This window comes from Scardinius erythrophthalmus, assembly GCF_964197995.2.
Source record: "Scardinius erythrophthalmus genome assembly, chromosome: 1".
NCBI lineage: Eukaryota > Metazoa > Chordata > Actinopteri > Cypriniformes > Leuciscidae > Scardinius > Scardinius erythrophthalmus.
In genome coordinates this window covers 9,675,905-9,747,993 of record NC_138221.1, presented here as the reverse complement: position 1 = coordinate 9,747,993, position 72,089 = coordinate 9,675,905, and the positions used below count along the sequence as shown (strand labels likewise).

Below are 72,089 nucleotides of genomic sequence, written 5' to 3'. Positions count from 1 at the left end.
AGGGATAGATAAATAAATGTTATACTTGTTACCAAATCTTTATTTTTGATAAACCAGACAACTTCTCCAGTCACATCATGAATAAAATTAAGACAACAACTTACAACATACTTTCCATTTCTTTTTCCAGATGCTAAAAACATGATGCAAACTGTTGAGACGAAGGTATAATACTCAGATTTTCATTCCATTCCAAACTCCATACTTTTTTTAGTATTATTATTATTCAATTTACAGTTGAGATAGTTAACTAAATGTAAAAAATGAATAGACGCAAGACACCTGTTTCCAGTTCAGCGTTGAGGAGAAGAGCCAGGGTGGACCTTAATAGAAGGTTAATTGATATCGGCCAGGAAACACCTGCAGCCACACTTCCTCCCAGAGATATTGGGTCTCCAACAGATGATGTTGCAGAACCTGAAAATGAAATCATGGAAGAAAATCTTGGATTAGATCCAATGGCAGCTGTTGTGTCTGACCCAGAGGATAGATCTTATTATCAAGATGATAGTGATGTAGAAGAAATATCTGACTGGGAGGAACCAGAAAAAACTCAGAAATCGCCTTTCCAACTGGGCATTAACATAAGGTATTTCCCATATTGCACTTTCGGCTCTCTTGGCAATATTAACGGTCCACCACTGACTTGCCAAAAGATGCACGAACTCTTCTTAACACAAGAAGAGATTATTCTGTTAGGGAGCTCTGCGGTGGCCTATACCACTACATTGGCATTATTGAGGCGTTAAAACATACCCTTTCCCAGTGGAAAGACAAGCTTGTCGATGGATGTTGTTTACATCTTCAAATGTCAGTGGATGGCCTGCCACTTTTTAAAAGTTCAGGTCTTCAGTTGTGGCCCATTTTAGGTAGATTGGTTGGAGTACCCATGAAAGAACCTGTAGTCATCGGGATGTACTCAGGTATAAAGAAACCTGAGTCATCAAAAATGTATCTCACAGATTTGGCAAATGAACTCTCACAATTACATGAGGGGTTTACATTTGAGGGGAAAAGGCTCACTTTAAAAGTTCATTCGATGATCTGTGACGCACCGGCAAAATCCCTTGTGAAAGTAACAAAGGCTTTTAACGGTTACTATGGCTGTGACACACCCCCTCATGAATAGCCAAACACGGTCTGATGAGGCATTTGCCAGGCAGGAGGATGAGGAACACCACCATGGTCCTCATGCCTTCACAAATGTACATTTTGGTTTGGTGTCCCAAGTCCCACTGGACTACATGCACCTGGTGTGCTTGGGGGTGGTAAGGCGCCTTATCTTTCTGTGGATGAAAGGTCCTCTGACTGTCCGTGTACCAGGGAGAGATGTGGACAGAATATCCAGAAATCTTCTAAGCTTAAGACCCCACATTCCTTCGGAATTTGCTAGAAGGCCAAGAGCACTGAACGAAGTGGATAGGTGGAAGGCGACGGAGTTCCATCAGTTTCTCTTATACACAGGGCCGGTGGTGTTGCGTGAGGTGATAAGACCTGATCTATATGCAAACTTCCTGCTGCTGTCGACAGCCATGGCAATGCTGGTCTCCCCTTTCTTTGCCAGATAGTACAACGAATATGCCAACAGCCTCCTTCATGCTTTTGTGGAACATTTTGCCCACCTGTATGGAAATGATCAGCTAGTGTACAATGTGCATGGGTTGACCCATCCTGCACAGGATGCAAAACATTTTGGCAATCTGGATGTTGTATCATCCTTTCCATACGAAAATTATTTGCAAAAACTCAAGGGTTTTGTACGCAAACCCTCAAATCCCCTGGCCCAAATAATCAGACGCCTGTCCGAGGGATTAAATGGTGGTGTTACAAGTGACCAGCCCATCAAATTGTGCAAAGAACATGCCCGAGGCCCTATACCAGTACCAAACTTGATCTCTTTGGCGTCTTCCTTCTGAAATAAACATTTAGTGCAGCAGCAGCGAGGATGAGGAGAATATGTTGAGTTCATTCAGACCTGAGCGATTTTGTGTTCTTTTGTGTGATTGTCTCGATGTTTGGAGTGAGAACTGTTACTGAATGTCGAGTCAAAGTTTGAGATCTGTGAGGGGAATTGATCTTGTTGCTACAGTCACTTTATTTCTTTATTTCTAAATGTGTTAGTTATTTTACATTATTAAAATAAACTGCAACAGATACTGCTAAATCCTTTACATTGAGCCTATAATGAGTCACATGAGACATTTTAAAACTATAAATATTAGCCTATATATATCTATTGCACTTGGAATAATATCACTTGTGCTCTTTATTTTTTAAAAAGCTTCATGGTCTGTTTTAGTTTCTGCACATTTTAATGATCTAATTACTTTATTGTAATGAATGTAGCTATCATAAAATCAAACTTTATCAATTCTTTCAATAGAGCAGTTTCACAGGCTTTTATATCCTTTATCATTTACTCAATCTGTTTCTAACGGTTAAACACTCAGAATAAAGTGAGATGATCTGCTGATGATCCTGAATGGCTTGTTGAATGAGTGTAGATAGTCTGAGGCTCATCAATATTAACAGATCTGCTGAAAACACTCTTTATTTCATGACAATAGTTCCTGTTTTCACCTCATTTATTATGCTGATGTCTTCAGTTCTCTTACGAGAGGTCTCTCGTATTGCGTAAGGTTAGCTTACGCATCGGGAAAGTCTTCTTTCTTCGAGATCTGAAGCCAAAAAATTATCCTTAATTTTGTATACATTGTCAACGCAGTGCAGCAGCCGACAGACCTAGGCAGGCTGTATAAGCGTGCTCATTGGCTGCTCGGCGGCAACTGCTTAAGCCTATCGGTGAGCGCTCCGAACGCGGCAACCAATGAGAACCGTCAGAATGGGTGTGGCCAGCGTGTATATATTCAGCGCTCATAGGCTAAAATTCTGATTTTCTTGTCTTCAGCGACGCTCTTCGCATCGCTGGATCTTGAGAGCCGCCGCCGTTGAAACCAGCGACCAGCAAGCTTAGGACAGCGCCTGAGGAAGCCGGCCGTCTTCGCCGCCTTCAGCCATCCGTGCCTGCTACGCTATCCGGCGACATATCCTTTACATTATTACTGTTTCTGTGTGTACTCTAAAAGAGCACGAGGCATTTTTGTAAAAACGCCTCGTTTTTGCGGCTCGTGCCGCGCCCCGCTCAGCAACGTAGACCGCCACCTCTCTGTGCTCTCCACCTGGGCCGCGGGCACGCCGCCACCGCACTCTCCGAGTGCGAAGAGCTTTCAATGTCGACCCTGCGGGCTCGACTTGAAGCTTTCGACCAAGCTGTCGCTCCGCCTGTCCCTGCCGGGCCGCGCAATAACAAGCGCCGCTCGCAGCGACCACCGGAGACTGTTGTGACTGAGGAGCTCGCCGGAACCTCTCCCTCTCTCTCTCTCCCTCCCGGCCGCTCAACCGCCGGCTCTGCCCGCGCCGCCGCCGCATCAGGAGATGAGGCGAATGTGATAGATACCCGTACTCTCCCTCTGTTCGAGCCGTGCAACTACGCCGCTCACAAGGGATGGCAGAAGCGGACGGTCTCGGAGCGAGTTTCCTCTCCCTCTGTTCGAGCCGCGCAAACTGAGCCGCTCACGAGGGATGGCAGGAGCGGACGGTCTCGGAGCGAGTTTCCTCTCCCTCTGTTCAAGCCGCGCAAACTGCGCCGCTCACAAGGGATGGCAGGAGCGGACGGTCTTGGAGCTCTCTTTACGTTACAAGAAAGCTACTCCGTCCTCGCGCGTCACTCACCGGTGAAAGGGGAACAGAGTGTTTTCGTCCCGCCGTGGCCTGGACTATAACCTCCATTCTCACACATTTCTCAGTCCCCTCTTAAGTTCAGGCGACTGGAATTGTTACTATTGCAGTATACGAGCCTGTTATAAATACACGCTCGCCTGCAAGCAAACGCCGTCACAAGACATGATACTATGTATTCTCCCCTGTGGCTCAGTGGCGGAATTCTAGACTGTCAAGCTAGAGACCGGGGTTCGATCCCCGCTCTCGCGGCAGTTAAAGTTTATGCTGTTCGCTTCTCCGAGCTCGCGGCCAGTTTTTCTTACATACAGAAAACAAGCCCGCTCTCTCCCTCGTTGGGCCGCGCAGATTACGCCGTTCAAGGGATGACAAAGCGGACGGTCACGAGCAGCGTTCAGCGTGCGCGCCTCACTCACCGGCGAAAAGAGAAGAGAGTGTGTTAGTCTCGCTACGGCTGGACAACCGCCAATCCGCACACATTTCTCAGTCCCCTCTTAAGTTCAGGCGACTGGAAATATTACTATTGCAGTAAACGAGCCTGTTTTAAACACACGCACGCCTGCAAACAAACGCCGACGCGACACATGAGGTCGCTTTTTATATGCTCGCGCTAACTGAAAGCTTATGTGTTTTCCCCTGTGGCTCAGTGGCAGAATCATACGCTTTCATGCGAGAGATCCGCGTTCGATCCCAGCTCTCGGGGAAGATAAAAATGTATGCTGCTTGCTTCTCCGAGCTCGCGGCCAGTCTTTCTTACTTACAGAAAGCGAACCCGCCTCTCGCACCACACCTTCTCAGGGTGCTCGAGTATTTTTGAGCGTCTAAACACGAGAGAAGAAAAGACGGTTAAATCCCGCAGCCCTGCGGCTGGACCACCGTCGAAGCTTAACGCTCTGTCAGTCCCCGTTGCCACGGCTACTGCAGCTGTTTACCCCGCAGTCAACGAGCCGGTATCTACCCGCTCGCCTGCGCGCATCCGCCGTTCTCACGGCAACCCAGAAAAATTTCAAAAGAGCATAATGTCTGGTTGCATGGCTGACGCCGTATGTGTTTCTAGTACAGTGAATGTGCCCACGTTCTGTGCTCACCCCTGTACACAAGCACTATACATTCCGTGTCTCTCACAGAGCCCACTCTCAAGCAGGCAAAAGCCGCTTTAGTGTTAAAAGTAGGTCACGTGTCCACTTCTCCGTGCCCACACCTACTCACTGCCCGCTCTGTCACACGGCCTCGCACGACCGGTCATGTTTTAAATGTAAGTCCTGTGCCCGCCCTTGAGCGCTCACACATACTAACTAACATTTTCGCCCCGACGCCGACATCGCGCGTCGCGCCTCACACTATATGTTCCCCGTCCAAAGCCACCGGGACACTGTGTGTAAAACGGCCAGCTATCGCTACGTGCGATCCGCCGTATCTAACCACCAAGAGCGCGCGCGCCGCGCCCGCCCCTGAATGTAAGTCCTGTGCCCGCCCTCGAGCGCTCACACATACTAACGAACATTTTCGCCCCCGACGCCGCCATCGCGCGTCGCGCCTCACACTTTATGTTCCCCGTCTAAAGCCACCGGGACACTGTGTGTAAAACGGCCAGCTATCGCTGCGTGCGATCCGCCGTATCTAAGCACCAAGAGCGCGCGCGCCGCGCCCGCCCCTCCGTTTCAAGCTCTCGAGCCCGTGATGCGCGGCGATCGGAGCCCGGAGGCCATTCTGCCCCTGGCTGCACACGCAAAAGCGTGGGAAACTATTCCAGGCGCATCAGAACGGGTGCTAAGCACAGTAAAACAGGGCTATACTCTGCAGTTCGCTCGCCGCCCTTCGCGCTTTCAAGCGCGTATCGAGACCAGAGTGAATGGGGAAGTAGCACATCTACTTCAAGCAGAAATAGCTACACTTCTGTGCAAAAGGGCTATAGAACCGGTTTCCCCTTCCATGAGCGAGTCGGGCTTTTACAGCCGTTATTTCCTCGTTCCCAAGAAGGACGGAGCTCTCAGACCAATTTTGGATCTGAGACGTTTGAACAAGGCTCTTATGAGAAGACCGTTCAAAATGCTCACAACCAGACAAATTCTCGTGCAAATTCGCCCGAGGGACTGGTTTATATCTCTCGATCTAAAAGACGCGTGCTTTTCAGATCCTGATAATACCCCGTCACAGGCCATTCTTGAGATTCGCCTTCGACGGTCAGGTATATCAGTACACGGCCCGCCTGTCGACACAGCGCGCGCGCTGCATTCGACGCCTGGCCGCGTCCCTCCGGCCGGGCAGCACCGTACCTCTCAAAACATTTCAGAGGTTGCTAGGTTGTATGGCCTCAGCCGCAGCAGTGCTTCGGCTGGGTCTTTTACGAATGCGCCCGCTACAACGCTGGCTGAATGCCCGAGTGCCTCACAGAGTCACACCGCAAAGTTATCTCGACGGACGCTTCCACCTCAGGCTGGGGCGCTCTGTTCGAGGGCAAGACGGCTTTTGGCCAGTGGTCAGACCGGGAAAAATGCCTCCACATAAACTGTTTGGAGATGATAGCGGTCGAGAACGCGCTCAGGCGCTTCCTGCCATTCATACGGGATCACCATGTGCTAGTCCGCTCGGACAACACGTCCGTGGTATCCTATGTGAACCGACAGGGCGGTGTCAGATCCAGGAATCTGTGCAGGCTGACAGAACGCCTTCTCGTGTGGGCTTACCGCTCGCTGCGCTCGCTGAGAGCCGCGCACGTGCCGGGCCACCTGAATGTCGGTCCAGACAGACTGTCCAGGGACAACATTCCCCCGGGAGAATGGTCTCTGCACCCCCAGACAGTCCAGTTTCTCTGGCGCCTATTCGGCAGAGCGGAAATCGACCTCTTTGCATCGAAAGACAATGCTCAATGCACGAAGTTTTATTCGAAGAGCGAGGACGCGCTGTCCCAGACATGGCCCAGCCTCCCGCTGTATGCTTTTCCTCCGATCTCCCTGTTGCCACAGGTCATTTCGAGGATCAGAGAAACGCACCACTCAGTGCTGCTTATAGCCCCGCGATGGGAAAACCAAACTTGGTACCCAGAGCTAGTGAGGCTGTCGCACTCACCCCCATGGCCGGTCCCGGTGAGAAAGGATCTCCTCTCCCAAGCCGGTGGATCGATCTGGCATCCCCATCCAGAGCGCTGGTCGCTGCAAGCATGGGTGATCAACGGATACCCGTTGACCTGTCAGAAGGGGTCGTGAACACGATCACACAGTCGAGAGCCCCCTCCACGAGACGGCTCTACGCGTCTAAATGGTCGGTGTTTTCTAAATGGTGCACTGTAAAAACTAAAGGAGCCTCAAGTATCCTGTTGGATACTCAAGGAACTTCAAAATGTAATTTTGGTGCCTCAAAGCTCTTTTTCCTATAGAAGGGTAACTGGAAGAGCATTGACAATCTTTGAGGTTCTTGCTGGAACTTATGGGATCCTTTAAGCACTTTGTATTTACTTCAGAGGTTCTGGAGTCACCTTTTCATTACTATGAGACCTCGGAGTGCTTTGGGGGAAAATAGAGGAACTTGAATGCGATAGAAGGGTTATTGGAAGATCTTTTAACATTTAAGTGGTTCCTGGAAGATCTCTTAAGTTAAAGCCAGCATCTGGAGGAACCCAATGGTTCAGTGAGGCCTGAATTAGATTATTATTCTATTATTATTATTATCCTATTATTATTATTATTATAGGCTACTTAAGTTTGATTCAGTATACATACCCAGGTGAAAAAGACGTACTATTAAATGTATTAAAAATGTACTTGAGTGTGTTTTTAGTTAACCTACAATACAAATATACTTTAATCCATTTTTTTAATTATTATTATTATAGGCAAGTTTGATTCAGGATACATACCCAGGTGAAAAAGATGTACTATTAAATGTATTAAAAATGTACTTGAGTGTGTTTTTAGTAGACCTACAATACAAATATACTTTAATGCATTTTTAATACATTTAACAGTAACCTAGTCTTTTTCACTTGGGTAGCTTACATATATTTAGTATAGGCCTATTTTATTAAGTCATTTAAACCTTAAACAACAACACTAAATAATAATAATATTATATGAAGAAGAAGAAGCAGGAGGAGAGAAGTTTTATTCAGTCACGAAACTGCTGCTATTCCTCTGCTGTCGTCGCTTCAGTGATGCTCGCGCTGCTCGCGCGCAACAAAGCTCAGCTGATCGACGTCATCGGGTTTGAAGTAACGGCTCCTCTCATCAAAGCTTCCGCCGTTTGTTCGGCTCTCCATTACAAGGTTTGTAAACTCGCCAAATAAATATAAATACAGAGTCTACTCACTATATATTTAAACACACATATATATAAACTAAATTTATTATACATTACTACGTTTTTACAGTGTTTACCACTCGTTTATTGCACAGTATCTGGTATGAAGGTTTTAGCCGCGATGCTAACTACGTTGATCTAATGAACAAATGGAAATGATTGACTTATTGTCTTAGATTGATTTAGTCATTCAATTCAACATATTTTGTACAACTGTGTCTTCAAATTGCTGATATAGCCTAACTAATTTAGAAAATTCTCTGATTCTTGGCGTTTGTTATGAATAACAAAAACAGGTTATAGTTTGCTCTGTTTTTGTTTAGCCTAACGTTAACTTTACTTAACTTACTACAGGTGCCCTCATTCTCTCAAATACCATTTTAAAGCCATTTACTGGTCAATAAATATTATGTTGTGAATAATCAGCTTTGTTCTTTTGTTTCCCCAGAAGAAGCAGTACATTTCTAAAATAATCTGAACATTTCAGTGGCAACATTGAATTACAGTAAGTACCTGCACCACATGCTGTACTTTATTACTATGAACTTTCTCTGTGTGCAATTGTATTGTTTGACTGTGTACTTGTGTTTTTTAATCAGTTACTCTCTTTAAAAATCTTTACTCTAAAAATCTTTTCTCATGATCTCAAATCTCATTCATGTTACTCAGAAAAATAATATCACAGGTTTGATTCACAAAAAATGCTATAGACATTTTAACTCTGAATTATAACTTCAAGTTTAGTCTTTTTCGACAAAAAAAATAAATAAATAAATAAAAAAAAGGAAAAAGCTATTAGGCTTCAGAAGACTTGCAACACAACCCATAACACATGAGTTGTGAACTCATTGATTATTTTTAGGATCTTTTCTGGGACATTTTTGGAGCTTAACCATTTTTACATAAATTGTTGCATTGAATTGAACTAGACAAGTGTACATAAGAATGGTTTCATGAATGATTTACACATTTGTTTTCTTCTTGTGTTTCATGCAGTGAAACTGAATGGTGACTGGGGTTGCATTATGCCTGAGATCTGCTTTTGGGTTCCACAGACAGAAAGTCAAACAGGTTTGGAACGTCACAAGGCTGAGGAAATTATTTAAATTTCACAACTATCACTTTAATAACATTACTAACAGTAAATTTTGTACTTTGCAGGGATCTCAGTAAGCTGAAATACAAGTTTGATCAAGAATAAAAATCCTCCTGTAGACCTGAAAATCATTGAAGTGTCTGGACCATCCACCAGAAAAGAAGAAAAACAAACGGAAAACGGTGCTGTACCTTTTCACTTTTCTAACTCGTTAAGTACCTCACACCAACTTGGTCCTATAGTGACATTTTTGACCACAAACGAAATTGCTGATCGTGTGGATTCTTAGTGAAATGACTGGAATTCACCAGTGAACATTCACAGAACAACAGATAATTTTACTGCACCTTAACTCTGTTTCCGGGTCGAAGCCTCTACTTCTACTTCCTCTATATTGTTTCATGAGAATACTCAACAACCATTTATGAACACTGTTGATTCAAGTCACACATTTAAAATTTTCAAAAGCCATAGTGTGCATTACAGTCTCCAGTCTAACGGCATCCCAGACTTAAACATTTTATGATTCAAAATAGCTGAATAACTAACAATATGAGATTTCAGTATAGAGATAAAGGTTACAGCACAATGAGTGTATATTAGCACTGTTGTTTGTTTTTGGCATCTGATAGAGCTTTTGGACTTGGAAACAGTGATGTCAGACTTACCATCGGACTGAAACACAAATGTTTTAAAGTTAAGTATGATGGACATTTTTAATTAGTTCAAATGTAATTTTATTTACATTGATTTATTTCGTGGAACATATGTGTTTCCATGCATTTTGTTGAGATGTCTTTTCTTGTTTATCTATTGTATATACATGGTTGATTATTCATGTTGCTTATGTATTATACTATTTTTTTGTGTATTCATTGATATTAATCTGTAGTTAGCTTTTTTCCCCATGTGCATGGAAGTGTATGTATAAAAATGAATATCAAATATGTAATAAACAATTCTTATTTTGTATTTGGTTTAATTTGTTTATTATAATAGATGTCAAAGGTAACCATAGTAACAACATGAAATTAAATATTTAAAAAAAAATGAAATTTGGTTCCTGGAGGCACCCAAAGTGGTTCCACACAGTGCTTCATATAAGAGTTCCTCAGGAAACCTGTGTGGTTCCTCAGAGAACCGGCCCTTTTTAAAGGGTGCCTAGAGGATCTACAGACGGTTCCGCCGGTGTGGCGAAGTGAAGAACCCCAAAAGGTTCCTCCAGGCACCTTTTATTTTTACAGTGTGCGCTACTAAAAACTTGGATCCGCGTGCATGCGGGGTCCCGCGGGTGCTCTCCTTCTTACAAGAGCTGTTGGAAAAGGGCAGATCCCCTTCCACGCTCAAAGTATATGTGGCCGCTATTGCAGCGTTCGCTGAGACGACGCGCGGCCGGGCAATGGGAAGGAATGAGCTCATTATCCGCTTCCTCAGAGGAGCTAGACGGATGAATCCCCCGCGGCCCCCCTCGGTTCCCTCGTGGGATCTGTCCTTGGTCCTAGCGGCCCTAGAGGCTCTTCCCTTTGAACCGCTTGAATCCGCGGATCTAAAGTATCTGTCGCTTAAAACCGTTTTTCTGATAGCTCTGTCTTCAGTCAAACGAGTGGGTGATTTGCACGCGCTATCTGTTAGCCCTGCATGTCTTGAGTTCGGGCCGAATGACTCGAAAGTCATTCTCAGACCGAGACACGGTTACATCCCCAAAGCGATTGGAACCCCGTTTAGGGCACAAGTTATGTCCCTCTCGGCTCAGCCAGCATCCGACAGTGGGGACAGTGATAACCTCCTATGCCCTGTCCGGGCGCTGAGAGTTTACATCACGCGCTCCGCCGCTTTCAGGCGTTCAGAGCAGCTCTTTGTTTCCTTCGGCGGACGCACCAAGGGTCTTGCCGCCTGGAAGCAGAGCTTGTCCAGGTGGATAGTGGACGTGATAGCAGCAGCTTATGCCTCCAGACACCTGCAGTGCCCTCTGGGCATCAGAGCCCACTCCACTAGAGGCATGGCCTCGTCGTGGGCCTGGTCCAGCGGAATTTCTAATCACGGTATTTGTATGGCGGCGGGCTGGGCCTCCCCATCAACATTCGTGAGGTTTTATAACCTGGAAGTTCCTGCCCTACAGGCAAAAATACTGTCAGCATAAGTGACATGTATGCTCTGCCCATTTCTCGTGTGCAGACTACGTTCATATGCTGGCGCTATTCTGGTACTATACTCAGGGTGAAGTGTTTGACTCAGACCGGCTGATCTGCTCTGTTTCCAATTTCCCGTTACGCGCTGTTGTCGGTGCTGGCCCGCGCTGCTGGCCGCCCGTATTATTCTCTGTCGCGCGGGAATTTTTCCCTTCATGTGAGACCGACTATGTCGTTTTTCTCCTACCCTTATGAGTGCTTATGTACTGTATGGGCTCGCTCTGCCGGCCCTACTGTTTGTACTGTTATATGTTTATAGACCGGCCGCGCCGCTCTATTTCATATGCTGAATGAAGTGCCTGTACTGTGCTGGCCCGTCTCTCCGACCGGCCACATTTCCCAGCAGAGTGTTTTCCCCGGTTTCCCTGGGATTCATGGGCTGGACGCACTCGGCGCACACGGCGTTGACAAAGGGTTCCCGATGCGTAAGCTAACCTTACGCAATACGAGAGACCTCTCGTAAGAGAACGTACTCGGTTACTAATGTGACCTCGGTTCTCTCTAGAAGAGGGAACGAGTATTGCGTAACCTGCCGTGTCGCGCCACGAGCTTTTGCACTTCAGACTGCGAAAACCAGAATTTTAGCCTATGAGCGCTGAATATATACACGCTGGCCACACCCATTCTGACGGTTAGAAGGGTGTGGAGAGCGCGAAGCGCCCTCATTGGTTGCCGCGTTCAGAGCGCTCACCGATAGGCTTAAGCAGTTGCCGCCGAGCAGCCAATGAGCACGCTTATACAGCCTGCCTAGGTCTGTCGGCTGCTGCACTGCGTTGACAATGTATACAAAATTAAGGATAATTTTTTGGCTTCAGATCTCGAAGAAAGAAGACTTTCCCGATGCGTAAGCTAACCTTACGCAATACTCGTTCCCTCTTCTAGAGAGAACCGAGGTTACATTAGTAACCGAGTACGATCTCCTGTAAATGTACACTTAAAGCTCATTTCATCTGTGTCAGCAGACTGATGGGGATTTGTTGGTTACAAATATTACTTTTACGTTTCTTACAGTTCTTTCCTACTTTCTAAATATTTGCCCTCCTTTTAATAAATAAAAACAATAATGTTAGAATTACAAATAAAAATGTGGGAATTAGCATACATTGTTTTACGATAGACGGATAAATTATGAAATGTGAGAATTGGCATATGGATAAAAAGACAAAAATGTATACAGCAAAAAATAAATAAAAAATCAGGCATGTTTAGAACAAAAATCATTTGATGACATACTAAAACACTGTATTTAAGGATCATAGTGCAGCCTAAAAATATTCATTAATTGTGATTTTAAATCTTTATACATTGCCACTGTCCTTCAAACCACTAAGTTTTACCCATTTGTCAATACGTTTTTAATAATTTAAATGAACTTAGTATGATCACTTAATCTTTTATAAATACGTCATATACAGGTATATATTTAATACAGGTCAGAATAACTAGGTTGCTTAATTTGTACACAAATATATCTGTTACGCTAACATTATTAACCTATGTTTTGACATTTTATCACAAAAAATATATTTCCAACATTAAAGCTCCAATATGTAAAAAAAAAAAAAAAAAAATCACCACAAGAGGGCGCAGGACATTGCGTCACTGAGAGGCGACATTTCTTTTCCGGGACGGACAATTATTTAAAATCGGAATTTCTCTGAAATAAAAAATCTTTGGAGACTTTTGAGATATTGTAAGTACACAAATGGAGGAAATATATCACTCTGTGCAAGTTATTTTTAAAAATTTTTTTGCAAAATTGCTACATATTGGAGCTTTAAAATGTACAGTTTACTTGCATTTAATGTTTTTCAATTTTAATAATTTTCCATTGTCCACATGCTAAAACAGAGTATTGGAATCCTGGAAAAATATACCAGGCAGGTTCAACAAACAAGTTATACGAATAGTAAAACCTTCAAGACCATTCTACTAACACAAACTGAGGTAGGAACCAGGCTGAGGTAGGAAATTAAGGTTGAACTTGAAAGTGCAATATTCAAAGTGCAAAACATTTAAACATTATTAAGTCACTATTCAATTTTTTGGCTTGTTTGCCTAATGAATAAGTAAAAAAAAAAAAATAATAATAATAATAATAATAATAATAATAATAACTTAAAGGACTCAGTCAGAGCTCAAGGCCATGGACAGTGCTTCTACTTTCTGTCCAGTGAGTGAAAATACCTTAACTGAATGAATATCTGTCACTGGTTACAGTCCAAATAAATAACTAAAATAAAAATAATAAAACAATAATAATAATTAATGAAAAGTGTGCAGGGCCAAGGACAGTGTTATTTTCTGTCCAGCCTGAAAATCCCTTGTCTGAATGAAGATCCTGTCATTGGTCACAGTGGTCTCTCCCTGGTGGATCAGCTGTTTTTTGCTTCCTGTAAAAACAAGAGATGCTCTGTTATTTTTATGCAGCTCACCTCTGCACATCACTATAGTCATCCCCATTGGCAATACATTGTACTTCTATAGCCCAATAAACAGATCAAAACAATATTTAATATACCTTCAAATCTTTTTGTTGGCATTCAAGATCAGCTGCTTCTCAAAGTTGGCATCCCCCAGCCGGTTTCTCCTGGGCCTGAATGAGATAACAAGAAATTTTAACATCATGATTATTATGGCAAAAATGGGAACAGTAATCTGTATTAAAGCAATTGTGAACTGGGGTAATCACTGAAATAATTTAACCAAATATTTATATTGAAAACCAGAACTAGAATAATATCACCAAGAACTATGATTGAGGCTGGGTATGTACTGTACTTACTACCAAAGAATAATAATTATGTAATATAATCACAGTTTATTCCTACCTGAATATTAGACCACCGATGCTGAAGAGCCTCTCTACTGAAGCGCTTGAGGGCAGGGCAGTGTTGTGTTTTATGAACAGCCTTCTGAGCTTTGAAAACTGCATGTATTAATCAAACCCATCTGTGGTTGGGGCATCCAAATAGGTGTCCACTTCAGATTTTTGAAAAACCTGAGGTTTTTTGTTAAATCTGAAGAATGACGCTGCTGGATCTTTCTTGGTACTTTCACCACTGGACTGGGCTAGACCTGAGTCTCTTGCAGCTGAGTCATCAGAGTTGAGGTTTTGAAATTCTCTTTTCAGCATCAATCTGTACTGCATATGTTTCTCCTCATCTTGGACCCAGTCTAGCTTGAATCTTGGCACCAGCATAGCGGAGAGTATGTTGTCCCTCTTCTCCAGAAGACCTGCAAGCCTAGTGCTCAGTGACTCCAAGATACTCTTTATGAGGGGTCGGCATGTAATGAGACCCTCTGCTGCAGTGGGCTTCATGCTCTCATCCAACAGGTCATTCATATGGCATTGCAGTTGCACAAGGGTTGGAGCCAGGTAGCCAAGAAAGATGTTCTTCTCTGCTTGGAGGATGTTTAGTGCAAGTGTTAAAGGCCTCATCACATCCACAAACTTGTGTATGAAGTTGACTTCCTCTGGAGAGAATCGGCGAAAGCCAAACTCATCACTCACAGTGTGCAAAATCAGCTCGTCATGTAGGGGAGTGGCATCATTTTCAGGGGTGACCTCAGCCACGTTAATTTCTGCCTTGGTAGTTAGTGTTGCTATGCAAGACAGTCGCTCCATGGCAAGAAATACTGAATTCCATCTTGTGTCATTTGGCACAACAAAGCCAATCCCAAGCTTTTCCTCCACAGCATCAGAAGCCTTTGTACTTCGCTTAACCAGGTTCCACAGAGCAGATGCTTTTGCAAAAACAGCCTTCGACATTGTTTTTTAACGTTTTTCAGTTACCTTTTCCGTATCTTTGGCCACTAGATTCAAGGTGTGAGCCATGCACCTTATATGAGGGGGGAGAGACGGATGATCCAGACCTGAGAGAGGCTCAGGCTCCATCTGGTCATCTTCATCTGAGCTCTCACTGGCGGCAGCAAAGGCGGACTCTGGTTCATTGTCATCTTCACTGTCAGTTTCATCAAAGTGGACCACTGTCTCTGGCATTTCAGTATCAATAGAAACAACATCCATCCCAAAACAGTTGAACTCCTTGACAAAATTTGAAGCATTATCTGTTACTGTACACGCAACCTTATTGTGGATTTTGAATTCTTTGTTTACATCTGACAATAATTTTGCCAACACATCATGTGTATGTGCTCCTTTAATCCGTCGGCATGCCAGTACAGCAGAGTATCTCTTAGAAACATCAGTTTTGTTTAGCCAGTGGACAGTGATGCCCATAAATGCCTTGTTCACAGCTGACCAGCAATCTGCTGTTGTGCACACAGTATCGATCTCAGACAGTTCAGTCTTAAGTTCACATATGTTTTCTTTAAATTTCTTGTTTAACAGTGTCTGTACTTTTAAGCGCAATTTTCCACCGGACAAAATTGCGATTGTTAACTCATGATTTCTGTTCTGTCTGTGCGCACCAATCTTGTACTTCTATCTACTCCTCAACCAGACCACCTAGAGACTTCGGGTTTTCGGCATTATGTTAAGGAAGGTTAACACTCACTGAGTTTGTATTACTTGTTTTCTTGATGCCACCTTTTTGGATGGCTGCAACCCCTTAATTAAGTTTATGAAAGCTGGGCTTTCCACTTTACTCAAAGGCTGCAGGTCTCCGACAATATACTGCACCACCAGGTTGTCCAGCTGCGGCTGGGAGATGACAACGGAGCCGCAACAGTACGCAGTTAATGGGGTTTGGGTCGAGGATCTTTTGATTTTTTATTTGCTTTCACATACCTTGAAAGGCTAGCCAGGTGCTTCAGTTCAATGTGCCATTTCAGGTTTGCTGTGGATGTAACTAAAGTGCGGATTTTATTTTTGAAAGCCGGCGGGCAAAGTTTGCACAGAAAAGTGAGATTTCTCCCATCCTCACCGACCTTGTCATAAACATCATAAAATTATTTTAAAGGGGTCATATAATGCCATTTTTGTACAAGCTAATATGATTCTTTAGGGTCTAAATTAAAAGTTTGTAATATACTTTAATTAAAAATTCTCATTAGTATTGTAAGAAAACACTAATTTTACCTGGTCAAAAACAGCTCTGTTTTCAGCACGCCGTTTCAGTGCATGTGTCTTTAAATGATAATGAGCTTTGCTCACCCCGCCCCTCTGTTCTGTGCGTACACCGTTTGTAACACAATAACCACGCGTTGTTCATTATAAACGTGGGATTATGAATTATATTGAGAACGTCGTACATAGAAAACATGCTGTAATGTACCCTGAGTGTAAACCTTAGATGCATTCATCGTGAAGCCTGCAGCAAGGTTTGCAAATTTCGCAAAGATTAATATAAATACTAATATAAAGGTTAATAAAACATTACACTCACATCTTCTGGAGGTTCAGCAGTAACACGTTGGTACCGATCCGTTTTTTCTCGTTTGTAAAGCTGTCTGGTGTGAAATGATTCGTGTAAACATGAAAGCATGGACGATCGTGGGGAATCCCCGTGAGGGAATCCCCGCGTCAATCCTTTGGGCATATCCCTTCAAAAACAAAACTCAGCCACTGCATCTTCAACGGCTCAGATTTAGGAACATCCAAATGACTGCTGTGTTCCTTATTACATCTAAGAACTGAACACCACAATCGCGTAGACGCCATTCTACTCCAGCATATCAACAATGGCGGACTACTATGACGACGGCTGTCACAGCTTGCTCAGGGCGGGTCTTGTGTTGAAGCACGGCTGTCAATCACAATCGCGGGAGGGGCGTACGATCTTATGATGTCACAATATCGAACGGCTTGATTTCATAGATGGTCATGTCACGGGTTGACTCAGTATTTTGTTTGTTTTTGATCAGAGACATTTGGGCCTTATTTTTGTGCAGTGTGATGGTGTTTACTGTGTGCATTAATATATTGGCACTCTGAATTGTAGTGGTTATTTACTGTGCATTTGCATCAAATTTGTAGTGGGTTTCTATTTCTTAATCTGCCCTGCTTGACTCTTTATAGACACCTATTCATGGACAAACCTGGCAACCCGCTTCCTGTTTTATTATTCTGCCCATATTTGGACTGTGCTTCCTCCCTGCTAATATGACTTAATTAATTCATTAGAACTTGTCACCATGCTCCACCTTTTTGCCCATATTTGGACGACACTTCCTGTGATTTGAGTAACTTTATTATTGCCTCTGCATTGCTGCTGATAATGGCAATTAGTGACTAATTCTCTAACAGCTGGCCATGCCTAGTTTGAAGGAGATAAAAACTGGCTCTTTGGAACAGAGAGGGGCCTTGCCTGGTGGCTGCTGATCTGCTGCCATTTTGTGTTCTATGCACTTCCCTGCTCTGCACACGAAGCCCAAGTTCCCAGGCATCTCTGTTTGACCACCGGTATACTGCAGCTGGATTTTCTCAACGCTCTCTAATGTTGCCTAAAGGGCCGTAAATATATTTTATTACCACACATTGTGAATGTGTGTCCATTTTCTGTGGTGTTGATGTTCATTGTGGTCGTTTGCTCTTAGCTTCAGCAATACCTGTCTTATGGTTCCAGTGGCTGGCATTGTCCTGAAGACTGTGGCTATCTTCGAACCTCCCTCAACGCTCTCTAATGCTGCCTGAAGGGCCGTAATTATATTTTATCTTACTACAGTGTAAGTGTGACCTGCTATCTGTGATGTTGGTGGTCATTCGTGGTGCTCTCTTCTAGCCTCTGGATTATCCATCTTGGATCCCTGGGCCCAGTGTTGCTGTGAAGACTGCCTTGGTTACACCGGAATCTCCCTCAGCGTTTGCTGTGTGCCGCCGAGAGTACCGTAACGTTTTCCTGTGGGTCGGACGACTGCCGTGACCTTCTGGACGTGTCCGCTTGACTTTTTGGAGTGAGGACCGCTGGAGCGAACTGTCGTGAAGCCACCGAACCTTAGCCTCTTTCCAAACGGCCTCAGAGACAAAATTTTAGTGAACTCTTCCCCTACGTAACACTATTTCTAGTTAGTGCTTGTTGTCCCAATAAAGACTATTTGTTGTATCCGCACATTGACTGTCTGTTTTGTTTCTGTGGCTGGGACCTGATCTATTTTATGTAACGTTGGTCACTAGGTGACAGTCTTTTCTGGCGTAGTCGGCAGGGTCCCAGCAGCGGAACACAACAGACATGTCTGATCCTCCTGGTAGTGCAGCTAACCAAGAGGCAGAAGGAAATGTGGCTAGTGGAGGTAGTCATGCAGCAGCCCAATTATTAGTTCCATGGTTTATGGGAGGGCCATGGATACCCCGTTATAGTGGGGAAAGGGGAAAATTTAGCTCATGGAGGTCTCAGATAGAAGCTATGCTAAGGGCCCAAGGGTTAACCACACAACAAGGGGTGGATTTTCTGTTGGCCGCTCTGGATGGGGAGGCAAGGCGCCAGGCACGGTTATTCAAGGCGGAGGAAACTGCTGACACTAAGGCACTGCTGGATGCCCTACAAAAGAAGTATGGTGATGGAGGAAGTCGAGCCCAGCGACGGTCAAGGTTCTTCAGCTGCAGGCAAGGTCAGGAGGAGGGAGTGGAATCCTTTATCTTAAAATTGCGGGAACTCTACTTTGACTGGCAGGGACGTGAGCCAACCCAAGAAGAAGAGGGCGAGTACCTGTTAGATCAGTTCACTTTGAACTTAAGACCAGGCCCAATTCAGCAAGAGATCCATCGCCAAGTGCGTCGCAATCCACAGTTGACGTTTGCCGCTGTCTGTACTGAGGCTGTGGCTCTCCAGCAAGAGCAGCAACATGGAGAAGACCATGCCTGGGTCAGATGGGCCGCCACACCTACAGCAGTGGCCTCACCAGTTCACACCCCAAAATGCGACACACCTGATCTGAGCCAAATGAAAAGCGAACTCCAGGCAGAATGTCGCAAGGAAGTGGCAGAGCAACTGAAGGGTTTGAGTGCCTCCATTGTTGAAGAACTCCGCAAACAGATATCACCTACCCCCCTAATGGCCAGTCAGCCCACTGTTCCATCTTTGCTTGCCATCTCACCCCAACTGCCCATCAGTTCAACTGTGCGTCCAAGACCTCAACAGATGCCACCAGGCAGGGGGTCCTTCCAATGGGATGCTGAGGGGAGGCCTATATGCAGGGACTGTGGAGGAGTGGGGCACATCCAGAGGTATTGTCCAACTCGTCGCAGGCCAACTTCGGGTTTTTAGCGCCCCCTGCCACCAAGGGGCGTGTGGCAGGGACGGTCGCTCACTCTGCTGGAGTGACCACCAAGTCCCAGCTTGTTGGAGAATGTCCACGTGTTGAGGTGGAGGCTAATGGAAAAATTATCTCTTGTGTCCTTGATACCGGCTCCCAAGTCACTCTGGTGAGTAAAGCCTTCTATAAAAGACATTTTGGGGATATTAACATGAATTGTGCCCATGACTCTCCCTGGTTAACCTTACGAGCGGTTAATGGATTACAGATACCGTATGTTGGCTATGCAGTTGTTGATTTTGCTGTTGGGGGTGTCCAGGTTCCACAGAAGGGAATGGTGGTGGTTGAAGATGGATGCATGGGAGCAGACCATGCCATTCTGGGAATGAATGTAATTGCACACTGTTGGGATGAATTGGCCAAGGGCAAACACCCTGGGTTGTCAGCTTTCAAGTCTCTTGTGTCGCCTGTAGCAGGTCAAGTTTGGGAACAAGCCTTCTCTGTCTGCCAGAGGGTGACGGCTGAAGGGCCGGCCATTCCCTTTCAAGGGGTTGCTCGACTGCCTCGGCAGCCACCAGTGGTTATCCCCCCTGAGTCTGAGATGGTGGTATGGGCTCAACTTCAGGAAGGAGCCCCCAAGGCAGTCCACAATGCATTAGTAGAACCCCTCGAGGACCAAGATGGGGAGTGGTATGTAGCACGGTCGCTAGTGGTGGTAAGCGGAGGTAAGCTGCCAATGAGGATGTGCAACCCAAATCCTTATCCCGTAGAGGTCCCACTGCGCCGACCATTGGCTAAGGTGACGCAGACTGACGAGTGTGATGTCCAAGTGGGACGGGAGTTAGTGGTCCAGCCTGACTCCTCTGGAGCGGTGGAAGTGGCAATTCGAGCTGTGACTAACCTTTCTGAACTCTCTACTCCTACAGATCCTATCTTTGCTATCGAGGGAGATGGCCTGAACTCAGATCAACACCAACGCATTCTGCAGCTCTTAAAGAAGTGGAACAGCGTGTTCGCCTTGCATGATGATGACTTTGGCAGAACCAATGCAGTGCAGCATCAGATACCCACGGGTGCTGCTCCGCCCTGTCGAGAGCGCTACCGTCCTGTCCCCTCGACTCTTTATCCGGAACTGAGGACCCTTCTACAAGGCATGCTAGACAGTGGGGTGGTCCGTGAAAGCTCCAGTCCATGGGCAGCACCGGTAGTCCTGGTTAAAAAGAAAGACGACAGTTGGAGGTTCTGTGTGGACTATCGTAAGCTTAATGCAGTTACTCACAAGGATGCATATCCACTACCTCGCATCGAAGAGTCCCTCGCAGGGCTGAAGAGGGCCCAATGGTATTCCACACTTGACCTTGCTAGTGGATACTGGCAAGTTGAAATGGACCCCCAAGACCGCCAGAAGACCGCATTCACTACCCCAATGGGTCTCTATGAGTTTGACCGTATGCCTTTTGGCCTGTGCAACGCACCAGCAACCTTCCAGAGGCTTATGCAGCGGTGCTTGGGGTCCATGGTGCATGACTTTTTGTTAATTTATTTGGATGATGTGGTCGTGTTCTCACCTGACTTTGACAGCCATCTTCACCACTTGGAACAGGTGTTTCGGAAGCTGTATGATCATGGCCTGAAGTTACAACCAAAGAAGTGCAAGTTGTTTCAGCAACAGGTAACCTACCTGGGCCATGTCATCAGTAACCAAGGAGTAGCGACTGATCCTCAGAAGACCGCTGTGGTGGAGGAATGGCCTGTCCCACAAACTATCAAACAGGTGCGTTCCTTTCTGGGCTTTGCCGGGTATTATAGAAGATTTATTCATGGCTTTTCCCAACTTGCTGCCCCTCTTCATGCCTTGCTGAAGGGAACGGCCACTGCTCACCAAGGAAAAATTCAGGTGAATTGGACTCAAACTTGCCAGGACTCCTTTGACAGGCTAAAAAAAGCCTTGGTATGTGCCCCAGTCCTTGCATACGCTGATTTCTCCCTACCCTTTAGACTGTTTACTGATGCCAGCCTGGAGGGCTTGGGAGCAGTACTGGCCCAAGAACAGGATGGACAAGAAAGAGTCATCGCTTTTGCCAGTCGGAGTTTGCACCTCTCAGAAAGAAACGACCAAAATTACAGCTCATTCAAACTCGAACTTTTGGCTCTGAAATGGGCCATAACAGAGAAGTTTAAGGATTATCTGTGGGGGGCCACCATTGACGTTTTTACAGACAACAGTCCGCTTGTACACTTAGCCACTGCCAACCTGGGAGCTGTGGAGCAACGTTGGGTGAACCAGCTGGCCAACTATCGGTATACCATCAAGTTTCGCCCTGGTAGAACTAATAAAAACGCTGATGCCCTTTCCAGGTTGCCAGGCGAGTGTGTTGAAGCTGTGGTAAGGGTGGTGGCTGAACCAGCTGATTCGGTCCATCCTGTGGAGGACATTCCCCAGACTCCGGACCGGTGGTACAATTGCCAGTTTCAGGACCCAGGGCTGCAGCTCCTGTGGACCTGGAAATCTGTAAACAAACTTCCACCACCTCATGAACAAAAAGGGGCTCCTCAATATGTAAAGCGACTCCTGCGTGAGTGGGAACGTATTGTAATTCATGACAACCAAATGCAACGCCGATGCACCGACCCAAGGACTGGTGAGATATACTGGCAAGTGTTGATCCCGGAGCAGGAAGCACGAGAGCTATGGCAACAATATCATGAAAGCTTGGGCCATCAAGGAGCAGAGAAGGTCTGGTCAGTTCTGAGGAGACGGTTCTATTGGCCCAGCATGCTGAAGAGCGTGGAGACTTGGACGGCAACCTGTCCTCGTTGTCTCCGGCAGAAGCCTGGACCTGAGGTAAGAGCTCCCCTGGCACCCATTTCCACATCCTACCCTTTTGAGGTATTGGGAATAGACTATCTCTCTCTGGGAAGACCCGGGGACCCTTTCCCTTATATTCTAGTCATGACTGACCTCTTCTCTAAGTATGCCTTTGCAGTACCCACAAAGGACCAGTCAGCAACCACTACAGCCAAAGCCCTGTACAGTGCCGTGATCCAGGTTGTGGGGTGCCCAGAAAGGATCCTCTCTGACCGTGGGGGGGCCTTTCAGTCAGCAGTAATGGAACAACTGTGCCAGTTGTATGGATGCAAACAGTCCCGAACAACCCCTTACCATCCTCAAGGTAACGGTGCGTGCGAGAGGTTTAATCAAACTTTGCTGTCTCTCCTTAGTTCTCTTTCAGAAGCTGATCAGAACCACTGGCCACAGAGTCTCCCTGCATTACTACAGGCTTATAATAACACCACCCATGGTTCCACTGGTATGACCCCTCATTTCATCGTCTTCGGTCGACATGCACGCCTCCCAGTGGACTGGGTCGTAACCTCATCCCCTCCCATACCAAGATATTCTTTGTCGGATTGGGTGAAGCAACACTACAGAACTCTGACACAAGCCTACAACGTGGTGAAGGCAAATGCCGAGAGGCAACAACAAAAGGACCAGCAAAGGTATGACCGACGGGCCAAAGTGGATACGCTTCTGCCAGGGGAACGAGTCCTCCCAAGGAATTTCCGCAGGCGTGCAAAGGGCAAGTTGGCACCGCGTTGGGGTCCGGATGTTTGGGTGGTGGTAGCCCGACCTCGAGCTGATCGACCGGTCTATGTAATTCATCCAGAAGGTCATGAAGGCCCCTCTAGGACCATTCACCGCAATAACCTGCGCTGTTGCCCCATTAACATGCCAAGAGAGGAGCCCTCAGAAGAGGAACCGTCTACAAGCCGACCACAGGCCATGTCCTGGTATCCGACCATGGTCACTCCACTCACCCATCAGCAACAGCTGACTGGCTATATGCCCACCACCACTTCAGTCATACCGAACCCAGAGAGAGATCTGCTGACTGCAGCTAGTGGAGTAGACCCAACGGCACAGACCCCAAGCCTGTTGACCGAAGAACCGATGGGTGAATCGGAACATATAATACAGCCTGAAACCGTACCCTGTCTGCCAAGCCTCCCTGTGAGTCCAACAAGTGGGGCAGTAAGGCGGTCACAAAGATCCACCAGGGGTCAGCCCCCAACCAGGTACGGGGATATATAGATAGTGTCGGGACGACCACTAGAAAAGTGGGGGGGAAATGTCACGGGTTGACTCAGTATTTTGTTTGTTTTTGATCAGAGACATTTGGGCCTTATTTTTGTGCAGTGTGATGGTGTTTACTGTGTGCATTAATATATTGGCACTCTGAATTGTAGTGGTTATTTACTGTGCATTTGCATCAAATTTGTAGTGGGTTTCTATTTCTTAATCTGCCCTGCTTGACTCTTTATAGACACCTATTCATGGACAAACCTGGCAACCCGCTTCCTGTTTTATTATTCTGCCCATATTTGGACTGTGCTTCCTCCCTGCTAATATGACTTAATTAATTCATTAGAACTTGTCACCATGCTCCACCTTTTTGCCCATATTTGGACGACACTTCCTGTGATTTGAGTAACTTTATTATTGCCTCTGCATTGCTGCTGATAATGGCAATTAGTGACTAATTCTCTAACAGCTGGCCATGCCTAGTTTGAAGGAGATAAAAACTGGCTCTTTGGAACAGAGAGGGGCCTTGCCTGGTGGCTGCTGATCTGCTGCCATTTTGTGTTCTATGCACTTCCCTGCTCTGCACACGAAGCCCAAGTTCCCAGGCATCTCTGTTTGACCACCGGTATACTGCAGCTGGATTTTCTCAACGCTCTCTAATGTTGCCTAAAGGGCCGTAAATATATTTTATTACCACACATTGTGAATGTGTGTCCATTTTCTGTGGTGTTGATGTTCATTGTGGTCGTTTGCTCTTAGCTTCAGCAATACCTGTCTTATGGTTCCAGTGGCTGGCATTGTCCTGAAGACTGTGGCTATCTTCGAACCTCCCTCAACGCTCTCTAATGCTGCCTGAAGGGCCGTAATTATATTTTATCGTACTACAGTGTAAGTGTGACCTGCTATCTGTGATGTTGGTGGTCATTCGTGGTGCTCTCTTCTAGCCTCTGGATTATCCATCTTGGATCCCTGGGCCCAGTGTTGCTGTGAAGACTGCCTTGGTTACACCGGAATCTCCCTCAGCGTTTGCTGTGTGCCGCCGAGAGTACCGTAACGTTTTCCTGTGGGTCGGACGACTGCCGTGACCTTCTGGACGTGTCCGCTTGACTTTTTGGAGTGAGGACCGCTGGAGCGAACTGTCGTGAAGCCACCGAACCTTAGCCTCTTTCCAAACGGCCTCAGAGACAAAATTTTAGTGAACTCTTCCCCTACGTAACACTATTTCTAGTTAGTGCTTGTTGTCCCAATAAAGACTATTTGTTGTATCCGCACATTGACTGTCTGTTTTGTTTCTGTGGCTGGGACCTGATCTATTTTATGTAACGTTGGTCACTAGGTGACAGTCAAACATATAAGGAGATTAAAACAAAACCACTGGATGGATTTTAATCATGATAGGATGGTTGTGTACAGGCACTGCCAACAGACATTTCAGTGCAATCAACTTGTAAAAGTGTATGTACCATTATATGACCCCTTTAAAAGAGTGCCTGATCCTCACTGTTTTCCTCTGGGATTGGGTCAGGAATTAACTGAATAATCTCATCAACCCTCTGCTGGTAGATTCTGGAACAACACCATCATGGCAGTAACATCATTTATTCATCGACAGCAAATGTGATAAAGCCAACGCTTCATGTAAAATGTTAGTGTTTATGTGTGTTTAAAATCTGCAAAATAAAGAGAAATAGGACTATCACATATGCAAAACCTCAGATGATCTCTTATAGATCATTTAACTGAGAGAGTTACTCAGGAGAATAGAGAAAGCTCAGATATGCAAGACTCTGAAATGGACTTCAAGTGCAGCATTCAGTGTGATTTCCAGATGATGGTGATTTTGCAGGATGATTTGAACACGTTCAGAGAATAGCTCTGTTCTCAGAACAGGTTAAAGCACTGATAAAGCTGTGAAGCAGATTTGAGGAAGTGAAACATGGTGTCCAAATGTTCAGCGTTTCCTTGTAGCCCAGAGTGTGGTAATGGACTCTCTTGTCTAGTGTTTAGTGCTGTTATTATCCTAGGTCCCCCCTATTTTTTATTTTTCTTTATTTTTAAAAAAATGTAATGATGCAGAGGATGAGCACGAGGAGGAGGATGCAGAGGATGAGGGGGAGCATGTTTTGGAGACAGTCAGTGGTGCTCTGTGGCGAGACCAGCTGTCTGCAGAAGAGGCCCTGGAGGAGGTTCCCATTGACCACGACTATTTGTAACAGGCAAGTAAGAGAATTGTAAGGTTTGATTTGAGGATGTGAGTATTTCTTTTACGCTTCCCACTTTCTGAAAATATCTCAGGTACATGGCAGCTGTTGATTGAGTCAGCCCTGCAAACCTGTTGGTAGACAACACTCTGGAGAGCGTCCCAGATGATGTCCCACCAGCAGGAGGCCTTACCAGGGTCTCTATTGTGGAGCCCATCCCGGTCCAGCGGCTCCACCAGGGTCTCCCTGCTCAGCTGAAAGCGTACATACATTTGTTTTTCTTCGTTTTTCCAATCTGTTTTATGTACCGTTGATTTGAATTGTTTTCCTGTTGTTGTGAATATTTGTAAAAAGTACTTGAAATCATTTTCATTTTACATGGTAAAAAAAAAAAAAACATGTATAGAAGAATGTACAGTTTACAAATGACTTCCATTTAAAAAGTCAACAATGTCCAGACCAATTACTTGTGTTTTATTTCCAAATGTAAACTCGTATTACAAAAATAATGTACAAAAATGGCCTTGCTTCATTTACAAATAACTTAAATTCCATATATCAGTTTTAACTTACATGACACAAACAGTGTACAGAAATTACTTTGTTTCATTTACTAATAAGTGACAAAAAACATACATACAAAAATTGCTTTAATAACCAAATGTAAATTATATTATTGTTTCTCGATCATTCTCTCAAGGAGAGAAAACAGTCTGTCCATTCTCTCCCTGCTCTCTTGTGCTCACCTCTCTTCTGTTTCCCTTTGAAACCTCATGTCCTCCTTCATTAGCTCAATGAGCTCGTCACGGCCTCTTTTTCTGTTGGCTGGGGCTGGTGGGGCTGGTGGGGCTGGCTCCTCATCTCGGTCAGCCACTGCTGAACTTGGCCCTGATTTGTCCTTAGGGATGGAGGCAATTAGGACAGGGGGGTTGTTGGAAGGCCTCTGTCCCAAAACCTCATCCATGAGGACAAACCACGGCCAAGTTCAGCAGTAGATTTCCCGCTCACCCTCTCACCTGTCCCAGGACACTTGCAATCCTAAGGCAGAGCAAATACACCATACCTGTTGTTAACAACAAGAACACCACAATACATTTCAGCAAAGATGTGTCAATTAACTTGCTTTCTTTGTATTTTTTTGTTTTAAGTTGTCCCATTTTCTTTTGGCCTGCAAGGGAGTGACCTTCCCCAGCAGGTCCATTTTCTCCAGAATTCTCCTAAAAAAAGGAGAAAAAGGAAAGACTTAAGAAAAATATTAACACAGGGGTGCAATCTTAACATTAGAAAATCACACAGCAGTACATGCATACAAAATACTCCAGAAATGATATCCCTGGATGCTTAAAACGTTTGTAGACAAAAAAAAAAAAAACCTACAAAAAACTACTAAGTGAAAGACTTTTGCCTTATCTAGTTGTTGTCTCATTGCTGTGAGCTTTGTATAGGGTGAGGGCTAATTTTTGTATACAAGAGGCAGCTAGTGGAAATATTACAAATGGTCAATGACTTTAATGACTTTATGACTTTTCCCTCCAAGCCACAGTGGCCGAGTTTTTGGCCCCTGTAAATAAATGATCATTTTCGGCCCGCAATTTAATAAATTCAGTCGTCTGCTCCTCGGTCCCTGAAACAAAACACAGAATTACAACAGGTTTTGCCTCAGACCACCTGATAAATGAAGCTGCAGTTTTTTCGTTTAAGTTCAGGTTTTTAAGAAACACCCCTGGGCTGTAACACTTGTTTTGCTAGCTATTTTGGGTAAATTAAACGATGTATTGCAGACACTGCAATGTTTTTCAGGTATTTTTATCTAACACATTTCAGCTGGATTTGTGCTGCTGTTTTATTTACTTGAATATACCCTCCTACTTGAAATTCACAGCAAAAATGCTTTTCTTACTTAATATTCTGTCTTGGTTCTAGTTCAAACATCTAAAAATTCTTAAATCAAGAAGCATTTAGCCTACTTGACAAGTAAAACACTTCTTGTTTTGGGGGAAAATAAATTAAAAATTAGGTGAGTTTTTGCTTAAAACAAAATAATCTGCTAATGGGTTAAGCAAAATAATCTTAAATCAAACAGAAAACAAGATTATTTTACTTGCCCCATTTGGCAGATTATTTTGCTTATTAAAATAATTATTTTGCTTTTTGCTATTATACAAAACAATCTCTGTTACCATAAATTATATGTCTATCTCTGTAAAGCTGCTTTGAAACAATCTACATTGTTAAAAGCGCTATATAAATGAGGATGACTTGACTTGACTTCTTTAAAGCAAAAACTCACTTAATTGAGTTATTTTATTCCCAAAACAATACAATAACTTTTGCTTGTCTAGTAAATGCTTCTTAATGTAATAATTTTTTGAAATATTGGTCCGAGAAACGAAGTGCGCATTTGGCGTCGCATTTGAATGACATTCGAAACTGGGGCAGCCTTCGTCGGGCAGCGGTGACGCAATCGGCCTTCCAAGCGTGCAGTGTTTGAATTGGGACAGCCTTCATCGCGCTGCTGTGATGCAATCGGCCTTTAAACGCGGCCAATCGGCCTTCAAATACGGCCTTCGGAGGATGCAGACTTCACCAAGTACACCTGGGGCATGTTCAAGTTCAAAACGGTGCGCAACGTTTTGCTACGGTTTCCGGGTTGAACGTCATGTTTCCTGGAAACGACGTGCACCGGTGTGCAACGGGGTTTGAGATACGTTTTCTCTTGTTTGGTGGGTGTGTCAGAACTGCAGTCCAATCAGCAGCAACATGTATATAAAGCACGCGGTATAGAGCTGGTAAGTCCCGCCCCTTCCGCTAATCCCCCTGGACCTCTAGGTTGAAAAATCGTCAATGCAAGTGAATGGGAGAAAATAATTATTTTCTAGTCCCATTTGAATTTTGCCATGAATGTGAACATATGTTGTCTGTGAATTTTTTATATAACATTTTGTGTAAAGAATGCTACAATTTTGTAGCATTCTTTGCTACAAAGAATGCTACAAACTTCTACAAGCGGGTAGAAGTTTGATACGGTTAGACTTTGTGTGAAAGCACTTTGTGGACTACAACTCTTCGCTGCTTTCGACGCGTTTGAAACGTCAACACCACTAGCACACGGACACTAGCTCACGGATCTCGCTAAACATGTCTGTGTCTTTGGTGCACTTCACCGCCTTCTTTCAGGGAGAGGACAAAATCGTTGAGGTTGGCGAAAACCACGGGTAAGTCAACTTTATGGGGTGACGTCACATAGGCGACATGTAGTCTTTCTCGTTATGTCTTTTCCACAACTGCTAGCCGAAGAATCATACAATATACTGTCAAACTCGTAACATGAAAAGTTATATAAAAAATTCACAGACAACATATGTTCACATTCATGGCACAATTCAAACGGGACCAGAAAATATTTATTTTCTCCCATTCACTTGCATTGACGATTTTTCAACCTAGAGGTCCACTTGGGGTTTTACGGATGGGCGGGACTTACCAGCTCTATTAAAGTGAACTCGCACAATGGGTTCAAGGAAAGTAATTTACAAATGTGTTCGATGCAGCTCGGTGTACGCAACAACTGAAGATATTAGAAGACATGTTTGTCGTAAGTTTTATTGTAAAAATATAGGATATCAATATAATGATGTAGTTGTTTATATTTTTAGCTTCATTTCAAGTGTATGACATTTGGTATAGAAATAAACAATGGTAATTAAGTGCTTTTCCTAAAAATGATAAACAAAATAAAGGGTATTAAAACAGTATGAACTACAAATAAAGTCAGTATGTGAGGCTAAATAGATGTGTTTTAGTCTGAATTAGGTTAGATGTGTGCTTCCATTTCAGTTTCCACAAATCTCTTCACTTGATTGGGATGTTCTCTTTTGTTCTGGGCGGCAAGTGCAGTAACTGTAACACCGGGCATATTTTGTAGTATTAAACACATATTTATACCGACTTCATCAGGCTCCGAAAATTCTTCCCAAAGAATGGCCTTCTCAGCTGCCATAGTTGCAACTCTTGCGTTATCAGAACAGTGAGTTCAACGCATCACCGTTTCTGTTTAAAAAACGTTGTGCAACGTTTTGTCGGGGCTGAACGCAGCCCTGGCTGCAGCCTGCAGATTGGGGTGGGGCTGCCCATAACACTTCTCATTGGTTAGGGGCAAAGTGATGACGTCGATCGAGGCGGGGCCACACCTAGCTTCTCATTGGTTAGTGGCACAGTAATGACGTCGACGCCACGGTAAACCGGAAATGCGGTTGAAAACAATGCGGTCTTTAAAACGCATGCGCCATATCGCGCTGACAGTGCATGCGTCGTATTTGCTTTAAGTGGTGACGTCACGCGTCTTAAAAACGCATGCGCAAATTTGAAATAATACTTTAATAAAATTATAGAGTATTAAAACAACTCAAAGTAAAATGTCAAAGTAATAATGAAAGCAGCAAAAAGTAGTAGAGCGCATATCCATAGTTTTAACTGTGCCTCATCTAAGGTAAACTTATAAGGAGTTACAGAGTAGGCTATATTTTGTGTAATATATCTGTGTAGTATTTTAAAAGTTTTCCACATTCTGTTGCACTTCACTGTGTAAATTACAAAATTACTGTAAACATTAATGGCACCTTATATATTTATTATTTTAATCATGCCTCTGTAATAGTTCTTGTTTATTTTTGTGCATTAGGTTATTATAAAACATTTGCCAATAAAGTAGTTTGAAGTTAAACTAACTACATACATTGTAGTTAGCTACTGTATGTACTGTAGCTACTACACTGTCAATCTCTGTATCCTATATTATGCATGCCAACTCAAAAAACCAAACTCAAACCAGTGAAAACTTATTTCAAAACAAAAATAATTGTGTAAAAGAGATATGCACACATACAGATAATCACGTACATCAACCATACACACACGTGCGCACACACACACACACACACACACACACACACAAGATACACACACACACACACACGCGCTGCAACTGAAGAAAACACATGCAAATAGAAAAACACCTGCAAATTAAGAAAACATCTTCATCAGTTTCACAACACATGTGTGCTCCAAATACTCACAACACAACCAAATACAGAAACGCGCTGCAAAAGTTCACAACACAAACAAATACAGAAACGCGCTGCAAATAGAACACTAAAATTGATAAAACCCATTCACTTATTATAAGCCACAGAATATTAGATATTCCCCCGGGTATATTTTAGGTGTTTGGCCCACTTTTCCTCTCTAAGCCACACCCTCTTCCTAGGTTTCCTACCCCAATAGCCCCACGCGCTGTTGACCCTATCAGAAACTCTTACGAGAGGTAGCAGGTTTAGGCCTCCTTATTCTCCCTAACACGTACTGTGTTACTATTCTGTGTTATTTAATTTCAGACCTGGTCATCACTAGTGTTTTGTTTTACCTTGACGTTTTCTATCCTTTTGTTCTGTTGTGATTTGTTTCTTTTATTTCAGTTAGAGACAGTAACCTGTTAAAGCCACCAAGGAAGCTAAACCATAGAGTGACAACAAAGCAGCCGGTGTCAGCAGCCGTGACCCGCTAGGCTACTGCCTGTCAGAATCTCTATTTCAGGTCCTTCGTTGACCCAAGTTAATTGGCACCGCCTAACTGTCTAACTGTTTGCATTAGTTAGCCCAAATTCTCATAGACGGCATAGCCCGTATAAACATAGCTCGTTAGCCTTAGAACGAACTTGCATTGGTCTCTGTGTGAGTGTGCTGCATTTCTCTCGCCTACAGTGAGCCAGTATGTCCCGTTCATCCAGTCCCGCAATCCCCTGGGATCACCTAGCGACATGGCTGGAAGCGATGACGAACACCGTTCTAAGCAAGGACGCCAGTGACCTGCAGCACCTGACCAAGAGCAGCTGGATGCCAACCTGGACAAGCTGATGACACACGACCCGATCCAGAGCTACACCCACAAAGAATTCGCCAGGATCATCGGGAGCCTAGCTCACAATCTCGTCGCCCAGGCACAGCTCAGTGAAAGGAGCAACCTCGACCTGGAGCAGGAAGCCGCAGCTCTAAAGCTTCAAGCGGAGGAGGTCTGGAGGAACCAGGCCCACGCCCAGAGAGTTACATAAAAGCTTTTTATTTGTTTTCTTCCTAATTGTCCTTGAAATAGTGGTCAAGACTTTATTCATGCAAGTCATTTGTCACAGTGAATCAATGTAGAATTAATGGGTGCCAATGCTGTATTGATAGATTTGGAGAATTGCTGAGAAGATAGTCTTTCCTTGGAGCATATTTTGAAAGCTGCCACTTATCATAGAACGCTCTGTCTCCAGAAAAGCCAGATTCACTGCCCTGCCTCTTAGATGGAGGCTGGCCCTGCAGTGAGACAGGAAACGCCTCCAAAAACTGTCAGAAAGACCGCCGGGTGCTGGTTTCAGCAACTGCTGCTGTCCCCTTGTCCGAACAAGTCCTGTATAAGTGAGGAATACAACATTTATAGTAATATAATGTACAAATAGTTTGTGTTATGTCCTTGATAAATGAAGAGACATACCCAGCCATAGAGGATAAGAGCTCGGCTGCCTCCATCAAGTCCTCATCAAGGACCGCACCAGCGATACGGGCCAAGTATACATTTGATTAAGTCCAGTTGGTGTGCTGATAAAAGTTTGGCGTCCACCCCAACCGCCCTACGCACACTCTGGCTGGTTGACATGCCCAGTCTATACCTGTTGGAAATGTTAATCGTGAAATGACTGTGATTGACAAGATGTAACTGAGTGTATACACTCAGATATGTGCACATGTATCTGTGTAGGTATGCGCATCGAATGGAGATGGTTCATGTCCTGGGAGACACTGTGGACCGCATCACCAGAACAAGAAAGAAAACACGGTTGCAGCCTTTCTCTTCCTGAACACTGTGGGGCCTGATTGTCTGGTAGTACTGGTGCAATATCTATGAAAAAAAAAGTCCAACAAGTTATTACATTTAAAACATTGGTGGTAAGCAAACTACTCTTTGTGTCACAATGAAACTTACAGCTTCCTCAGCCTGGCTCAAGGCAACCCTCATACCAACCGAGGTTTGTCTCTGTGTTCGCAGTATCACCCTACTGACGTGGATGACACGGCCCACCCACTCCGCATCCTTGAAAACACTGAAAAGGTGTGTGAGTGAGTGATCCGGCCCACATCTGGTAGCACTAGGTTGTTGTCTGGGTCTGAATCTCAGGTGAAAATTGTCTTTTAGACCCACCTCTTCAACATTTTCATCTCCTTACCGTAGCCTGATTCACAGCGGTAAGCTTTTAATGGGTTCTAATGTGAGTGGTACTGGTAGGTTTCCACGAGAAATACAAGTTTGCCGCGTATCGTCTCTGCTCTGTTTTATTACATTTAAAACATTGGTGGTAAGCAAACTACTCTTTGTGTCACAATGAAACTTACAGCTTCCTCAGCCTGGCTCAAGGCAACCCTCATACCAACCGAGGTTTGTCTCTGTGTTCGCAGTATCACCCTACTGACGTGGATGACACGGCCCACCCACTCCGCATCCTTGAAAACACTGAAAAGGTGTGTGAGTGAGTGATCCGGCCCACATCTGGTAGCACTAGGTTGTTGTCTGGGTCTGAATCTCAGGTGAAAATTGTCTTTTAGACCCACCTCTTCAACATTTTCATCTCCTTACCGTAGCCTGATTCACAGCGGTAAGCTTTTAATGGGTTCTAATGTGAGTGGTACTGGTAGGTTTCCACGAGAAATACAAGTTTGCCGCGTATCGTCTCTGCGTCATTACGTCAAGTCTGTATACATAAAGAAGGAGTCCCGGCTAGTAGGCTATTCTGCGTGTGAGGATGCTGCAGGTGGCCGATCATTTATAGCCTTAAATACATATAGTCATAGCCTGGTTAAAAAACCAGACCCTTCTCAGTTGAAACTGAGTGAAGGGTCTGGGGAAGCTATGTAGACGAATCATTTCCAAAGGGGCGTCACCAACCGACGTAGCTCAGCTTGATTGACAGGTGATCTGACCAATCATACTTCGCCATCCGCCATTTTGTCCGACAAAGCAGTCAGGAGAGTAGATTAACATAGGAGGATTTGAACTTGAAAAACGGAGTGTACTGACGCCTTTCCGTGGTTAAAACAACATTCCTTCTTATGTTTGTTCATGTTTATTTGAGGCTATAAATTAACTAGAAGGAAGAGATGATCGGTTCACAAGAACAGCTTTAACTGATGCTCTACAGCGATCTGTCACGGCACATTAAAGAGCAACAAAACGGTATTTATTGTTTAAATTTCTTTTAAAAAATTACCAAATTTGAAAGCTGAGACTTTGTTTAATATGTTTAATATCAAACGTAACCGAAAAGTAGCCTGCTCTGTCCTGTCTGCCAGCGTGTTGTCAGTCACCTCTCTGCTCCGCAATGTATTTTTCACTGCATGAGAACTCCTTCTGCGTCGCTGCGCTGTCGTCATCATGTAAATCCCTCCCCCAACGTTTCTGATTGGTGCCGCGATTTCAGCGGCACAGTAATGAGTTTGAATGGGCTCTTCTCCAGACTATCCTGAAGAGAGAATTGAAATTCGCCGGAAGTAGTCTGGGTTTTCCCAGGCTAATATAGTCACGTAGTGTTGATAACATTAACAATTTGAGAACAAAGTATAACAATAATTTACACGGTTTGACGTGATCTGAGCTAACTTTGTGATCATAAGATTTAATCACCCGTTGATCAGAACAAAAGTGGCAACATGTTACTTGTTCAGATGACATTTTCCTTCTTGTTTTGGAAATAATTCCTGAAGGTCGTATCTGTATTTCTGAAGTACAGTGAATATCCACACTGGTGCATTGACTGACAGCCCACACATACACCTCAAGACATTATTCATCTGTGCTGAGAAGCCGTGCTGATGCACAACGCATGTAAAGATAATTCCACATATAACTGCAATAGCAGATTTCAAACTGAGATGGTGACAAAGAGGCGAAACTTACAGACTGCGGTTTATGAAGCGACTATAATATTTTTTAGTGTGATCGTGTGATCCTGACACAGAACTGGCCAATAACGAGGCAGCGTTCTGACGTAGATCCTGGAAACACTGCACTGTGTACAACAACACGTGTTGGAGAAGTGTGTGCAAAGCAGCGGCGCAGTAAATGAAGATATAAACAAACCCAAGAATTTATGATTTCTGTGCTTTTCACATTCACAATGTAATGCGCTTGGATTTAACTAATTGCTAAATTTTATTAAATGCTGCATAAACTAGTTTCAGAGCTCAGTACAGGTCATTATACAAAACCATCTGCAGCGTTTTAATTGGAAAGTTAGTTTACATATTTATATAAACAATAACCATTGGGTAACGTTCTATATTTGGTAACTATTTCTATGTTAATATTAAAAATGCCTATGTTGTTAAAAATAACTATCCTGCAACGTTTTGGGAACATTATTTTATTGCTGCAAAAAAATAAAAAGAGCATTCCTAGAACATTATGATTTAGTTCCCAAAACAATAACCAAACAGGAACCAAATACCGTTGTTAGGGGAATGGTCTGTGTTTACTGGGAAGCCGCTGAAGCAAACGTAATACTTGGCTTTCAGAACTGAAAATTATTGAATTATTCCTGAAGCAAGAAGAATCAGCAGACAATACAATTGGACAAAAACAACAAGCTGTTGACAAAATTATAATGAGTTTAATACATCATAACTTGAAGTACAAAAAATAATCAAATTTAAAACTAATGAGACAGATCTCTGAAAAACAATGAATGAGTTCAAATTAATATCAGATTCATGTCTGTGTTGAAAGTGTTACGGCCTCTTCTTCAGCTCCTGAACATGAAAGTGTTTTCCAGTGTAATTTTTCTGGTGCTCTTCTTCTGAATGAGAAGGCAGAAGAGATTTCAGAACGAAGGCCTGAGTGAAACTCTTCCCGTATTGATCACATGTGTAAAATTTCTCTCCGTTGCGGATCCTCATGTGAATCTTCAGACTTGATTTACATTTACACACATTTTTCCTTTCTCGTTCGCATCCATCAGGTCTAAAAGAAACATTAAATCAAGTGAGATTTTAAATGAGAGACAAACGTGAAATGAAAAGTGAAGCTCAAAGTCAAGATCACTGATGAGTTCAATAGTCATTTTAATCTCATCAAATCTGGTGGACAACGGCTGTGCACGATTATGATCTATTTTAATGTCATGAAGATGATTTGTGTTATAAATCACTAGTTTGGTCATGAAACAATATAAGTCTGGTGAGCATCAGCATGTTCTTCATCATGAAGAATGAATGAGGAATCAAGAATAAACACCATTCTCTTTGTTCTTCAGTCTCTTGATGTTTCATTCTGCAGGTTCTGGATCACTGGCGCTCTCTCTGTCCTCTCCTTCCAGATGCTTTCTGGCAGTTCTGCTAAAAACACACAAGTTTCATTTCTTACAATCATGATGAGAGAGGAATAATCAATATTTCAGACTCTGAACTAAGTACTAAGGCTAATCACATGTTGAAAAATATAGTGACCGTGATCATGTAATTTAAGATTATCAGGTTGTCGAAGCCACAACAACACAACAAACAAAACTGACATAAATCATCTAGTGCTGAAACTATGATTTAAAACCTACATTTAACGTCTATGAAAACAGACACTGTAACTAATAAGTCATATAAACAGAGATGAGTTATAAAACATTATCAATAATTCTAATAACATGCCAGATGAGATGGACTTGGCAATTGCGATGATGCTTTCATTGTTTTGTTTACTTTTCTGACAATGTATATAAAAAATATTTATGTGTTTTATGGGCAGTAACGCGTTAGAAGTAACGCGTTACTGTAATCCGATTACTTTTTTCAAGTAATGAGTAAAGTAAGGGATTACAATTGCAAAAACAGTAATTAGATTACTGTTACTTCCCCGTAAGCAGGCTGCGTTACTGCGTTATACTGCGAGACTGTCTCGCGACGTGAGCCGTGACTCCTGAGTGACAATGACATGAGCGCCCGCGAAGTCAGTGGTAAACACTACGGCAAGCGATCGCGTTCAAAAGCCTTAAAACGAAACGCGTCAACACGCACCGTTTGTCCGTGTTCAGACGTCATGTTTATTCATGAACGATGTCGTAATGGTAAACTGTATGCACGTGTGTGATGCCCCAATTGTTGGTTCTTCACAATTGATGAATATAATATTATCGCTGTATGTGAAAATACATTGAGTGGATGGTGGTTCTGCCAGACCAGTGGAGGGCGCTATGTGAGTGCAGTGTGTTGCAACGGGTCTGCTGCGTTGCTCGTCATAATCCAGCAAGACCGGAGCTGATCACATGCACATTGTCGTCCTGTGTTTCTTCCACCATTCCACAGATTGCTGGGAACGTTTAACTGTCAGCTGATACAGAGATCCTGTACCCGTTACAGTTCTTGGGGGCTCATCCGGGATGGCGCCACCTACTGGAGGAGTGGAGCTTATCCAAAAGAATCCGAAGACCAAGACCAGCTTGCTGTGATTTCCTGAATGGAATCCCTGCTGTTGTTTGACTGTTGTTAACAGTGGTATGGAGGTCAGTACGATGACAAACGAGAGAAGAAGCCTGGTGAGAGAAATCAGGAAAGCACTCTGTGAACTGTCTGCTGATGAACTCTTCTTTATCGCTAAAAACATTGAACACATTGACGAGAGGGAAGAATCACAAGTAGAACTGGGGGATGAAGAGGGTTGTTTTGATTTTGTTAGTGGGTTTTTGTGTAGTAAAAGCCTGTTGAGAAGGGAAGATGAGGGGATGGCTGTATTACTTGATCTGAGAGACAAAATTACACAAATTACTCAGCCCCAGCACATAGCAGCACAAAAAGACACAACACATGGCACAAGTACAGCTCAAGCTCAGGTTTATTCTGATCACATAACACCTGACACAAACACAAATACTAGCCACACCCACACATACACATACACTGGGGACACTGAATACCAGCAGATGTTGAAGATGTACGAAGAGCTTGGCCGAAAGATTCAAGCTAAGAGTCCTTATGCTATACCCCCACAGCCCAGCTCTTTCCAACCCCCTTTTCAGACTTACCCTTCTCCGTCCAATACCGATGACCAAGTGTTCAGGAGAGAACTCGCATATAGCTCACGGAGAGAGTTTAAAGTCCATGGAGGTCAGATTGGTGACTCCACGTCTGAGATCAGCTTTAACAGCTTATGTCGACAAATTGATGAGGGCCTACAAGAACATTTTAGTGAGAGTGAAATTATTACAGGGGTCCTGAAAATCACTAAACCTGGTCATTTCAAGGAGATGTTAATGGAAAAAGAGGATTTGACAGTACAAGAGTTAAGATGACTTTTACAGTCTCACTTGGGTGATAAGAGTAGCACTGAGCTGTTTCAAACTTTGATGTGTGCACGCCAAGGAGAAAATGAGACCCCACAAAAATTTCTTTATCGCGTCATTGGCCTTAAACAAAATATTCAGTTTGCTTCGAAGCACAACACATCTGATATAAGGTATGATGCCAAGACCATTCAAGAAGTGTTTCTCCATACGGTTTGCCAGGGTCTGGGGCCCAAGTACAGTGAGATTCGTCGTGAGTTTAAACAACTTGTCGCTGCTGGAGACGTGACCGATGACATGCTTCTCAGACAGCTTGTAAAGGTTACAAGTGAGGAAGAGGAAAGACAGCGTCGACTGCAGTCTCTGCCACGACATAAAGTCACTCACGCTCGTAGTGCTCAGATTGAAGAAGCTCCAGAAATTAAGGCAGCAGCTGTTACTACTGAACATACTAATAAAGAGATTCGCAAACTAATAACCCAAGTGGAAGCGCTGACGGATGTTGTCAATTCACTGCAGCAGACCAAAATGACAGAACAGAAGTGTCAATGCACAGCTAAAGCACCTGAAAAGAGGAGAAGACTAGGTTGTCCCAACTGTATTAAGCAAGGGAAAGTAGAGACATGCAATCACTGTTTCTTGTGTGGCGAAGAGGGTCACAGGGCTGTTGGATGCCTGAGCAGACAAAACAGGTCAGCGCCTGGCACCAGGTCAAAGAACACACCACAGACTGCAGTCACCAAACCAGGGTCACCCTGCCGTAACTATACAGTCAATGTAGGTTCGTGGGATCACAGAAGCAGCACTGCAAGGAAACCATACACAAGGCAGCCTCAGAACTCAGAAGAAAAGATTGTTCAGTTTGTCTGGAAGAAGTGTCTTCTGGAAGGGGAAATTGGAGGCCATAAAATGAGCATGCTTCTTGACACTGGAGCACAGGTTAGCATTATCGATCAGAACTGGAGGGAAAAGTACCTACCAACATATGATGTTCGTCCCTTATCTGAAATAGTGGGACCCAGTGCTGGTTTGGAGGTATTCGCCATCAGTGGGGATGTAATTCCATTCAGTGGGTGGGTTGAAGCAACAGTAAGCTTACCTGGACATGACGGGACTCGTTACTCCATCCAAGTGCCCTTTCTGGTCAGTCAGCTGCAGTTGGAGAGGCCTCTTTTGGGGTTTAATGTGATCTCAGAGTTAATTACAGGGCCAAAAGATAGTGCAGATATTCTTACCACCTTGCATTCTCTTATGAGTAACTTTGGAAATACCCAAGATGACCCTGTTGAGGTGTCAGTTGGCTTCATCCGTGCAGACAAAGTATGTGCAGACACAGCTCGGGTGAGGGTAGGACCGCAAAGTTTCACTATTCGTTCTGGCCAGGTTGCTAATGTGAAATGTAGGGTGCCTTATAACTTCAACACTTCCGAACCTACAGTTCTGTTCGAACCAAGTAATGAGATCTCACCTGTAGGACTTCTTGACCTTGGAGAAGGACTGATTGAGATTCACAAAGGAGGGCAGTCATATATAAAAGTTCCAGTTGGAAACCATACTAAGCATGACGTGACCATTCCAAAAAGAGCTATACTTGGGGAAATAGCAACCATTAGCAAGATTGTCCAGACTGATCAAATTGAACCAAGCAGCTCACTGGAAATGGTGTCATCTCAGCCAGTGCAGCCGGATGACAGTGGCACACTGTGGCATCCTCCCGTAGATTTGAGTCATTTGAAGGCAAGCAGTCAAGCAGTTGTGAAACAACTACTTTATGAAGAGTCTGCTGTGTTTGCCCGTGATGAAAACGACATTGGGAACATCCCCAGTCTACAAATGACCCTGAGTGTGAAGGATGATATCCCTGTGCAAAAGGCCTACACATCTATACCCAAGCCACTCTTGAAGGAAGTAAAAGAGTATGTTCAGGACTTGCTTGCCAAGGGTTGGATCGTAAAATCCCGATCACCCTATGCTGCCCCAGTAGTGTGTGTCCGGAAAAAAGATGGTACATTACGATTGTGTATTGACTATCGCCAGCTTAACAAGAAAACCATACCTGATCGCCATCCTCTGCCACGAATCCAGGATCTCATGAACACCTTGGGTGGTTACCGTTGGTTCTCCATACTCGACCAGGGTAAGGCTTACCACCAGGGATTTATGGCTGAAGGGTCAAGGCACTTGACTGCATTTGTGACCCCTTGGGGCCTATTTGAATGGGTAAGGATACCCTTTGGTCTATCAAATGCCCCAGCCGCTTTTCAGCGGAGTATGGAAGAGATGTTAGATTCCATCCGCGATGAGTGTTGTCTGCCCTACCTGGATGATGTGCTGTGTTTTGCCAAATCCTTTGAAGAACATGTGGAGAAGTTGCGAGTTGTGTTCAGAGCTCTTCGGCAGCATGGTGTCAAGCTACGTCCAGCTAAGTGTGAGTTGTTTAAGCAAGAGGTCCGGTACCTGGGTCGTCTTGTGTCTTCATATGGAGTAAGAGTTGACCCAAAAGATCTGGAGGCTGTGAGGGTTCTCCGTGACAAAACACCTCAAAACGTTGGAGAAGTCCGCCGCCTTGTAGGCTTCCTGAGCTATTATAGAAGCTACATTCAAGATTTTGCTAGGTTGGCGAAACCCATTTATGAGCTGCTTCAAGCTAGCACATCAGAAACTCCATCACAAATAGGACGTAAGAAGGAAAGGAAGAGAAGTCCACAGATGCCATCTCGACATCCGGTTGTGTGGGAAGACAAGCACCAGCAGAGCTTGGACACACTCATTGACATGCTTACCAGCCCGCCTGTGCTCGCATACCCTGACTTTGACACCCCATTTATATTACACACAGATGCGTCTGAGCAAGGACTGGGGGCAGTACTTTACCAGAGGCAAGAAGGAAAATTACGGGTCATTGCATATGGCTCAAGAACATTGTCCCCTGCTGAGAAAAATTACAGGCTCCATTCAGGCAAGCTGGAGTTTCTTGCACTTAAGTGGGCGGTGTGCGAAAAGTTCTGCGATTACCTCTTCTATGCCCCGTATTTTACCATCTATACTGACAATAACCCTCTCACTTATGTGATGAGTTCTGCGAAGTTAAATGCAGCTGGTTATCGTTGGGTGGGGGAGCTCGCAGATTTTCGATTTGAGATCAAATACAGACCGGGCAAGAGCAACAACGATGCAGACTTGCTGTCACGTTGTCCCTTGGACATGGACCAATACATCAGTGAGTGCACAGAGAACCTGTCACAAAATGCTATCCAAGCAACTTGGGAGGGCAACAGGATGTCCATGAATAGAGATGTAGCCTGGGTGGCAGCTCTAAATTTGAAGGCGCCTGACGTGGTTACACTGCATAACCAGATTTCACCGACCATCAGTACTGATGAATTAAGTAGAGCCCAGCGGGAGGACATGGTGATTGGCCCAGTTTTCGAGCTGAAGGAAGCTGGTAAGATGGTGACCCCTCATGTTCGGTGCACTGCTGCTAGCGACACAAGGAAGCTGTTAAGAGAGTGGCAACGGTTGGTTCTAGAAAACAGCATCTTGTATAGGATAACTAAACAAAGACGACAACTGGTGTTGCCCGCAAAGTATCGTCAGATGGTTCTTCAGCAGCTTCATAACCATATGAGTCATGTTGGGTCAGAGAAGGTGTTACAGCTAACTCGGGAGAGATTCTACTGGCCTGGAATGAGGAGGAGTGTGGAAGAATATGTGACTCGCCAGTGTCCATGCGTAACGCAGAAACAGCCAGTAATGCATGTGCGTGCACCAATGGGAGGAATAGCATCAAGCGCACCCCTTGAGTTAGTATGTATTGATTACTTGCACCTCGAGGCCAGTCGCGGGGGTTATGAATACATCTTGATGGTGATTGACCACTTCACCAGATTTGCCCAGGCCTATCCTACCAAGAACAAATCTGGGAAGACCGCGGCTGAGAAAATATTCAATGACTTCATACCTCGTTTCGGATTCCCTGCAAAACTACATCATGATCAGGGGCGTGAGTTCGAAAATTCCCTCTTTCACAACCTACAGAAGCTCTGTGGAGTTGGTCGCTCCAGGACAACACCATACCACCCCCAAGGTAATCCTGTAGAGAGACTAAACAGAACTTTGCTCCAGATGCTGCGGACACTGACTGATAAGGACAAACAGAGTTGGAGGGAACATCTGCAGAAGGCGATCCATGCCTACAACTGCACCAAACATGAATCTACGGGGTACTCACCGTTTTACCTTATGTATGGTCGTCATCCCCGTCTCCCTATTGATTTATTGTTTGGGCTAGTGCAGGAAGATGGATTTACCACCCCACATGGGTATGCGGAACGCTGGGCAGATCGGATGGCTGAAGCCTATAGGATTGCAGCACAAAGCAGCAAACAGATGAGTCTTCGCAATAAGGAATATTATGATCAGAAAGCCAGCTGTGTCATCCTAAGACCTGGAGATCGTGTCCTGGTAAGGAATTTGAGCCAGAGAGGTGGCCCAGGAAAGCTGCGTTCTTATTGGGAGCCTAACATTCACGTTGTAAAGGAGCAATTAGGTGACAACTTTGTATACAAAGTGCATCCTGAAAATGATAAGAGCAAGATCAGAACACAGCATCAAAATCTCCTTCTGCTTGTGAATGACTTACCAACACCGGAGAGCCTGGACCCAAAGAGACAGGAAGTGCATCAAAAGGGGAGTGTTGAGACAAGGGGACAAAAGGACAGAAAGGTGACACAAAAAGAGGAAGTAGGAGAAGATGGAGAATCTAGCTCGGAAGAGGATGAAGGTTGCTGTTGGAGGAGCATTCCAGAAGACCCAAGATCTAGAAGAAAAGGATCAGAAAGTATACCGATTCAGCGAGGATTGAATGAACCCTACATCATGGAAGGAGATGATTCACCAAGGACTTACACAAGAGAGACTTTGGAACAAGTACCAACAGAACCAGAGTACATGTCTAGTGATACTTGCATACAAGCTGACTCTTACTTACCTGCTGAGAATCCAGAACCAGAACAATGTATGGAACCAGAATGTGGAGACACACAAGAGGAGCAGATGACTGAGGACCAAGAGGGAGGGTCACAGCAACAAGAATCATGTGGAGCAATTAGACGGTCACTCAGAGATAGAAAACCTGCCCAAAGAATGACTTACCCATATCTTGGACAACCCACATTCCAAACATTGACTACACTAAACACAGTAGCAGCAAACCCAATTCAGCCACTACCATTGGTACCCACAACTGCACACACATGGTTAGGCTATGCCAATGATCCATACAGAGCAGTGCCAATTACTTTTATGGTTCCAATTTATTAAAGTTATGCATAAAGACATTTAGTAAAAATTTAGAGGTTCACCTTCTGTGGTGGGGAGAGTGTGATGCCCCAATTGTTGGTTCTTCACAATTGATGAATATAATATTATCGCTGTATGTGAAAATACATTGAGTGGATGGTGGTTCTGCCAGACCAGTGGAGGGCGCTATGTGAGTGCAGTGTGTTGCAACGGGTCTGCTGCGTTGCTCGTCATAATCCAGCAAGACCGGAGCTGATCACACGCACATTGTTGTCCTGTGTTTCTTCCACCATTCCACAGATTGCTGGGAACGTTTAACTGTCAGCTGATACAGAGATCCTGTACCCGTTACACGTGCAAACATCAGACGTTATATTTGTTCATGAGGGATGCATTAGTACGTTGTAAGTGATGTCAGTCTTATGTCATGATTTGTCATGCAGTTGTTCGTTTAACGTTCTTTCTCAAGGTAGAAAAGTCAACAGCTCTTAGAATGAGTCTTTTATTTTAGCAAACTGCCAAAAAACATTTTCAGACTGTGTGCAGATGAACCAAGAAAAGCTTAAGATTGCATGGAGCTGATAAGCATGAATGGCAGAAGAAAAAGACTGCAATTAAAAAACAAAACCAGAGAAAATTATTTTAATGCAAGCAATAAAAAACTGCACACATCAGCTGTGGAATAAAAGAAAAGAAATGCATGATCAACTAGATTAAGGCAAACTCCTGTCTTAATTTAAACCCTGAGGGTCCACCACCCACAAAGGTTTCACAAAGGTATTCTTGCCACTGTAACTTGGCTTCCTAAAGACAGGTTTATGGGTAAATAAATGAATAATAATAAAAAATATATACCAGAGCTCAACATTTAAGCTTTTTCATTTGTTCTTCGGTCGGTCATTCACTTGTCTGAGTAAAAACATTTGTTAGAACAGGAAAAAAATTTGATTTTTTGTGTGTGTTGTAAATATAATTTATTCCGAATCAGTATTCTCATCAGTTCAGTCAGCTTTAACATATATAAATCGGCATATTTATGATATTTTAACCTTTATAAAGGGCATTTTTCCCTAATCGTTTGCTTCATCTTTCATTTAAAATTCTTAAATTTGATCAATAAATTAAAATAGAATAATAAGATGCTAAAGGGCTGTTACCAATCAAATAAAAACTGCATTAAATAATGTAATGAGATTATTTAATTATATTTTTTGAATATACAAATAAGAAATATTATTTGTGCATAGAAATAATATTTATAAACCGCCAGTAGGAGGCGGCAGGCGACCATCTTAATGAGTGAGCCATTGATGCAATGTGCATAAAGTTAAAATATTGAAACTAATAAAACATTTGATTCAATTTTAGATGATGGAATATGCAGAAAGAATAGAATTAAGCAGAAAGGTCTATTGCTTTATAGCGTATTCATTTTATGCATCATGTTTTTGAAAAGTAACTAGTAAAGTAACTAGTAAAGTAAATAATTACTTTTGAAAATAAGTAATCAGTAAAGTAACTGGATTACTTTCTTGGAGAAGTAATCAGTAATCAGTAACTAATTACTTTTTCCAAGTAACTTGACCAACACTTAAGAGTAAAGAGAATGAAATATTCGCTGGAATATATGTAAGTGTTAATGCCCTTCGAGGTGTCCATTGTCAGGTATTAATGGACGACGGCGAGGCGTGAACCGTCCGATTAAGTCCATTAATACCTGACAATGGACACCTCGAAGGGCATTAACCCGCTTATACCATGGTCACTTGCCAAATAACACATTTTTAAAACATTGGTGTATATTATAATTAGGTTTACAATCGAAATCTAAAGTTTTTACAAACAATAACTTGGTTTCGGAGATATTTATAGTCCGCTCAGCTCGTAGAACCCTTCAATTTTGTTTTGATTACTTTGACTGCCTGTTGCTATGGTTACTCACAGCTGATGTAGCCAGCGCATTTATTTATTAATTTCGAACGGTAAACAGTCAGTTTCACCAGAACTCCTTTACTAGGTGTCCTCTATCACTTTTTAACAGACACCCTGCAGCCAATCAGAATCGAGTATTCACCCAGACCATGGTGTATGTATATATATATATCCCAGCATATTCCATTCTCTTTACTCTTAAGTATAACTGTAGTTTTAAACCTTCGGTCTACTGTTTTCCTACACTTTTAGTTTTAGTTTTAGTTTCCTGAAACATTTAGTTTTACAAATGGTTTAACAATCAATGTTTAGTTTAACAATCTTTTAAGGATGAACAAATCATGGTTTTGGTCATCACATTAAAAATAACATTAAAACTGGATAATATTAAAAAAAAATTGAAGAGCTGGAAAAAGTGTGAATGGCTTGAAAGTCCTTGATTAGTGCTTGAATTTTACTCTCAAAAGGATGTACGAACCCTGAAATGATTAATGTAAAAACATTTGACTATTTCTGCCACAATACCATGGTTACACTGAGCATTACTACATTAAATCCACAGGGAATATTGGTGATTTGTGGACTTAGCCATATTACTTCAAACTTCATGAACTTGTTCGTCCATGGCACAATGTTTCTCCTGGTTTCCAAGTCAGTGCCCATGATTTACTCACTCTCAAGTCATCCGAAGTGTGTATGACATTCTTCTTTTAGACAAATACTATCGGAATTATATAAAAAAATGTCCTGGCTCTTCCAAGCTTTATAATGGATTATAATGAATTTCCATTTACTTGCAGTCTAGAGCCCTGTATAGTGCTTTATTTCTGCTTTTACATGAGCGCCACCTACTGTCAGAGAGCGAAAGTCAATAGATATGGTAAATGGTAAATTTGTGTCCAAAGTGTCCTGTGCTCACCACACACCGGCTATAGGTGGAGAGGAGAGATTTGGCTATAGGGTGATGTGTGTCTAACTTACACAGAAGAGACTTTGTTGCTCAGCACATGAAAATAAACTACTTACTGTGATCTCAGACTGAGGTGATGTGGTTTCTCCACTGCATGGATCTTCATGTGTCGCTTCAGGTGAGTTTGAAAAGAGAAACTCTTTCCACACTGATCACACGTATGCGGCTTCTCTCCAGTGTGGATCCTCTCATGTGTTTTCAGACTTCTTGACTGACTGAATCTCTTGTCACAGTGTGAACACCTGTAAGGTTTTTCTCCAGTGTGGATCCTCTCATGTGTTTTCAGATTTGCTGGCTGACTGAATCTCTTGTCACAGTGTGAACACTTGTAAGGTTTTTCTCCAGTGTGAATTCTCTGGTGCTTTTTTAAACTGTTCGCTGTAGTAAAAGTCTTCTCACACTCAAAGCACATGTACTCTCTCACACCAGTGTGAGCTTTCTCATGTCTATGTAAATATTGCCGCAGTGAAAAACTCTTTCCACACACAGAACATGAATGCGGCTTCTCCTTCGTATGAACTGTCAGGTGTTTCTTCAGCTCTGATGCACAGATAAATGTTTTGCCGCACTGATCACACGAGAACGGCTTCTCCCCGGTGTGGATCCTCATGTGAAGATTAAGGTGTGAAGATCGTCTGAAATCTTTCCCACATTTATCACAATTAAACGGTTTCTCTCCAGTGTGGATCATCATGTGTAGCTTCAGTGTACTTTTAACAGCAAAACTCTGTCCACACTGATCACACGTATGCGGTTTCTCTCCAGTGTGGTTCATCTCATGTGATTTCAGATGTGATGATCGACTGAATCTCTTGTCACAGTGTGAACACTTGTAAGGTTTTTCTCCAGTGTGAATTCTCTGGTGCAGTTTTAAACTGTTCGCTTCAGTAAAAGTCTTCTCACACTCAAAGCACATGTACTCTTTTACACCAGTGTGAGTTTTCTCATGTGCATGTAAAGTTTGACGCCGTGAAAAACTCTTTCCACACACAGAACATGAATGTGGCTTCTCCTTCGTATGAACTGTCAGGTGTGTCTTCAGCTCTGATGACCTAAGAAATGTTTTGCCGCATTGATCACATGAGAACGGCTTCTCTCCGGTGTGGATCATCATGTGTTCTTTAAGGTTTGAATATTGACTGAAATTTTTCCCACACTGATCACACTTAAACGGCTTCTCTCCAGTGTGGATCCTCATGTGTTCTTTAAGGTGTGAATATTGACTGAAATCTTTCCCACACTGATCACATGAGAATGGCTTCTCTCCAGTGTGGATTCTCATGTGAACATTAAGATGATATGTGTTTGAGAATCTCTTTCCACACTGATCACACGAGAACGGCTTCTCTCCTGTGTGAATTCTCATGTGGCGCTCAAGACCATATTTGCATGCGAAACTCTTTCCACACTGAGTGCAGGTGAAAGATTTCTTGGCTCTTCTTTTCTTTAAAAATGTCTTTTTAGTCTTTGAGCGACTCAGAGGTTTTTCTCCAGGTTTGAAATGATGTTCCTCCTCCACTTCACTCAGTTCTTCACTCTCCTCGCTCTCTTCCATCAGGTCTGACATGAAAGAAAAATGTATTAAATAAAATTCACTACATCAAAATAATACACTGAAAGAAATATAAATTGAAAGGGCATGAAAGTGAGCCCTAAATTAATAGTAGAAAGTAGACAACTGTTTTAAATATTATGATAATTTGATAAATTGATTATTTATCAGTTAACCCTCTGGGGTCTAAGGTGTTTTTGGGGTCCTTGAGATGTTTTGACATGCCCTGACATTTGTGCTTTTTTCAGTTGCTTATAAACATATTAATGGAAAAGGTGTAAATTCACTCTATTTAGCACAAACAGGGCTACCATAATATGTGAACAACTTGCAAGTACATGTTTGTATTTTTGAGAGAATAATGTTTATGCATGGTTTTTAAAAAAACAAAAAACTAATGTTTCTGAAATAAGGCCACACAACACATACTAAATATGTGTAAAGAAGACTTTTGACTAATGGATGTCGTTGCCTAGAATTTCTTTCTTCATTTCTTTCTTCAAAATGATGTGAAAATCATCCTGCCTAATCATTCACATAACACAATACATTGATTTAAATCTTGTAAAACACTTTTTGTTTGGAAAGGCCATATGCGGGTGGGCGTGATTCACACCTGCAGAGTCAATGGGGCCCGCATAATGAGGCTGCATACGTAATGAGCCTTTCATTCAGGTGTGTGACTGAGCCACAAGAATGCAAGGACAATATATAACTGGTTTGTTGTTTTTTCCACAAATTTTGCTTGCAAATTGTACAATATCCAAGGTAAACATTTCTAGTAATTGTGCAGTTAATTGTTCTCATACTGTATTTTCAGATTTGAAATATATTCTCTTCCCAAATGTGTCACAAATAAAGCATAATAAAATTATTTAAAGAGAAGGCTTATGATGACCTTTTAAGATTTTGTTTACATCTATCCTTATATATATATATATATATATATATATATATATATATATATATATATATATATATATATATATATATTCTTTTTTTTTTTAAAGGTTATACAATTACAACAACATTTAAAATTGTAACAATATTTCCAGTGTAATCTTTCTTTGTATTCACGATTCATATTTAAACAGTCTTTTTTCCAGCTGTAGTAGCTCCACAACAGCACGCATCTGTGCATTCATTCATTCATAGAAACGCAATTCATATTAAAACAGTATTTTTTCCAGCTGTAGTAGCTCCACAACAGCACGCATCTGTGCATTCATTCATTCATTCATAGAAACGCAATTCATATTAAAACAGTATTTTTGCCAGCTGTAGTAGCTCCAGTACAGCAGCGCGCATCTTTGCGTTCATTCATTCAGATTAGAACAAAGCAAACAGAACTGACCTATTCCTCAGCTGGATCCGTTTGCTCCTCGAAATGATACTTCCAGAACTTCTGAGGTAAATTTTTGCAGGATTATTATCAAGATAGTATTATTCCTCACAGCATCGTAAAGTACATAAGTCTGAAAGTGAACTCGCAGTGTGTGTTATCCAGCTGATGTGGGCGTTTCACAGGTTTGTTTGGATCGCCTCACATTTGCGTTTGAATAGCGCGCGCTCTCCGTGGGCGGAGCACATTAAAACTTAATTAGCTGAGATGAGAACGACTGACATCTCTCTCTTTGCATACATATTACATAAACTGTGAATATTTGGTTTTTTTTTATAAAAATTACTTCATTTAAAAGAAGAGAATTCAAGCTTCATGCCTGTGTGTCTGTATGCCTGTTTGACTGAGAATTCGCTGAGTTACAGTTCATTTTCAGACGCATTTCAGAATGAACTACACTGACGGAGAGTAGGCAGAACTTGCATCATGTTTATTTTTCTTTATTTGGCAAAAAGCACAACACTTTGTTTTTATTGTGAGTATACACAAACATAATACACATTTAACAGAATCGATTGATGTATGAAACTCCTATGGAAAATCAAATTCAACAGAGTATTCATGAGTTTCTTTTACACTGCTAAAAAAAAGCGAGCTGGTATCGCCGGCGATACCGCCGACCTCAGGGAGTTAAAATAGTATGTTGATAATCAATATAAAAATGTCTCAAACCTCCCTTTTTGAAAACCCAGAACATTCTGTACCATTTCATAGTTGAACTGTTTATCTAAAAGTGATGAAGTGCTTGAATGTTTCTAACATGAATGAATGTAGGGGTGGGCAATATCTCGATATTTAAAATATATCGAGATATTTTTTAAACACAATATGGATTTTGTCATATCGTATATATCGATATTTGTTTGTATTAAATTCTGATTTCGCCAATTTGTTTGTTTGCCTTCTCTGTGCTGTGCCCACCTCCGCCTCCTTTACGTGTTGTCTCATTCAACCAAATTCCCCAAATTTATTTGCCAAAATTAGTAATGATATTTATATGCAGGTTTATTAAAAATAGTGCAATATGTATTATTTATTACTTTATTTTACAGTTTAATTATTTTTTTTGTATACAGGGATTTTGTTTTGTTTAATGTCGCAGAAGCACTTTGTTCCATGAACTGCCAACCTATTTGCACTTCAATAAAAAAATACTTTGTGGTATTTGGCATATTTGTTTTTGCAATAGTTATTGGGGGTTTTTTTCCTGTAAAGATATCGAGATATATATCGTATATCGAGATATATTTTTTGCTTCATATCGCCCAGCCCTAAATGAATGAATGAAGAATAAACACCAACCTCTTTGTTCTTCAGGATCTTCAGTGTGTTTCATTCTGCAGGGTTCTGGATCACTCATGTTCTCACTGTCCTCTTTAATAAACTCAGTCTTTGCAGATTTCAGCTCTTCCTGATGCTCTGATGCTCGTCTTCACTTGTAGCTGATGGGAATTTACAGCATTTATTGGGGAATTGCTGTGGGAGGAGCATCACTGATGATGTGACCGCTGTGGGAGGAGCTTCACTGATGATGAATTGTAGTGTGAGTTGATCTGCCAAAATCAAAAATATATAAGTTACTGAGTTTGTTTTATGCTTATGGACTACAGAATATAATAATGTCAAATTTCCCAAATATAAATAATGGTAAGAAAAACAGTTGAAAGCATAAACAGTGTGGTGGCAAACAATTTTATATTACTGAATAAGAGACAAACATGTATCAAATGACCGCGAGAGGAGGGCATCCATCCTTCATTATTGTCCTGACTCCCCAAAGGTTATTTTTCTAGGATAAATGAAAATATGTCTCAGTTATAACGAACACATTGTTACATTATTTATCAAACATGCATAAGGGTTAATAACAGTTCACTGTTATATTCATGTAGCAGAGAATCATGGGACTTCACATGCAATCCCGTGCATTTTATTACCATCATGTTTTCTAAGTTTCTATGAATATATGAAAATGCAAACACATAGAACATTTCTACTACAACAGAAATAAACATAGGCTACAAAGAGATAGGCTTACAGGAGATCTGAAGACATCAGCATAATAAATGAGGTGAAAACAGGAACTATTGTCATGAAATAAAGAGTGTTTTCAGCAGATCTGTTAATATTGATGAGCCTCAGACTATCAACACTCATTCAACAAGCCATTCAGGATCATCAGCAGATCATCTCACTTTATTCTGAGTGTTTGCTGTTAGAAACACATTATTTGAGTCAGGATACATGACTAAAGCCTGTAAAACTGCACTATTGAAAGACATTACTCTTATTTCTCAAACTATGACATGGATAAAAACATCAGTAACACAAAACAATGGCACTCATCTTCCTCAACCACTACTGATTACAGCAGCATAATGTCCAAATTAATCTAAATATATAGTTTGATCTTATAATAATTACATTAATCACTACACAGTAAATTTGAAATCTGGAAATCAACACCAATGTACTTACCGTAAAACTTCAAATAATAGCCCAGGCTTTTATTTTCCCAAATCGCCGAACTGCACCGGCTTGTATTTGAGACATGCGTCTTTATGAGACAGGCCTTTAATTTAGTGTTGAGACTTCCCCCTGTGCTGCAATATACATTTAGTTTTACATTCATTTACAGAAATCAGCTGGTTGAATGAAAATTGCTGATGTTATCGGATTTTCAGTTGATATTCATAATTCATTCAGTTAACGGACGCTCTGAGGTAAAGCGTTCAGACTGCAGACTAAGAAATGATAGTATTTAAAGGGGGGGTGAAGTGCTAATTTTCACTCAATCTCCTGTTAATCTTGAGTATCTATAGAGTAGTATTGCATCCTTCATATCTCCAAAAAGTCTTTAGTTTTATTATTGTAGAAAAGGCCCCAAAGTTATGTTTGTGTTCATATTATTTAGTACAGTTGACCATATCGTGAGTTATGTTTTAAGTTTACTGCCGTTTATTCAGTGCTTGTAATGGGATAGCGGACGCGCGCGCTGGTTTGTGTATTGTATGTGACGTCACGCAGTTAGTATGCAGTATGAAAGATAGTCGGTCGGTTGTCAAAGTTAGTACGCAGTACGACAGAGATCGTCAGTTGGATTCTCATTGTGAGCGACATTTTCCTCAGAGTGTGCGTTAATGAGAAAAGTAAGTATTTTTGCTGTATTACTCGTGATATTGCATTTCTTTGTTAGCTGTTATTTCTGTTATTTGATATGGATGAGAGTTAGGAGTTTGAGGGTCGCTACGTGAGCGTTGTGTTAATTATATTCACGTTCGGACGTTACTTTCTAGCTTCGGTCCACCTGATTTATACTTTACTACTTATCAGTACTTTGTGGTGGAGTAAAATCTGAAGTAGGTTGTGTTAAATATTATTATCTGGACCATTATAGGCTATCTAGGCTATTGAGTAGCTTTATCATAGATGACAGAAAGTTTGTTATTGATGACTTAGTACATAGAAAATCTGAGAATCCCATGTAAGTGTTTGAATCTTTATCTGCCTACATTTTAGAGTTTAAGATATATAAATATAGTCATATTCTGACTATTGTTTATTTTATATTGTAATGTATATTAGTGCTTAAGGAGGAATTATGTGTATGCATATGTTGCCTTTATTCATTTGTATTTTATTTCTCTCTGTATAGAAACCACACTCAAATTACACACTCAAATTACACACTGTAAATTACTGAGACAAGAAAGAGGAAAGAATAAACAGAATAATAAGAACTATCTCTCAGCTCGTCATTTCATACTCGGGAATATTTGGCTTTAAGTGGTGTTCTGGCCGACACTCCTGAGTGAACCTGGTGATAAACCCAGAATTAGCACCTAGACTGAGCGTCTACCTATTATCTTCACTTCAATTATATTTATAAAAGAAAGATAGGCTGTACCGAGTCTTTCCGAAAAAAAAAATGCTCTGGAAAAACAAACTCCATCCACTGGTCCATTAACGCTGGGTTCTTTGGGAATCTGTGCAGGGTTGTCTTGCCCTGGCAACCAAAAACCCACTTCTTTGGTGACATTGACTTCCCTAAAGCCAAGCATAGCGCTTTGATGGGCGTACTGCTTTCGCTCTCTTGCTCTGGTCTACGGTTGCGCACACGGTTGTGCATGCGCCCGCGCTCTTCCAGGAGAAGTGCCCTTAGGACCCGTATAAGGAAATTCCGCTACATCTGACGTCACACATGCCCATACTAAAAAAAAACTGTCCGAAACTTGTGACAAACTGAAGGAGCATTTTTGTAACAGAAATACTCCTTCAAACGTACAATTTAATTTTTGAAACTTTGTCCACTTTTGTTTAGCATGGGAATCCAACTCTTTAACAGTGTAAAAAACTCAGTATGCATGAAATAGCATTTCACCCCCCCCCCCCCTTTAATTGTACAGTACAATCATAACAGTACAGACATGATCTTAAAGGGCACCTATTATGCCCCTTTTTACAAGATGTAATATTGGTCTTGGGTGTCCCCAGAATGTATTTGTGAAGTTTCAGCACAAAATTCCCCACAGTTAATTTATTATAACCATTTGAAAATGTCATTTTTGGGGCCTGTTTTAAAAAGACCTGTTTTTGGTCTATACCACCTTAAATGTAAATGAGCTGCATATCCCCGCCCTGCTGCTGGACCTAGATGATGAAGAGACTCCGGCACAGAATAAACACGAATGAGAATAGACTAAACGTCTCGGAATGGTTGTTTGATACATTTATGTACTTACAAAGTTTTAATCGCGTCCCCTTTGCAATTATGGATGTGCAACACACACACACAAAAACTTTCGCGCATTTTTTTAAACTAACTTACAAACACGCTTATGTGGCAAATATGAGAAGATGGCTAACGTTACAGAACCAGAAAACAAATGCTGTAGGGAGATAGACGTTTATGAGAGGTATTCATTTTACATTTGTTATTGCTGTAAAAAATAATGTACATGACATAAAACAGTCTGACGTTGTTTGGTGAGACATCCTATGACGACGACAATAAATAGCTTTAGACGCATTTGTTGTTGAACTGGCTGACATCGATTGAAATGACTATTTGCTCAAAAATAATAAAATACACTTACTTCTTCTGGAGGTGACGTTGGATCGCGAACAGTATGAGCAAAAACCATACACATGCACACTTGAGGATTAACTTTGACCCTCGTTCACTAAACAGTCAGTCAGAACATGATTCTCGTATTAAGGAAGTTTAAGTGGTGCCTTTTCTTCATAAATAAAATCCATCCGCTGCGTTTTCAGTGGCTCTGATGTCAGTGAAGACTAGTATGTCCATTCTTACATCCCACAACGGAAGACCTACACTTCTTAGGAGACATTACCGGCTGTCGTTGAAACAATGGAGGATGCAGATCACCGAGGGCGGGGTCTATGCCAAAACCAGATGTCAATCAAATCACGTCGGTGGGGCTTAGCTCATTTCTACGTCACAATGAGGAAAATCTAGAACAGGGTGTTCTGAGACAGTGCTTATGATTTATTGAGATAGTAAAAAAACTACTGGGTGGATTTTTATCATTCTAGGGTGGTTTTGCTCACACACTGCCAACACACATTTATGTTCAAACACCATGTAAAAGTGAATTTTGCATAATAGGTGCCCTTTAATTCCATAATATCCTTAAACATAACAATATTGCTGGCCATAAACTGACAAAATGCACGTCCGGTGTGCAATACCTCGAGTTGTCATAGACGCGACGCGACGCTAGCTCTCTCTGCCTGCCTTGCTTGCGCTAACAGCTCCCGCCCAGATGCGCAGGGTTCTCTTGCGTGCACAATCTGCTCCATAGAACCGGCTTAAACAGACGATCTGACGGGTTTTAGAAGATTAAAAACAACCCGAAACTAAAAAACAGACCAGGCCTCTATTTGAGACCGGCCTTTATTTATCCAAACCTGTAGCCACACCAGGAGTGTAAAAGAGACAGGCGTCTATTTGGGACTCGGCTATTATTTGAAGTTTTACAGTAATTTCAACACTTCAAAAGTGTAAATATGGGAACAACCCTCAAAGTGTTAGTTCAACACTTTCAAGAGTGTTGCCTCTCGCAACACCGTCCGACACAGAGTTACAACATGAACACTAAGAGAGTGAAATATGAACACCTATTCTGCATTACCTACTTTAAAGAACTGTAAAATACACTGACACATCATGTAATCTGAAAAAAAAAAAATCACTTTGAAATAAACACATCACTTTATATTACTCTTTAAAAACGTACTCGGTTACTAACGTAACCTCGGTTCTCTCTAGAAGAGGGAACGAGTACTGCATTTTTGTAAAAACGCTACGGGAAAAGTCTCTTTTCACGAAACACTGAAGCAAAAAATTATCCTTAATTTTCATATATTGTAAAGCGCGTTGCAGCAGTACACAGCTATGGCGAGACGGCTTGCTCGCTCATTGGCTGCTCTGCGGCAACTGCATAAGCCTATCGAGCGAGGCCTGAAGTGACGTCAGGCCAATGAGGGCGCTTCGCGCCCGCCTCGCCATTTCCAGCCGAGATGGGCGTGGCTAACCTCTATAAAAGGAGCTCGAAAAGGCTGATTCACTTGATTTTGATCGCCGAAGCGAACCAGAGTGAACCGTACGCACGGCAGAGAACGCAGTACTCGTTCCCTCTTCTAGAGAGAACCGAGGTTACGTTAGTAACCGAGTACGTTCTCTTACGAGAGTCCTCTCGTACTGCGTTTTTGTAAAAACGCTACGGGAACCCTTTGTAAGATGCCGTGCGTGCTGGGATAGAAACACCGATCACTGGAAGCTAATCCAGGAGTACAGTGCACAATCACCAGATAGACTCACATAGAGTCAGGGAATAAGGGCCATGTATATGGCCATGTACGCAGACGCGAATATGATATCACATTGACAGGGTAGGAAGCCTGAACTAATGTGGGAAATGTGGGTCTTACACAGTTCTGCCCAAAGATAGTCGGTAGCGAACTGAATCGACTACACCGATAAAAGCTTAGCCTGCAAGGCGGGAACCTCTAGGTTATAAAACCTGATAAATGTAGACGGTATGGCCCAGCCTGACGCCGTACATATATCCTGTAGGGAAATCCCGCTAGACCAAGCCCACGAGGAGGCAACGCCTCTCGTGGAGTGCGCTCTAACTCCCAACGGGCACTGGGTGCCCTTGACAGTATAAGCCAGCGCTATGTGTAATGGAAATTTTACATTTAGATGTGTTTTTTTACTTTCAGATGTGTGCAACTTGTGTTAACGTTGAACATTTATTTTTACTCATAAGCATTTAAAGAAATATAATCATATGAGCTAAAGTACATTATTAAAGATATGTAACCAAGTTTTAGAAATGTATAAGTTAAGATAAGCTTGCAGGAACAAAATGTTTCTGGGTTAGAAGACTAAGTAGCAAAGAGACTATGAGTACTCAAGCTCAAGTGACCTATTGTATACTTTTAAGTGTGAAAAGTATGTGTGCAACTTTGATGAAAATAGAGATAGGCAAAAGGTGTGAATGAGAGCAGCAGCTAAAAACAGGAAACTTTTGCAGACATGGTATTGCTTTGTCTAGATAGAATTTATGTTAGAAGAGATCTCGAAAAAAGACATGTTGCCTTTTAAGGTAAACCAAGGCGATTTTTTGAGACAGACCAGGATGTGTTAAGGGTATATAAGCTGGGCAAAAAGGAGAAGTCAGCGCCCTTCCATATCAGACTCTGACTGATGTGTGAACTGCCTTTCTTGCAAGAAATAAAGATCTTTATAACTTTTGAAATCTCCAGCTGTCTTCCAATTATTATTTAAAGTGGAGAAAGAATTTCCACGACATATGGCGTCAACTATCCATCTGGATAGACTCTGTTTCGAAACAGCCATTCCCTTGGAACGTCCGCTGAATGAGACAAAGAGCTGCTCTGTCTGTCTAAAGACAGCAGAGCGGGACACATAAGCTCTTAAAGCCCTAACAGGGCAAAGAAAACTCGAGTCCCCTTCCTCACTTGATCCCGGTAGGGCAGACAGGGAAATAACCTGAGCCCGAAACGGCGTGTTGAGGGATTTTGGCACATAGCCATGCTTAGGTTTGAGTATGACTTTAGAGTCATTAGGGCCAAACTCTAAGCACGCTGGGCTCACGGAGAGCGCGTGCAGATCGCCTATGCGCTTCACTGTAATGAGAGCCATCAAAAACACTGTTTTGAAAGACAGATGTTTGAGGCTAATAGACTGGATAGGCTCGAAAGGGGCACCTTTCATGGCCGCCAACACCGTAGAAAGGTCCCACATAGGGACTGAAGGAGGTCTGGGAGGATTCAGCCTCCTGGCTCCCCTGAGGAAGCGGATGACTAAATCGTTCCTTCCTAGTGACTGACCCAGCGTTGATCCAGAGAACGCTGAAATAGCCGCCACATAAACTTTGAGCGTGGAAGGGGATCTGCCCTTATCCAACAGCTCCTGTAGGAAGGAGAGAACCTCCGATATCTCGCAATCGAGGGGTGATAAGCTCCGAGCTGTACACCAGCTGGAGAAAACCGACCACTTTGAGGCATAAAGCCGCCGAGTCGACGGTGCTCTAGCCTGAGTGATGGTTTTCATCACTCCCTCTGCGAGACCAACGGATACCCGTTGAGCGCCCACACGTGAAGGGACCACAGCTCCGGGTGTGGGTGCCAAATCGAGCCCCCGGCCTGTGAGAGGAGATCCCTCCTCAATGGCACTGGCCATGGAGCGATGTCTGCTAACTGCATCAGGACTGGGAACCATGCTTGGTTCTTCCAGAACGGTGCTACAAGCAGCACCGGGCATTTTGTTTCCCTGACCCGCTCTAACACCTGTGACAGGAGGGAGACGGTGGGAAAAGCGTATAGCGGGCAGCGTGGCCACCTCCGCGATAGCGCGCTGTCGCTCTTGGAAAAGAACGCGGGGCAATGAGCGTTTTCGTGGGACGCGAATAGGTCCACCTCCGCTCTGCCGAATCTCTCCCACAACAGCCGGACTGTTTGCGGGTGTAGAGACCATTCGCCCTGGGGATCGTTGTTCCTGGACAGTCTGTCTGGGCCCACATTCTGGAGCCCAGGTACGTGCACTGCTCTCAGCGAGCGTAAGTTGTGCTGAGCCCATATTAGGAGGCGTTTCGCCAACCTGTACAGGGATGTGGATTTCAGACCACCCTGGCGATTTATATAGGACACTATGGCCGTGTTGTCCGAATGAACCACGACGTGTTGGTCCTTGGTATGGGGACAAAAACGCGTCAGCGCGTTGTGCACTGCCAGCATTTCTAGGCAGTTGATGTGCTGGAGCTTCTCTCGTTCCGACCACAGGCCGAAGAACGGTCTGCCCTCGAGCAGCGCTCCCCATCCCGAGATGGATGCGTCTGTCGACACCATCCTCACTCTCGAGGAAGTCCCCAGGCTTACACCTGATCTGTACCAGTCGTCCGCCAGCCAAGGTATCAGGGCTGTCACACAGCTGTGATTGACCTTGAGGCGTAATCGACCGGACACCCACGCTCCGCGCGGAACTCGCGCTTTCAACCAGAACTGCAGCGGGCGCATGCGGAGCAAGCCCAGCTGGAGAACTGGTGATGCTGAGGCCATGAGACCTAGCATCCTTTGAAACTTCCTGAGCGGGGTGGGCGCGCCGCAGCGGAATGATCTCGCCAGACTATGACAGCGCGGCTGTCGCCACAGCGCGTGCTGCACATTCAGCACGCGCTGTGGCGACAGCCGCGCTGTCATAGATTGTGAGTCCAGAACGATACCCAGAAACGAAATCGTTTGACTGGGGTTCAGTGAACTCTTTGTCCAGTTGACCGTGATACCAAGATTCTCGAGGTGATCGAGTAAAATGGTTCTGTGCTTCACGAGCTGTGATCGTGATTGAGCTAGGATCAGCCAGTCGTCCAAATAGTTCAGCACTCGCATGCCTCTGAGTCTGAGAGGAGCGAGCGCTGCGTCCATGCAATTCGTAAATGTACGAGGTGCCAGGGACAAGTCGAAGGGCAGGACTGTATACTGGTATGCCTGACCCTCGAAGGCAAATCTCAAGTATTGCCTGTGATGTGACGCTATCTGTATTTGAAAATACGCGTCCTTCAGATCTATCGACATGAACCAATCTTCTCGGCGAACATGCGCGAGAATTTTCCTGGTCGTGAGCATTTTGAAACTGCGTTTCACTAATACTCTGTTCAGCTGTCTTAGATCCAGTATGGGTCTGATACCGCCGTCCTTTTTGGGGACTAGAAAGTATCTGCTGTATAGCCCCCCTTCGCTTTGAGCTCGGGGTACACGCTCTATCGCCCCTTTGCTTATCAGTTTTGATATTTCGGCGCGAAGTAGGTGTGCTACTTCCAACGACACCGTAGTTTCGACGCACGCTGTGAAGCGGGGAGGTCGTCGACAAAACTGTAGCGAGAAGCCTCTCTTTATAATGCCTAGCACCCAGTCCGAAACCCCTGGAAGCGCTGCCCACGCTTCTGCATGGTTGGCTAAGGGTCGGATGCAGAGCGCGCTCTGTTCGCCGTGCGACAGAGGCGCTTTGGGGCTCAAAAACATAGGCGTTATGCCTGTGGCATTCGAGGCGGGGCGCGCGCTTAATACAGCAGGCGGAACGCTCGTCCTTGACCTTACAACAGTGCTTAACTGAGTGAGGGAGGATCGAGAAAGTCTCGTGGGACTCATGTGTGCGAGTAAATGCGGGCTGGGAGCGGGCACATTTACTGCCTTGGGAGCGCTGTCTGCCTGAGCAGAGCGCGCGCTCACAGGTCTCGTTTTTACAGAGAGCCTGTGGTCTGTTAGACATAGTGTTCGTGGGCACTGGGAAGTGGGCACTTTGACTATGTTGGAAGCGCAATCGACCTGAGTCGATTTTATGTGCGCGAGCCCTAAGTGTAGGGCTGTGCTTGTGTGTAGGGATGGGCACTGAGGAGTGGGCATCGACACTACATTTATAGCACCATCGGCCGTGGCCGGGACAGCAGAAAAAACACTCTCCTCGAGATATATCTGGGTAGCCGTGAAAACGGCTTTTGTGTGCAGGCAAGCGGGCAACTGTGCGGGCTTGCACCTTGCAGAAAACGCTGGAACAGCCGCAAATCTTGGGACTGAAACAGCGGTGCGCTTGGGTGAGAGGCCGGCCGCAACGGGACTCACACACCTGCGCTTTCCCAGGAGTGCTAGGACTTCTTCGGGGCTTCCGGCTTCAACACAATCCTCGACCGTGCCCGCGCGTAGTGGGGCGCCGGGAGCTTGATCGAGGGCGGGGCCTCGAGCTGCGCTGTGGCTGCTGTGAAGAGGCGGCCGGAGGCGGGGGCTGTGGCTGAGAGCTCCGTGGGGTCCGTTTATCACGGCTCGCTGCAGAACCGGAGCGCTTCGGTAGGAAGTGCTTGAAGGCTTGAGACGCTTTCTGGGCTTCGGTAAATCTCTCCACGAACTCGGAGAGAGAAGAACCAAAGAGGCCAGCGGAAGACAGCGGGGCGTCGAGAAACGCGTTGCGCTCGGAATCGGCCATCTCCGTGAGCGTCAGCCATAAGTGCCTCTCAGCGACAGTGGCGGAAGCCATACAACGTCCCATGGCTTGTGCGGCAGCCTTGGTGGCTCGGAGCGTGAGATCAGAAGCACTCCTTAAATCCGTGATGCAGATAGCGTCAGGTCCCATCTCGTCCAACTTACGGAGGAGATCACCCTGGAATATCTGCAACGTAGCCATGGTGTGTAGCGCTGACGCGGCCTGCCCAGCGGCGGAGAAAATTTGCGCGAGCAGCGTCGACGTCATGCGGCAGGCTCTTGAAGGCAACACCGGTTTAGTCCGCCGTCCAGCAGAGGGTGGGCAAAGGTGGGTCGCTATCGCCTGTTCCACCGGCGGAAGCGAGAGGTAGCCTCGGTCTTTAGCATTATCCAGCGAGGAAAATGCAGGCGACACAGATGAGCGCGTTCGCGCAGAGTAGGGCGTGTTCCAGGCCTTCGCAACTTCTTCATGTAACTCAGGAGGAAAGGGAGCGGGCTTTGATTCCGGAGAAGTGCGCTCACCAGGGAGGAAGCTACCATCCAGCCGGGTACGACAGGGGAGCTCCGGTGCAGACTGCGGGCGCTAAGCATCAAAAAGAGATTCGAGAGAGGCCGGTGAAGCTAGCGGGCGAACCGGCGAGCTTGGTCGGGCTGGAGCGGGTTCCGGGACCCGCTGCGAACGACGCTTTTTACGGCGAGGCATCGCGGCGGTGAATGCAGGCTTCGAGAAGGATGCCAGGCGTGTCCTCAGAGCCACCATTGGCAAAAGCTCGCAGTGAGGGCAACCGCCGTCAGTGAGTGCGAGCGCTGCATGGTCCTCACCCAGACAGGAGACACAGATAACGTGGTTGTCTCCCTCGGCGAGTGGGGCTCGGCACGAGCCGCAGGAAGGCATCTTTAAAAAGACGCAGCTCTTTTAGGGGGTGAGTGTACAAGCGAACACCCACACACACACACAAAACAGAGCAAATGCAATAAAGGACATGGGCGTCGGAAAGCGCAGCAGGTACGGCTGTTGAAGGCGGCGTTGGCCAGCGGCTTCGAGGGCTCGTCCCGCTGAAGTTGCTTGCTTCAAACGACGCTTGCTTCCGTGATCCAGCGATGCGTGCGCTTCGCTGAAGAGATTAAAATCGAGTGAATCAGCCTTTTCGAGCTCCTTTTAAAGAGGTTAGCCACGCCCGTCTCGGCGGGAAATGTCATTGGCCTGACGTCACTTCAGGCCTCGCTCGATAGGCTTATGCAGTTGCCGCAGAGCAGCCAATGAGCGAGCAAGCCGTCTCGCCATAGCTGTGTACTGCTGCAACGCGCTTTACAATATATGAAAATTAAGGATAATTTTTTGCTTCAGTGTTTCGTGAAAAGAGACTTTTCCCGTAGAGTTTTTACAAAAACGCAGTACGAGAGGACTCTCGTAAGAGAACTTTATTTCAAAACAATCCAGAAATTTTCATTGCAGGCTAACCTTAGTCTGGGATCATAAAAGTGGTTTTCTCAATTACAATAACATTTTATATGCACAGAAACTGAAAATGATCAGATAAAGATCACCACAAAGCACTATTGTTCCAAGAGTAAACCACTATTCATATTTATTAGTATTGATTTAATGTTTCACGTGGCTCATCATAGGCTCAATGTAAAACATTTAGCAGTATCTTTTCCTTTAATAAAGCATTTCTATGCATTTAAAATTAGTTTAATATTATATATTAAAATTGCAGCTTAATAACATTTAGATTTTTAAACCATTTTAATCAAACACTGGTGAAACAACCACTTATGTCTGTAATGGTGACTTGATAGCTAGGACTGTAACTGTAGCTAGTTGAGTATAGGTGACCACTGGTGCATCGGTAAGAGTGCAATCGAATACTCTAATGCTCTTCAATGGATTTATTGACAGCAGCAGATGATTATCTGTCTTCCTGAGTGTACAGTAGCTATGATGCAGCTGACATGATGCATTAAGTAAAGCTAATAAATGCTAATTAGTACAACTTTCCCTTCAAGTAACTTTAGCTGCTTATCAAATAACCAAATAATATACCAGATAGCACACATTAGCTAATAACTACAATGTCAGATGAGTACACACATAAACACACTAGTAGTGTAACACTATACTAGGTATTAGCATAATGCTAGCGAACTTTATGCTAACATACTGCATTTCAACTGAGTATCACTCATAAAAAACCTAAGGCACCAAAATACAGATATGTAAACATTAAGACCAGGGTACTCACATGTCTCTGAACGCACACATGCACATAACGACACAGACGACAACTATGCACTTCAGAAATATCTACGATGTGCTGCCCGTGGTCACTCACTCACTACTAACTCAAAACGAAACCTATCAGTCAGCGCAAACAGATGTCCTCTCGGTGACCCCAAAACGAAAGCGCTGATTGGCCGATCCCCGAACATAAATAGAAAGTCCTTCTTTACAATGTCTATGGTGTTAACAATATTTAAAGTCACAATTTTGGTTCATTCTAAAATGAGCAGACACTGAAACACTCCCTTTCAGCAGTAGTTAATCTTGCCACACCTGACAAGAGAGATGACTATGGATGTCCTATGTGTTTTATTAAAAATACAACATTTCTGGTTGTATATTGTCTGTGGAGTTACTATAGAGTCTGTGGTGTTACTAGGAAAGACAGTAACACCGCAGACAAATGAGCCTAAATCCAGACTTTTCTAAAAATGGAGGCTGCCATGATGATGATTTCAGGATCAGGGGACATTTTGGTATGTAATTATAAACATGTTGATTAAAATATTTAAAATCTGCAAGTTATCAACATAACACAGACACTAATAAAGTGTGACAGATGAAATTGTCAAACGTCATTTTTTCTAACGGCAGCTGCAGTGACACGATGATGACTTTACCCAGGGCCGGAGTGGGGCCACTTTTCAGCCCGGGAGTTTCAGGCCCAAGACCGGCCCACTTTTTCCATGGTGGAATTCCAAATTAGCACTTTTTCCAAATTGGATAAATGAAGCAACAGTTCAGCTCTTCCTATTGTGTAGTTTTTATTAATACCATGTGTAGGAGCCATAAGGCTATTAATAATGTTACTTAATGTCACGGCTGTATGTAACTAGGGTCTGTACTTCCCCCTGTGGTAAAGGGAAAGAATTGCACCCCTTTTGGGAACTTCCTGTAGGTAGCCATCTTAAACAGGAAGTGATGTGGCAAGGGCAGAGGGGAAGGGAGACAGTGGCTGCGTCCGAAACCGCGTACTCAATGAGTAGGTACTTAATTTCAATGAGTACTTACTTAACGAGCGCTAAAAGAGTAGGTACTTTATAGCCAAATCTCGTTGAGTATGAATGCGAACCGGACATCTGCCATGTTGACGTTATCATGTGACCTACGACGCGTTATCATACGCGCAACAACTTAAAAGATTTGAACGACACGTTTAATTCATCTATCTGTAAATATTGATATTGATTAAACTTGCTCATTTTGAAGAAACTGCTGCCCATTTATTTTGTGAATACATTTAGGGTTGATTAAAGTTCTTATATTTAACCCTACTAATGTGACCCACCGTTTTATCCTTACAATATTATTTATTTTTATTACGAAATCCCAAAATGGTCATCTCTTGAATTTTGTTAATTTCTTTATTTTATATCCAAACATTTTTATCCACAAGCAAAAGTGGCTAACTGCTTTATGTTTTCCTCTTTTTCTTGTTGAATTTAACTCTCGTTTCGTCCCTCAGGCCTAGGCCTATTTTTAAATGCATTTTTAAATGTATTATAATGAATTATTTAAGAAAAAATATATTAAAATATTCAACCTTGTACTAGGTTATTTTTTCCTGTGTAAAAAAATCTCATATTATGTATGCAAACCCATGATATATATATATATATATACATATATATATATATATACACCTCATAACATCAGTAACTCAACAGCCCTACCTAGAACGGGTTTCCTCAGCGTTTGTAATGTCTGCACAAAGGGCAGCTGTGCAAAGATTTGCCTTTGGAGAAAACTGTTGATTTTATACTCAAAAAAATTTAAGTATCATTAATATTAAAAATTAATATTACCCCAGAATGAATTGCATTGCTATCCCACCCCAAAACATACAATAATAACAACGATAAATGCTGACCAATACTTAATTATATTACTTTTTACTGAAAATATTCAATTCAATAAAACAAACAAAATGTAATGTATGTCATATGACATAGCTATGCAGGACTGAATACACTCTACATGTGTATATAGTGAACATATCTACATTTTCTTTCAAACAATTAAATAAAGCATTAATTCAATAATTATATTGTATTTACTGACAACAATGAGAAATATTAATAAATTAGTAAAAGAATGAATGAAAGTCACCATCACACAATAAACAAATGCATATACAAGTCAACACATGAAACAAAGCTTTATTCAAACTACAATCATGTATGTAGGCTGAAGGCGCTGAGGTTGTTGCGTGTTGTGTTGTGCTTCACAATCTGAGGCAATAAGGGCAGGCGGAGTGATGGAGGGTCTCGTAAGGGCAGGTGGAGTGATGGAGGGACTCATCCATGGCACCATCTCCAGGATTCAGCTCTGGGCTCCTCATCCTCAGCACTCACACCAGCCTGCTGACATTTCAGATTCTACAAAATGCACAAAAATAACACAAAAGCAGTCATTTTAACCACACAATGTCATATGATTTCAGTATTATTTAGAAGACAAAACCACTTTTTTTCACAAACGCCGCCATCATCTTTCCTTGCAGGTCCTGCTCCACCACAAAGGCTGTGCAGCTAATGCACAGAAATCAAGAATCAGAAAAGTGCTGTAATAGCTCTGTTTGAAATTACAATAATTAGTTGTTGTTATTCATTTCTGTGGTATACTCACTCAAAGCCTTTGATGGCAGCATTCAGCTTCATGAGCCACTCTCCGCCGGATAAACACACATCTGTTCATCTGTCCCTGTAACATCCAGACAAGATTCACATTACCTCTGTGATTTATGAGCTTGTTTTAACTTTTTATCCAACATAAATGTTCCTCAATTTATCAACAGTACTAATGGACAAATAAAATAGATAACTTATGTTTAGTTACTTTATAGATTTGTTCTACATAATAGCACACATTCATCACTCAGATGTCTACGGTTGTATTTTGTGTTGTGATATGCTCTTCTGCAATACTTACTGAAGATTTTCCTGTCAGATGTAAATGTACATTTAAAATAAGCGTCTTTAGGATGTATATGGTTTATGTAAATCCACTTTAGAGACGTAACTTACGTGTCCTTACTGGAGCTCGCCTGTTAGCTAACGTTATACATAATAAAATGTGTTTTTACAGCAAAATCACAACTATACTATACTGTGTAACGTCTTTACACCTTCAACAATTCAACAGTTTACTCTACAGTAGTTCAACACATGCAATTTTAACACAAGGACCCGTGTTTACTCACATTTGAAAGCACCCGCGTCGCTGATCTCTGCGATGTTTGATAATGACGTATCCTCTCGCGTGGCCTCCTGGGATAGAAAAGTATTCATCTTCGAGCTCTTCAAAATCTGGGTTGAAGCAGTAAGCCATCCGGGAACTTCTCGCCTACTCTTTTATGAGTACTGAGGTTTCGGACATACTACTCTGTTCACGTAATGTTTTCCCCTACTATATAGTAGGAAAGTAGGAATATTCGGACGCACTATAAGTATATGTACGCCCGAATCTCGCGATAATTAGTACGTCACTCTGGTAATTCTCGCCTACTCTTTTATGGATACTAAGGATTCGGACATACTTATTCGCTCGCCTACTGCTTTTTCCATACTATATAGTAGGGAAGTATGCGGTTTCGGACGCAGCCAGTTTTTTGACCTACATTTCACCACACTGTTTGTTTTTGAATTAAGAGTTTTGTTTCCAAGTTTTCACCTTTTTGTTACAATAAATCTCAAGTCTGGTTAAAACAGGTGTAGCGTCAAACATACTTTCCCTCACGGAAGTGGCTTAAGAAGGAAAGGAAGCCACTACATTAAGTAAAAAAACTCCCAAGAAGGACATGCAGGCATGCGGTAGGCCCAATCAAGGCCTACATTTGGAATGATCAAGCCACGAGTGGCAGGCATCGACAGGACAGCTTTCAAAGGATTCTGAAACTCATCCAATGCGTGAGTAAACAAGGGTGAAATTATTTCTAAAAGCTGTGGTTGAGAATTTTGGCTTGATCAAAGCATGGTACAAGAAGCTGATGCTTATGTGTACATTGTGGCCTGTTGATTTTATGGAAAGCTGGATACTTGATTGTGCTTGTTTGTGTCAAACATGGCTGATGAAATGTCCAAAAATGAAAAGGATGAAGTTGGACAAAGCATTGGATCCCTCAGTTCTATGCGTAGGGGAAAGCTTGGTGTGTGCACACATAGGATGAATGAAGTAAAGGCATTGCTTGCTGATGGTTGTGATGCGGAATCAATAAAAAGAAGTGCAGAGACATTTTTTATGTCACTAGGAGAATTTAAGTCTGCCCACAGGCTTGTGCAAGAACAACTATCTGATGATATCAGAGAAAATGAGCGTATTGACTGGTTTGAGCCTAAAATGGCTACATTTGAGAACTTTATGAGTGAATATGAGATGTGGAAAAATGTTCAAAAGGATCCACAAACACTTATCGAGCCAAGCGATAGTGTTTCGAATGTGTCCAAGAGGTCACATAAATCTCGTAGTTCTCACAGCTCAAGTATATCATCATCGGTATCATCAATGAGGATAAAAGTAACTGCTGATAAAGCAGCCCTTCTTGCTCGCAAAGCTGCATTAAAACAGAAACATGCCCTTGAAATGGAAAAAGCTGCTTTGAATATGAGACTGGAAACAGTCAATTTGGAATGTGACATAGCTGCAAACGATGCTAAACTGAAGGTATTTGAAGACTCCGTAACAACAGCAAGCCCAACTCTACAAGTTCGATCTGTTCATTCTCAGGAATCTTTTGAACCTAAGGACGAAATGAACGAGTATCTTGAAGGGTACCAGGCCGAGAATTCTAAGAAGACATCAACGAAACAGGATCAGACATCACCAGGACCCTCGCCATCTTTTGAATTTGTTCAACTTGGAGCTATCCCGAAAACTCCATTGCAAAGAATGTTTCAACCTCCAAAACTCAACCAAGTAGCACATCGAAAGTCCAATGTTGAGGATGCGACTGCAGCAACATCTGATAATCCTGCTACAACTTTTCAAAATCCATCTGTTAGTTGCACAGACGTGGGGCTTACAAATATGAATCTTTCGAATGTGGTGCGGAGGCAAAATGACATTGCTGATGTAACGAATACGACTCTGGGTAAATTTGAATTAGCTCAAGAATATAGGGAATTTTGGAAATATTAATAATTATGACTCATGGTCATAATTCATAAGTCGCATGTACATTTATTTTATCAATTATAGAGATTAACTGGTTCTGTAACTGATCTAATCGTTATTCGTCCCGCGAATAAAGGTGAGATTATCACAGTTAAGAAGGGTTATCTCTTTACAAACTCCAAGAAAGTTTGATCTCCTGGCCACGGACATCAAACCTTATGAGTTTATTAATTAAAACTACTGAATGTAGTCTAATATCGAGCTTGTAGCTTATAAAAGGATCTTTTTAGATTCATTGACTTATAAGGTGGATTCTTCAAACACAGAGGCAGTGAAAAGTATTTATGAATTTTAATAAATGCAAAACTATGATTATATGAGCTACGAATATAAACGTACGTAAAAATGCAAACAATAAACAAACAACATATAACCAAACAATAAAAATACGTGATCAGAAGTAACATGAAATGAAAGAAAGATAGAAAGAAAGGCAGAAAATGGGGAAGCTAGTAATCGTTACATACAAATAGAACCTAAGTTCACGAGACAACCTGGAAAGCAGTTTTATCAGAATAATGTTTTACTTGCACGTTTGTTCTCTGTTCGGCGTGAGGCTGAGGCCGGGGAGCGTGACGATGTCGATCCTGTTTCTGCGGTGTCTTCAGGTGCCGCGAAGTTTAAAGGCTCACGAGATGCAACATTACCGAGAAAGTTCGTCTTCCGTGCGGAAGAGGCCAGAAATCTTGGTTTCTAAGGCAGCAGGCTTTTACATGGCGCGGGGGGGGGGGTTTGTGTCCCAGAGGCCACGGCGAGGCCTGTTCAGCTGGTTGCCATGGAGCTGCGCTACACGTGGATGAGGTCCGGGATGAGAGCGACCGGAGAAGAGAGGAAGTGGAATCAGCGGGGTCGAAGAAAGAAGAGAAGATAAGAGCGAGAAGGGAAGCATGATATTTTGAAGGGGCCAAAACTCACGCCCTCTCACGGACGTGGGCCAACCGTCTTTAACAACGGATCGGGCACACCTCCTGACGTTTCGAGATCTATACCCCCCTTCCTCTTAGAAATTGGAACGATAGATTCGTTCGTAACATTAATATCACTGGTATTAATAAAACAATGCATCCTCTGATATGTTGCGCTAAACATTCGAGACCGTTGGGATATCTGGAACAAGACGATACCATGAATGGCACTGCTATGACATAATTTCACACAAATACCCGATTATAGTCACATCACATTGATTACAAACCAATAAAGTTATATAGGCATAATATTTGGGACAAGGGATCATGCACACTTCAAGAAAATACATTTTAAACATTTACAAATTGATTTTTGATTACACGTGGTTTGAATACGATGAGTCTCTGTGTGTGTGTGTATGTGCTCCATATGGAGAGTTCCTGCAAGTTGAAGAGTTCACGGGGTGTTTTAATGAGATCAGCAGTCAGCACATCTGGTCAACAAAGTCTTGTTGTTTCTGAAGTGTAAATCAGGGTTAAATGTAAATAAATGTCCAGAGCAAATCCCCGGGGGGTTCTCTGAGATTGCTCTTATTGGTCAATGAATGCTTGCCGGGTAATAAACACAAGGCTTCTTATTGACTTAGTAGTGGGGGATCTGTGCTTGCCGCTAGGCAGTGATGATCTATCTGAATTCAAGGCGCCGTTAGGTCTACGTGGCCGAATCTTAAGACAATAGAGGTGTTGTACATGGGGTTTTCAAGAAGTTGATTAGGACCCAGACTAATCAGAGGAAGATTCCGATCATGTGAGCCAAATGACCATTTGTTGCTTGTAGACAGTTCCAGAGGAACAAAGTCCGTTTGTTGGTAATTTCAGTAATTTTAAATATATATAGAGAGAGCTGGTAATCTGGCCATCTTCTTTGTGTTACACTGAACTTCTGGTCTTGCAGCAAAAGCACACTTTACTCCCATCTAGAGAAATTCCAGTGTTCGATGGAGATCCACTAAATTTTCGCCCTTTCATGCAAGCCTTTGAACATGGCATAGAAGATAATACAGACAATAATAGGGATAGACTTTACTATCTGGAACAATTTACTTCTGGCCAGTCAAAGGAACTTGTCCGAAGCTGCTTGCATATGGATACTAGAAGGGGTTATGCTGAAGCTAAGAAGCTCCTCAAATGTCATTTTGGTGATGAAGTGATAATCACCAGTGCTTATATGGAAAAGGCCCTGAGCTGGAGTAATATCAAGACAGATGATGGAAAGGCCCTTAATGCTTATGCACTTTATTTGAGAGGCTGTTGCAATGCTGCTGAAGACCTTCCTAACATGTTTGATCTTGATTTGCCTTCCAATCTTAAACAGATTATATCCAAACTCCCATATAAACTACGTGAAAGGTGGAGAAACATAGCATGTGACATTCTTGAAAGAACACACAGTAGAGCCAAATTCCTGGACGTGGTTGCCTTTATTGAAAAGCAGGCAAAGATACTTCAAGACCCTCTCTTCGGCAATATTCTAGACCCTACTTCTGCTACAAAGGGCATTAGGGCCGAGACAGGGTCTCGTCCTTTCAAGTCCGGGAGTAAGAAAAGCTTTGCTACTTCCATATCACCACTGATATCCAGTATGAAAGAAATAAAGATCCATGAGGCTACGGGTGTTGCATTACAGGCCCCCTGCTTGTTCTGTTCTGGCAATCATGCATTGGAAGCATGTCGTCAGATAGCGTTAAAGCCTCATGGAGAGAAGATCGATTTTCTAAAGGGAAAAGGACTATGCTTTGCATGTCTTCTAAAGGGGCATATGAGCAAAGCCTGTAGAAAACGTCTGGATTGTAAGACTTGTCACAAAAGCCACCCAACAATTCTCCATGTCGAAAGTATGCCCCTCAAAGAGCAGGACACTTTCCAGAAGGATAAAGGTTGCAGTAACTTAATTACAATTGCCATGGTGTCAGCAGAACAGGCGGAGGTTGGCTCTTTAGACTACAAACTTGCTATTTTGCCAGTGAAGATTAAGGCCTGCAATGGGAGTAACATAATAGAGACTTATGCTTTTCTTGATCCAGGAAGTTCTGCAACTTTCTGTACAGAAAGTCTAACAGAAAAGCTGCATGTGAGAGGGAGGAGAACAGAAGTTCTACTCAGGACTATGGGACAAGAAAGACCAATATATACATACAAATTGGATGGGTTGGAAGTAAGTAGCCTTGACAGTAACAATTTTTTGCCCCTGCCAGAGGTTTTTACTCAAGCTTCTATACCAGTTGGTAAAGAAAACATTCCTACTCAAGAGGACATTCAGCACTGGCCATATCTCAAAGAGATCAGTTTGAATTCCATTGAAGCGGAAGTCGGTCTGTTGATTGGAGTTAATGCTCCAAAGCTTATAGAGCCATGGAGGGTCATTAATAGTCAAGAAGACGGACCCTATGCAGTCCTAACTCAATTGGGATGGCTTATTAATGGACCATTGGGCAGAAGCCCATCTATAAGCAGAAATGAACGACTAAAGGTGTCCTGTAATAGGATTTCAATTTCCAGCATGGAACAGCTTATCCTGAGTCAGCTGAATCATGATTTTCCTGAAAAGGTATGTGATGAGAAGTCTGAGTATTCAGCCGAGGACAGGATGTTCCTCAAAATTGAAGCAGACTCTGTTGTTAAACAAGATGGTCACTATCAACTTCGACTTCCATTCCGTCAAGAGTAGGTTCACCTACCTAATAATAGAATGATAGCTGAACAGAGAGCTAATACCCTCATGAAGAGATTCCATAGAGACGACATGTTATTTGCTGATTATAAGGAATTCATGGGTAACCTCTTGGAGAAAGGGTATGCCGAAAAGGTGACACTAGATCAGCTGTCAGGAAAATTCGGAAGAGTATGGTACATACCCCATCACAGCGTGTAC

The 72,089-nt window shown here is 43.1% G+C and overlaps 1 protein-coding gene across 5 annotated transcripts; it reads right to left on the bottom strand.

Moving 5' to 3' along the window:
• Nucleotides 1–35,200: 35,200 nt before the first annotated feature.
• On the bottom strand, nt 35,201–63,157 carry LOC308687508 (uncharacterized protein). Of its 5 annotated transcripts, none has more exons than XM_081360096.1 (7): nt 63,040–63,157; nt 55,433–55,470; nt 50,992–51,062; nt 50,576–50,826; nt 46,376–47,879; nt 36,082–36,182; nt 35,441–35,808 (listed from the first exon to the last, which is right to left on the bottom strand). In XM_081360096.1, the coding sequence occupies exons 4-6, from the start codon at nt 50,631–50,633 to the stop codon at nt 36,113–36,115; spliced, it is 1,632 nt and encodes a 543-aa protein (XP_081216222.1). In that variant the 5' UTR covers nt 50,634–50,826; nt 50,992–51,062; nt 55,433–55,470; nt 63,040–63,157; the 3' UTR covers nt 35,441–35,808; nt 36,082–36,112. The 5 variants fall into 5 exon arrangements, with proteins under 5 accessions (XP_081216221.1, XP_081216222.1, XP_081216220.1 ...); XM_081360094.1 differs by lacking the exon at nt 55,433–55,470 and adding an exon at nt 37,231–37,369 and having other exon boundaries at nt 63,040–63,147; XM_081360095.1 differs by lacking the exon at nt 55,433–55,470 and having other exon boundaries at nt 35,201–35,808; nt 63,040–63,147.
• Between the last annotated feature and the right edge of the window lie 8,932 nt (nt 63,158–72,089).

Excerpts from the sequence above, each read along its gene's own strand:
- LOC308687508 (XM_081360094.1), bottom strand. The coding sequence starts at position 50,633 with ATGAGTGATCCAGAACCCTGCAGAATGAAACACACTGAAGATCCTGAA. Across the intron at positions 47,880-50,575 it reads AGATCCTGAAGAACAAAGAG|ACCTGATGGAAGAGAGCGAG; the intron begins GTTGGTGTTTAT and ends CTTTCATGTCAG. Across the intron at positions 37,370-46,375 it reads CACCTCAGTCTGAGATCACA|GCTTCTTCTCTCGTTTGTCA; the intron begins GTAAGTAGTTTA and ends TTCTCTCACCAG.